The sequence below is a fragment of the Panicum virgatum genome, chromosome 9K (assembly GCF_016808335.1).
Source record: "Panicum virgatum strain AP13 chromosome 9K, P.virgatum_v5, whole genome shotgun sequence".
Classification (NCBI taxonomy): Eukaryota; Viridiplantae; Streptophyta; class Magnoliopsida; order Poales; family Poaceae; genus Panicum; species Panicum virgatum.
In genome coordinates this window covers 47,914,560-47,985,001 of record NC_053144.1, presented here as the reverse complement: position 1 = coordinate 47,985,001, position 70,442 = coordinate 47,914,560, and the positions used below count along the sequence as shown (strand labels likewise).

General features: G+C 47.4%; 5 protein-coding genes and 1 long non-coding RNA gene across 7 annotated transcripts in view; 3 read left to right on the top strand and 3 right to left on the bottom strand.

Moving 5' to 3' along the window:
• Positions 1-14,954: 14,954 nt before the first annotated feature.
• Positions 14,955-18,641, top strand: LOC120651833. Its single transcript, XR_005666335.1, has 5 exons — positions 14,955-15,238; positions 15,300-17,539; positions 17,675-17,773; positions 17,858-18,070; positions 18,173-18,641. It is a non-coding gene; the product is annotated as an uncharacterized LOC120651833 (long non-coding RNA).
• A 246-nt stretch (positions 18,642-18,887) lies between these two features.
• LOC120651831 (monosaccharide-sensing protein 2-like) lies at positions 18,888-23,639 on the top strand. Of its 2 annotated transcripts, none has more exons than XM_039929468.1 (6): positions 18,888-19,142; positions 19,277-19,373; positions 19,777-20,343; positions 20,439-21,388; positions 22,504-22,691; positions 22,775-23,639. In XM_039929468.1, exons 2-6 carry the CDS (start codon positions 19,295-19,297, stop codon positions 23,208-23,210), a joined length of 2,220 nt encoding a protein of 739 aa, XP_039785402.1. In that variant the 5' UTR covers positions 18,888-19,142; positions 19,277-19,294; the 3' UTR covers positions 23,211-23,639. The 2 variants fall into 2 exon arrangements, with proteins under 2 accessions (XP_039785402.1, XP_039785403.1); XM_039929469.1 differs by lacking the exon at positions 18,888-19,142 and adding an exon at positions 19,163-19,180.
• Positions 23,640-25,365: 1,726 nt separating this feature from the next.
• LOC120651832 (RING-H2 finger protein ATL80-like) lies at positions 25,366-26,759 on the bottom strand. Its single transcript, XM_039929470.1, has one exon. The coding sequence runs from the start codon at positions 26,511-26,513 to the stop codon at positions 25,713-25,715; it is 801 nt and encodes a 266-aa protein (XP_039785404.1). The 5' UTR covers positions 26,514-26,759; the 3' UTR covers positions 25,366-25,712.
• A 5,572-nt stretch (positions 26,760-32,331) lies between these two features.
• Positions 32,332-34,920, bottom strand: LOC120651829 (putative pentatricopeptide repeat-containing protein At3g25060, mitochondrial). The gene has a single exon (XM_039929467.1). It carries the CDS (start codon positions 34,867-34,869, stop codon positions 32,824-32,826), a length of 2,046 nt encoding a protein of 681 aa, XP_039785401.1. The 5' UTR covers positions 34,870-34,920; the 3' UTR covers positions 32,332-32,823.
• A 431-nt stretch (positions 34,921-35,351) lies between these two features.
• Positions 35,352-51,730, bottom strand: LOC120651828 (MLO-like protein 9). Its single transcript, XM_039929466.1, has 15 exons — positions 51,396-51,730; positions 51,085-51,142; positions 50,780-50,976; positions 50,466-50,582; positions 50,311-50,371; positions 38,536-38,624; positions 38,159-38,233; positions 38,003-38,091; positions 37,609-37,658; positions 37,306-37,346; positions 37,046-37,219; positions 36,599-36,634; positions 36,443-36,510; positions 36,290-36,350; positions 35,352-36,071 (listed from the first exon to the last, which is right to left on the bottom strand). Exons 1-15 carry the CDS (start codon positions 51,537-51,539, stop codon positions 35,604-35,606), a joined length of 1,728 nt encoding a protein of 575 aa, XP_039785400.1. The 5' UTR covers positions 51,540-51,730; the 3' UTR covers positions 35,352-35,603.
• Positions 51,731-69,093: 17,363 nt separating this feature from the next.
• Positions 69,094-70,442, top strand: part of LOC120651827 (probable protein phosphatase 2C 47) — a 3,185-nt gene continuing 1,836 nt past the window's right edge. Inside the window, exons 1-3 of the mRNA XM_039929465.1 lie at positions 69,094-69,367; positions 69,816-69,988; positions 70,082-70,279. Coding sequence (XP_039785399.1) covers positions 69,839-69,988; positions 70,082-70,279 — 348 coding nt within the window. The 5' untranslated portion in view covers positions 69,094-69,367; positions 69,816-69,838. The remainder of the gene's footprint in view (positions 69,368-69,815; positions 69,989-70,081; positions 70,280-70,442) is intronic.

Here is a 70,442-nt window from a genome sequence, read left to right as displayed (position 1 = left end):
GTGAAGATGATAGTGATGATGGGCTTGATCCTAATGAGTTTGCTAACCTCATTAATGAGTATACATCCGTTATCAAGAGGGAAAAGGGCAAAGTCAAGGTTCTTGAGAGCACTCATGCCAAGTTAGAGCTTGCCCACTCCGATTTGCTTGGCAAGTACAATGACTTGCTCAAAAAGCACAATGAGTCACTTGTACTTGCTAAGCAAGTTAAAGAGAGCCACAAAAAGCTTAAACAAGAGCATAGGGAGTTGGCTCACAAGTATCAAGAACTTGAATTTGCCTATGAAGCAATTGACCCAAGTCTTGAGAACTTTGCTCATGAAACTATTGAGAAGGTCAATGCTTCTACTTCATGTGATGACCTACTCATTAATGCAAATGCCTCTAATGCTTTGACCGAGCTTGCACCTTCTAGGGAAAAGGAATTGATGGATCAAGTGGCAAGCCTCAAGAGTAGTGTGGAGAAGCTCTCAAGAGGAGAATACATCCACAAGGAGATTCTCTTCAACAATGCCCGTGACTATGGCAAGAGAGGTCTTGGTTCATTTCCGGAGCCAAACATAGCTACTACTCCTTCTCTGGAGATCAAGATTAGCTTCATCAAGGAAGTTGGTTCATATTGCCAACATTGCCAAGTCACCGGGCACCACACTAGGGAGTGCACTTTACCATCATGTCCTCTTCCTAATTTACCCAAGAATTACTCATCAATGTTTCAAAATAACCATTTTCTCTTGAGTAAAGTGAAGGGCAAGGTGAATGCCAAATTCATTGGCAAACTCACTAAGGAGTCAAAGAAGAAGCTCCCCAAGCAACTTTGGGTCCCAAAAGCTCTTGTCACACATGTGCAAGGCCCAAAGCTTGTTTGGGTTCCTAAAACTCAAAAGTGAATTCTCATGTGTGTAGGTGAACTACAAAGCCGGTGGAAAACATTGGGTACTTGATAGCGGTTGCTCTCAACACATGACCGGCAATGATAGCATGTTCACCACTCTTGAAGACCCCGGAGATCATGAACATGTTACCTATGGTGATAATTCAAGGGGAAAAGTTTTAGGTTTGGGTAGAATAGCAATCTCTAAAGATTTATCTATTTCTAATGTTTTGTTTGTTGAAGCACTTAGTTTTAATCTTATTTCAATTGCTCAATTGTGTGATCTTGGACTAACATGTGCCTTTGACAAGAATGGTGTTGTAGTAACTCATGAAAAAGACAAGTCATTGGTATTCACGGGGTTTAGGCATGGCAACATTTACTTGGTGGATTTCTCGTCAAAGCAAACAAGCACCATGACATGCCTCTTCACCAAGTCTTCTCTTGGATGGCTTTGGCATAGAAGAATTGCTCATATTGGCATGAGCAACCTCAAGAAAGCCCACAAGAGAGGGATGATCACCGGCTTGAAGGATGTCACATTTGACAAGAACAAATTATGCAAAGCATGTCAAGCCGGGAAGCAAGTAGCAACACATCATCCCATCAAGACGATGTTGTCTACCTCCAAGCCGCTCGAGCTTCTACACATGGATCTCTTTGGTCCAACTACATACAAGAGTCTTGGTGGTAACCTCTATTGCCTAGTAATTATTGATGATTTTTCACGTTACACTTGGGTTATGTTTCTAGGCGATAAGGGTGAAACTCCGGAAATCTTCAAGACATTTGCAAGAAGAGCTCAAAGGGAGTACAACTCCCCAATTGTGAAGATCCGGAGTGACAACGGCACCGAGTTCAAAAATATGAAGATTGAAGAATGGTGCGATGAAGAGGGCATTAAGCATGAGTTCTCCGCTACCTACACGCCTCAACAAAATAGAGTGGTGGAAAGAAAGAACAAGACACTCATCACCCTAGCAAGAGCGATGTTGGATGATTATGGCACGTCCGAGAAGTTTTGGGCGGAAGCAATCAACACGGCGTGTCATGCATCCAACCGAGTGTATCCTCACCGACTCCTCAAGAAAACTCCATATGAGCTCATCACCGGGAGGAAACCAAATATATCATACTTTCGAGTCTTTGGTTTCAAATGCTTCATCTATAAGAAGAAAAGGCTCGGTAAGTTTGAGAGTAGATGTGATGAACGTTTCTTTCTTGGTTATGCATCAAACTCCAAAGCATATAGAGTATTCAATCAAACCTCCGGGTTAGTTGAAGAAACATGTGATGTGGAGTTTGATGAATCTAATGGCTCCCAAGAGGAGGTTGTTGGCTATGAAAATGTAGGTGATGAAGAGATTGATGAAGCTTTGAAGAATATGTCCATTGGGGATATCAAGCCCAAAGAGGTGGATGAAGGCAATGATCAAGGGGGAGGACCTTCCTCATCTACACCAAGCACCTCCACGGCACCCCAAGCGGATAAAGAAAAAGAAAAAGATGATCCACTACCTCAAGAAGATGTGCCAATGCCAACACCCCAAGTCCAAGAACAAGAAGAGCAAAATGTTCCACCACAAGCACAAGTCACCCATGATCCACCCCAACAAGCATCCACGCAAATACCGCTAGTGAAGCATGGTCGCATCTCCAAGGATCATCCAATTGGTCAAATCATTGGTAATCCTTCAAAGGGAGTAAGAACTCGCTCTAAGCATGCTTCATTTTGCGAATATCACTCGTTTGTTTCTTGTATTGAACCCACTAGCATAGAGGAAGCGCTTGAGGACTCGGATTGGGTGATGGCCATGCAAGAAGAATTGAACAACTTCACCCGCAATGAAGTTTGGGTCCTCGGAGCTCCTCCGAAAGACAAGAATATCATTGGCACTAAGTGGGTCTTTCGAAACAAGCAAGATGAACATGGGGTGGTGATACGCAACAAAGCAAGACTTGTGGCAAAAGGGTTTTCTCAAGTCGAAGGTTTGGATTTTCGTGAAACTTTTGCTCCGGTCGCAAGACTTGAAGCTATCCGTATCCTTCTTGCTTACTCTTCACATCATAACATTAAGTTATATCAAATGGATGTGAAAAGTGCATTCTTAAATGGCGTTATTAACGAACTTGTTTATGTTGAGCAACCTCCCGGGTTTGAAGATCCGAGGAATCCTAACCATGTTTATAGGTTGCACAAGGCACTCTATGGGCTCAAACAAGCTCCAAGGGCTTGGTATGAGAGGCTTCGTGACTTCCTAATCATGCAAGGCTTCAAGATCGGGAGGGTGGACACCACGTTGTTCACAAAAGACGTCAACGGGGATCTTTTCATTTGTCAAATTTATGTTGACGATATTATCTTTGGCTCAACTAATGATTTACTAAGCCATAAGTTTGCTACCATGATGTCTAGGGAATTCGAGATGTCCATGATTGGCGAATTGACCTTCTTCCTTGGTTTTCAAGTCAAACAAATGAAGAAAGGGACATTCATCCATCAAGAAAAGTATACTAAAGATATTCTGAAGAAGTTCAAGATGGATGAGTGCAAGCCAATCAAGACACCCATGGCAACTAATGGGCATCTCGACTTGGATGTGGACGGTAAACCGATTGATCAATCCCTCTATCGTTCTATGATAGGGTCTTTGCTTTACCTTACTGCATCTAGGCCCGATATATTGTTTAGTGTGTGCTTGTGTGCCCGCTTTCAAGCTAACCCAAAGGAATCACACCTTTCGGCTGTGAATAGGATCCTTCGGTATCTCAAGCACACCCCTAGCATAGGCTTGTGGTACCCCAAAGGCGCTAGTTTAGATTTCTTGGGATACTCGGATTCGGATTTTGCCGGAAGCCGTGTGGATCGCAAGAGTACCTCCGGGGGTTGCCACTTACTTGGGCGTTCTCTAGTTTCTTGGTCTAGTAAGAAGCAAAATTCCGTGGCTTTGTCCACCGCGGAAGCGGAATATATAGCGGCCGGTGCATGTTGTGCCCAAATTCTATATATGAAGCAAACCCTTTTGGACTTTGGTGTGAAACTAGATAGGATACCACTCCTTTGTGACAATGAAAGTGCCGTAAAAATTGCCAAGAATCCGGTTCAACACTCTCGCACAAAGCACATTGATATTCGCATCACTTCTTGCGTGATCACGAAGCCAAAGGAGACATATCTCTTCAAGGTGTGAGATCCGATGAGCAATTGGCGGATATTTTCACAAAACCTTTAGACGAGAGTACCTTTGTTAGGCTAAAGAATGAGCTTAATGTGTTAGATGCGGCAAACGTCATGTAAGTTGCCATGTCATATAGAAAAATGCATACATATATGACACTTGTCTAACCATGGTAAGATAGTGATGAGCAAGGGTTTAGCTAGAGGTGGTGGTCCACTTGTTTTCCTCTAGGCTTGTAGAAAGGCTCATCATGAAGAAGCTTCCCGTGGGTTCAAACTTGACAAGTAGATCTTAATTTCTTGTTATGCATTTCTTGTCATATAGATGTGCACTTCATGTTTATTTCACTTTCGCATGTGGTTGTAGTTCGCATTATCATTGCATGTGTAAGGGTCACAAAGGAGATCACTTGATGAAAATGAGACTTGTTTCATATACAAGATCTTAATTCATGAAAAGTGAAAAGAGCAAAGTGTTAGGTGCGTTATTGCCTAGTGAGCAATGTCATGATGAGTTTGAAGCTTTCTATCTTCAATATTCCTATGACATGGCTCATACATTTTATTTGGCGCTTTGTCTCTCTTGCGGCTTTTCCTTGTTTGAAAAGAAAATTATTTAAGCTAGTATGCTATCCTATTTATTTTGAGGGGTAAAGTCGCCTATGCAAGTCCATTAACTTGAGTTTATTTGAATCTTATAAGTTTATTGGACTAAGCATAGAAGAGTGAGCTGAGTGAGGGGTTTTTTTTCGGCTTCACCAGTTAAACCGACGCTCAATGGATTTATAACCATCGGTTTAACCGGCGTTACTAAAGTTGGGTCTCAGCTCAGGCAGTTTCAGGCGTTTAACCGGCGTATTCAAAAGTCAGAGCATCGGATCAACCGGTGATCATTAATGCAGACCAGACCTAGCAATCAACCGGCGTTTTGATCAATCAACCGACGAGTTCCCTTTTGGCATCATCGGTTCAACCGGCGTTCAAAAACAGATCTAGTAGAGTCTCGGGTAAACTGCACCGACGCAATCAACTGGCGTTCAAACCCTATGCGTCGGATCAACCGGTGTTAAAGAAAATCGCGGGTCCCACCTGTCATATATGTCTCTTGCCCGCGCTACCGGCCTCTATTTCCCTTCTCTCTTCACGCCGCCGCCGCCCGACTCGATCCCTTCGCGCGTCGCCTTCCCTTCGCGCCGCCGCCTTCCCTTCGCGCCGTCGCCGTACCTCCACCGCCGCCGTGCGCCCGCGCTGCCACCACCGTGCGTCGTTCTCGCACGCTCGCCGCTGCCGCCGCTTGCACTTCGCCCCTGCGCCGCCCGCACGTGCCTCCATCGCCAAGCGCCGCCGTGCTCCACGCCATCCATGCGCTCAGAGCCGCAGCTTCCACACGTCGAGCAGCCCACGCAGCCACGCCGCCTTCGCTTTCTCACGCCGCAGCCACCACCGCTTCGCGCACGCAAACTGTTCGAGGGTTTGCCCGTGCCGCTTTTCGCACCGCTCGCGCGCCACGTTCTTGCCTTCGCCAGTAGAGATGGGTCACGAGAAGAGGAAGGGAAAGGAAGTTGTGGTCGAGAAGCCCGCTCGCAAGCGGACTCGTGCAGAGAAGGAGGCCGAGAGGGCCGAGATGGTGGCCAAGGCCGCCGAGGAGCAGGCATCAAGCCGTGCTCGTCCGTTCCAGATCAGGGAGGACCCCAGAGGCAGAGGCAGAGGCAGAGGCAGAGGCAGGGGTATGGGTAGAGTAAGAGGTGCCAGGGCCACTAGAGCCGCGACAGCAGCAGCAGCGACAGATTCAGATGGTTCTGACTCAGAGGCAGCACAGTCAGAGGGGCAGAGTTCTCCACAGCAGTCGTCTGAGGGAGGCTCCCCGCCAGAGACAGAGCGTCGCACTGGACCGAGGACTCGGGGAGGACACCAGCCACAGGAGCCCCGCAGGTCCGCAGCAGCAGCAGCAGCAGCTCGCAGAGCCGAGGCCCTAGAGTCCAAGCGCGCAGTGTTCCGTATGGACACTGTTGTGCGTCTGGAGCCAGGTGTGATGCTCCAGAACTTGACCCGAGCCAATGCGGCCAAGGTCAAGAGGCTCAGGTGGAGTGTTGAGGAGGAGGTCTGGTTCCCAGTGACCCGAGACAGTAGAGTCGACAGGAGGTTCTGGACTCTGCTACAGGCTAGCTTCTACGAGACTTTCCAGCGAAGGGGCCACCGGATCTTCCAGCACAGGGTTCTTGACTGGGTCTCACTGAGGACAGCCGCAGGGGGAGCAGATGTGAGAGCACACTTCGCTCACTTCAGAGGACTGCCCAGGCTGCTAGAGATGGAGCAGAACCGTTATATCGAGGACTGGGTCAGAGTGTTCTACGCCACAGCTTGGATAGCACCCGAGCGCAGAGCCGTGCACTTCATGTTTGGAGGGCAGGACTTTGGTTTGTCGAGGGCGACCATTGCTGGTATACTTGGAGTTGACCTGGTCGACGTCTCGCTGCACGAGAGGGTTTACGGCGACTCTGATCCACCCCGCAGGGCGATGGTTGGCGGGATTGCTCCTTCTCACGAGGCGATCTCTCAGTGCTTCCGCTAGCCGTTCCCAGCCTCTTACGCCAGAGTGCCGAGCTTGCTGACTCCAGAGGCATACGCTGTTCACATGGCACTCTGGAGGACTCTGTTACCGAGGAGTGGCTACCCAGAGGGGTTCACAGGTTTGCAGCAGCTCTTGCTCCTACACATCCTCACTCACGAGCCATTTGATATAGTTGATTTTATTCTGGCTGAGATCGAGGATGTGATCACTGATGGGATGGGTGTGGTGCGACAGTTTCCTTATGGGCACTGGATCAGTTACATATGCTCTATGATAGTGCCAGCAGAGTCACCCATCAGCGCCCACTACCGTCACGACTAGGCTCCCAGGTTCCCTGTCTACCGACCCACAGCTCCACAGGACAGGAGGAGGGGCAGGCACGCAGATAGAGCTGCGATGGCACGACTGTCACCGGAGGTTCAGGCACGAGTGGCAGAGGAGGATGAGACACTCCTGGCAGCCGAGGCACAACTTCCCGGGGGAGATGATGAGATTCACTGGTCTGAGCTTGAGTCAGACTCCTCCGAGGACGTAGAGTACTTTCCTCCAGCTGCCCCAGCCAGTCACGACCACGAGGCAGGAGGGTCCGGAGAGCCAGCTCCTCCGACTTCAGCAACTGCTACAGTCTCTGAGTCCCAGGTGACTCAGCCGTCCGAGCTCACTGCACTACTACAGCAGCTCGTGACTCAGCAGAGGGAGGACCGACTTGCTCAGGAGGAGGCCAGGAGAGCCCATGAGGCTCAGATTGCAGCTATTCAGAGAGAGGCAGCCCGAGAGCGTGCAGCGACAGAGGAGCGTTTTGTCGGCCTCATTGACAGAGTTTCACAGAGGACAGACGCTCAGTTCCAGCAGATGCAGCAGGGCATGATGGCGATGTTCGGGATGATCTCCCAGCTTTACTCTCACACCGGACTCGCCCCACAGCAGCAGCAGCCCGGACTTCCGGGTGTTGGAGCACCTCAGCTTGCAGTCACACCAGCTCCTCCTCCTCCAGCCCCTACTGTAGCTCCAGCTACTACAGCGACACCGGAGACCACGTTCTCGATGTCCGCACTCTTTGGGTCTGCCGGTCGTCCGCTCTTTTCACCACTGCCAGCGACCACACTCTTTCAGGACTCACCGTCAGCGGTTCAGTCGGTCGCCCTCCCTACCTCACTTCAGGCAGTACCTTCAGGGGGAGGAGCAGTAGAGGAGTCCCTGCTTCCACAGTCGACGCAGCCGGCAGCCTCAGCGGTCACTTCTTCAGATGTTGATACTTCTTCTGCTGGCCCGGTTACGACTTCTACGGATCCTCTACCAGGCAGTGCCAGCACGAGAGCCTCCACGACAGTCACTCCCCCAGTGAGCTCAGACCCAGACCAGCAGCTTCCGTCTGTCACCGAGGGTGAGGGTTCTCCGTCCGACGACGACGACGACGACGACCCGGACCGCTTCCTCGCCGTACCATGACAGCACGACCCGTAGCTCGCCTTTTGGTGCTTTGATGCCAAAGGGGAGAGTGTTAGGGGGAGCCACAGAGTTAGGGGGAGGGTAGAGCTAGAGAGAGCTCGTAGTTATCAGGACTTTGATTCTTTGTATCACATTTGGTGTTAGTTCATGGATATGTACATTTGTCGCTTGAGTATGCCGTGCTTTGAGACATATCTATGGATTTCGTTTGAGCCGTTGAGCTCTTTGGTCCTTCTTTTCGAGTTTGCTTGTGTTTATCTTGCTTTATCTTTCTCGCTCTCTCGTTATTTATGGTTGTGCTGTCATCAATCACCAAAAAGGGGGAGATTGTAAGCATCTAGGCCCTCAAGGTATGTTTCGGTGATTAATGACAACCATTATTGTGACTAATGAGTTTGTGCAGCTTAATAGATCATTATCGCTCATTTGGTCATATGTCAAAAGAGGCCCCTCAATTTCATTATTCAAAAAGGCGATCTCGGTATTCAACTCAATTATATGGCAAGACTAAGGATCTTTCTAGTCCTAAGTGTCATAAGGTTGAGAAGGACACTTAGGTTAGTATAGGTTTTATAGTTTTGTAGTGATCGCACTATTAAGAGGGGTTAAGGCTAAGTAACTTGAGCATGGACATGGTCATTTGAAAATGGATGCACACTATGGTCACTCAGGTTTCTAGAAGTTCAAATAAGTGGTTCTCAAACTATATCTCAAGAATATTTGGATTTCATTCAAGACTTAAATCAGAAAAGACAAAATCAGAAAAAGTCTATACACCGGTTTAACCGACGCTCTCAATTTCTATACGTCGGTTAAACGAAGTCAGCAGTGTCTGGACAAATTCAATACACCGGTTAAACCGACATGTTTGAATTTAACGTCGGTGCATTAGTCCAGAGTTGGTTTTTCCAGGGTATTTCAAGTTCTATACACCGATTAAACCGACGATGTTTGAATCAGGACGTCGGTGCAATTGACCAGTGAGATGGTTTTCCAAAGGAATTCAGAAGTTGTACTCACCGGTTAAACCGACGATAGGTTTGAGTTAACGTCGGTGCAGTTGTCCAGAGACTTGATTTTTCAGTTGATCAGTGGACAACTACACTCACCGGTTAAACCGATGATACGTCGGTTAATCTGCCCAAGTTGTAACGGCTATTTTTCAGAAGGGGCAGTTTACATTCACCGGTTAAACCGACGATGACTATTGGAGGGACGTCGGATTAACCGGCGCTACGCAGTTTTCTGGCAGCTTTTCTCCAACGGCTCTATTCGTGTGAGCTGCTATATATACCCCTCCAATGGGTCATTTTGCTACTCTTGACACCAGGCAACATCCATACACTCATAACATAGTCAAGAGCCACCTTGAGCTTCATCATTCACATACTTGTGCATTCAATCAATCAAGAAGCAAGATTAAGGACTTGAGTAGAGAGAAGCTAGTGTGCATCCGTTCTTGGTGATCGGTTCTTACTCAAGTGAAGGCCTTAGCTTGTTACTCTTGGTGATTGGCATCACCTAGGCGATCTTGGTGATCGAGGTGTTTCTCGCGGAGCTTGCCAAAGATTGTGGGAGCCCGGAGAAGAAGATTGTACGTGGCTTGAGCTCCACCACGCCGGGATGGTGAACGGAGACTCTTAGTGAGCGCCCAAGTCTCAGTGACATGGGAGGTGACAAGACTCTTAGTGAGTGTCACAACGTGGATTAGGGGTGTGTGCCAACACATCGACACCACGGGAAAAATCCGGTTGTCTCTTGCACTCTCTTTCATTTCAAGCACTTACTTTCATGCATTCTTTCATGTGCTTGACCTTAGAGATCATAGCTTAGCTCTTTCTTGCTTAGTTTCATATCTTTGATAGCTTGTGTAGTTTGCTTTGTTTAGCCGGTTGGTGAATTGAGCCTTACTAGCATTGCATAGGTTAAGGTTGTTTTATCTATTTTAGAAATTTAAAAAAGGCCCAATTCACCCCCCTCCCCCTCTTGGTCCATCGATCCTTACAGTAACTGCACCTAAATGTAACACTAATCACTCCTAACAATAATTGAACTGATTGCTAATCTACTGTTTCAAAAAAATAATTACAACATAATCTATTTATAAAATATAGAAAATTTTAGTTACCTAAAGTCGCCGACTTGAAAATCCGACAGGGCTTCGCCGCTTTGCCTCTCCCTCACCCCTCCTCTCCCTCCCTCCCTCTCTTTTCTTTTTTTCTGGATTTTTAGTGAGCCAAATGAGGGGTGAGGGGCAGCCAACACCTTATATAGGGTTGGCGTGCCGGCCGCCCAGCTGCCGGGCGGCCAGGGGGGCCGGCCACCCCGCAGCCGGCGGCCGGCCCCAGGGACCTGTCTGCAATTTTTTTCTTCTTTTTTTTTGCGGATAAGCCCCGGCCGCCCGGCTGCCGGGCGACTGGGGTATATTTCTGTAAATTTCCAAATCGAAAATATATTTTTGTAAAAAACGGAAATAAAAAATATAGAAATAAAAAACCGCTGTTTGCACTGGGTCTGGAGCCCAAGAAAGAATGGGCCGGGCCATCTCCGGAGCCCACCCAGTTCGCCGTTGCGAAAAAAAAAGAAGCTCACTCAATTGGTGCGTGTGGATTGGCTTGTCAAAATGCAGTCTGGTTACCTTCCGCTGAAAAGGAAAAAACCGACAGTAGCCGCTGGAAAGAAAACCATGACCCGAGAGCTATGTCACCATTGTACAGTTCGTTTTCCTTTTGTCGAGAGCCGAACCGTCACTGTTGTGCAGTTGCAGTAGTTACTTGTAGACCATTCAGGAGCAGAGCGACTGTTCAGCGTCCTTCAGTTCACGTCACATTCAGCTATCCGGGCCGGCTCTTGCGATTTGGAAAGCGACCTCGGGTTCAATCGCGCACTCATCTTGCCCCGGAATCATTTGTCCAATATATCCCCCTCGACGGCAAAGTTTTTCTGCAGCCCCCGTCAGAACCTTTGGTTTGTTCGTCCTTACCCTCTCTCGCCAAGAAATCCTGCCTACCTGCACACCTCGAGTTCAGACTTCAGAGCCTGGAGATTTTCTCCGGATCTGCGCGCAGGAAAGGCGGACCTGGGATCAGCGACAGCGAGCGACGGGCCGAAGCGTGCGGCGCCGAACACCGAACAAACCTCCAGCTCGATCGATCCGACGGATGTCTCCAGAGCCGAGGCAACAAACCCTGCAGAGCGACGCCCGTGGCATTGCGGCACAGGCCCAGCGCGGCGCAACCCCTCGACCGGCCAGTTGCGGCACCTATCAGTAGGCTATCAGTCGCCGCACGCACACGCGGGCAGCCACCGCCGGTGACTCATCGGCGAGAGTCCCAAACCGAGAGCACCCTGCTGACACCTGTCCGTGCCCATGCCTTAGGACACGCGAGGTCTAGACCAAGTAACCTGCTCCCTAACTTTATAAATTTGATCACTTAGCTTATTCAAAGAACTTATGCAAAAATAATCAAATTTAAATTATTCTTATAGTATCTTTATTAATAAAGCAAGCCACATCAACTAAGCGATATTTTACACAAATTTTTCAATAAAACGAGTTGTCAAACTTAGGTTCAAAAAATCAAACGAATTATGAATTGGGACGGAAGAATAGCAAGAACTTCGTGCTGTTTAAGGAAATAAGAGTACTACCAAAATTTGAGTTGAAGAGAAGCCGGCCTCAGCAAGCATCGAAGCGTTACCTATAGGGTTGAAAACGGTCGGGATAAATCCCGTTCCGTTCCATCCCGATTTCTACATTTTACCAGCTCGTTTTCGTATTTTCGGACAAATTCGGAATTAATACGAAATACGGGATGCCAAATTCGAAAACGGGACGGTTTGGCCTATATCCCGATTGTTTTCATATTTCCCGTATTTGATCGGGATATCCCGTTTTCACTAATTCGGGATATACCATTTTTTCGGCTCAAGCCTAACCAGTTTTCAACCCAACCCCTTAGGCCTTGATGCCCCGCCTCCCTCACTCGCCCGCCGCCTCTCTCCGCGCTCTCCCTCCACTTGCCATCGCCAGCCGCCTCTCTGGCTCTGTCCCCCGAGGCCTCGACTCTGGTGTCCGATCGTCCTCGGTCGTCGCCAGCCCCTCCTCGTCGTCCTCGGTCGTCGCCAGCCCCTCCTCTGGTTGTGAGTTGTGGTTGTGACTATGTACCGTCATTTGTCTATGTATTTTTATGTACTCATGTCGAGTTTGCTGGATGACTGGGCACGATCGTACGGGTCGGTGTTTCTGTTTTACCTTTCCGTAGACTATTCGCTTTTGACACTTATCCGTTCAAATTGGTTCATTTTTTATATACTGTGAGTCCGTATTCGTATTCGTATTCGTGTTCGACTTGTTCATTTTCGATATTGCTTTCGTATTAAAATATAAAAGTGAAAACGGTAACAGGGTTATCCCGACCGATTCCAACCATTTTCAACCCTGGGTCTAATTCAAGCTTGGGTCTCATTCAGCCTGGGACTACCTATGAATTAACCTGGTTCTGCTTCAGCTAGCTAGTGTCGATTTGCAATGTTCATGATTTCTCCGATCGGAATCTGTATGAAGAATTAAATATAGACAAAATAAAAAATCAATTGCACAGTTTGCTTGTAAATTGCGGCATCTAATGAAATGAACCTAATTAGACCGTGTGATTAGATACTAAACTGCTACAGTAACACATGCTCTAATACCGGATTAACTAGATTTAATAAATTCGTCTCGTAATTTAGAGACGGGTCATATAATTTATTTTATAATTAGTCTATATTTAATACTTCAAATGTGTACTGGAATATCCGATGTGCCCGACCAAAACTTTGATTTTTTTTCACTCCTGTTATTTTTCTTCTTTGAACCGAGAAACGAGGAATTTGTTTGAGATGAAGATGATGGATACAAAAGGCAATTCGGCCTCTTAAGTTACAGTGACGTGCCTAGTCAGCTATGGGGCCAAACTATGGCCAGGAAAACTACAAAATGCTGATGCTATCTTGCTCCTGAAAGGAGCATGAAGTGATGCCTACAATTTCTTCTGTGCTGCTGGCACACTAAGAAAATCTAGAACGCCGCCGCTAAAATTATAAGAGGGCTGATGCTGAAATAATCTGGAGCTACCAGTGGGCACATGCTGGTCCCTCAGTAGCCCATAGACTACATCAAAATTCTCACTATGGGGCCACAACATAAACCATTTTTTGGGTTTGTTGAATTTTTAAATAGAAGCTGAATCAAAATAGTGGACGTTTAATTAAGGTTGTTTTCAATACGAAACGGGCCTTCTGTGTTGCGTGACGTGTTAGATCCTATGAATAACAAATTGAAACCTATGTGTGATCATCAATTCATCAATCATAAAATATATAGTTCTCCATGACATTACCAACATATAAGTTTTTTTTTAATTTGGATTAATCAACGGACGGCAGAACGCCACTAAACACTTGTATTATTCCAATGATCCTTTTACCTCTTCATACATATACAGAAAAATAATGGTCTGTTTGACCACAAATTTATTAATTATTGCATCCTGTTAGATCTAAATGTTCTCGAAAATCATGCTGGATCTAAACCAGGGGCAAACTAACAGAAGCACCTGCAAGAACTTTGAAAGTGCAATAGATTTTCTCGGTAAGGACAAGATAGTGACATAGTATAGACTACCTCTGCGTATTGTTGCTGCAATAATAATCAAACGACGCAATTTGGAATAAAGTAAGGGAATTCATGATGACACATCTTATAGAGAATTGCACAAGGCGTAATCCAAGCACTTGTAGCTCCAAAAATGTCATCTTCATCTTGTGATAAGCACTGTAGATTGTGTAGTTTGGACCCCATCAGGTCGCCCACTTTGTTTGATCCTTCTTTGTTAATCACAAGATGCGCAAGGATGGGCCCAGGGCGGAGACAGGGGGGCCGGACAGGGGCCTGGCCCCCCATGGTTCCCAAATTTACATTAGAAATTTAAATTTTGATTAAATTTTTATATAAATTTGTATGGTTGGCCCCCCTAATAATAAAAAAAATCAACTTCCTAGCTCCGCCCCTGGATGGGCCACTCTGGAGTAACATGGTCCGTAGCCGTCCGTTTCAGAAACTGTGGTGCCCATCATCGCCTCTCCGTTCTAGTCTTGGCATGAAAAGCCCAGTGCCAACAAAAGAGAATCAAAATAGGCTGATGTGCATTTTTTTAAAAAAAACAAAAGGTTGAAAAAAAGGAGCTTATATATTAATTATATTAGAACTCATGCCATGCGTAGAGGTACAACCCATGGGTTTCTATTATCAACTCTATATTTATATTAGCAAATCTTATTCACTTAATTTCGATCAGTGTATATAGAACTCAACTCAAGCAACGTACAATTTAGAGTTTAAGACTACATCTCGAAATTAGGACTCAACTCAACTCAAGCAACATGTGAGTATAGGAGTTTTATAGTATAACAGTTTAGCAGTAAAACACAATGCCTCAACTCAACTCAACTAAATTCAGCTCAGCTCAGCTCAACTCAACTCAACTCAACTTTAGCAGTAAAACAGTTTTGTAGTATAAGAGTTTCTTCCAAATTAAACACCGTAAACCTTAATTTGACTCGAAGGGACGATTATGCAAGTACACGATGCCTCGGTGTCCATGTCGGCTGTCGCACATACTCCCTCCGTCCAGTAAAGAACGCAATCCAGAAATTCAAAATTTTCCAAAAAAAAATGCTAAAGTTCTACAGACTGGGTGCCTATACGAACTGGCGATAGCCAGACTCCAGCCCCCTCACGCATGCATGAGTCTTGTCATCGTAAAAAAAATCCAGCCCGAGGCTTTTTCTCCTCCACTCGTTACTCCACCACCAGCTGCCGCATCCTTCGCTACCGCACAACGAAAGCCACGGACCGGTAAAAAAAACAAAACAAATTGACCGCACCTTTCCTCATTCTCACCTCCAGGCCAGGCGCATCGCATCCTCCGCCTCCTCCCGCACCGGCCCTTCAATCCCAGCTCGTCCGCACTGCTCGCCTCGCCCGCGCGCTCTGCGCTAGCGCCATCGCCACAGCCACCGCGTCCGCCTCAGCCCCCGCCCCCATCAAGTGTCAGGGGACTTCCCGCCGCGTGCTGCTCGGACTCCTTAGCGCCGCCAGGTCGCCGTCGATCCCGGTGAGGTACGAAACCCTATACGGAGTTCCCAACCCATCCCCGGCCTCGTTCCATCATGCGGCGTAGGGGTGGCCACCGAAGGTGCCGAGATTGCTAACAGGGCGGATTTGTACGTGGAGGGGCCTTCGGTGGCCGATGGTGGGACGCTAAACGAGGATCTGCTTCTCGGACCTTCGGTGGCTGCACATTTGAATGAGGTGTTTGGTAACACGGATCCCATCTGTCATTAGGTTTTCATCAGCATGAATAATATTATGTGTGTCCTGGAGTGATTATGATAAATGCTTTTGTTCTAAGATCATGAACTCCTATATAAGATTTAGGTTAGCTGTCACAATGCCTTGTTATTAATTCGGTGTGGGAAATGATACACTGCTGCACAGGTTACTAGCACTTGTGATACTGAACTATAATTTAGGTATGGGATGTCATAAGAATTATCCTAGCTATCGAATTTATTGTTCTTATAAATGTCATGCCCAATTTAATTCTGTATGAATGCTGCTGCTGCGTGATGTTGCTGCTATGTGTACAACGATCAGTATATATATCTAACAAGCACCAAAATGGTTATGACTTTATATTACAGCACCAAAATACACTTACAGTATCCAGGATGTGACCACATAGTCACGACTTTATATTAGGACCACCATAGTCATGACTTTATATTACATCACCAAAATACACTTATAGTATCAAGGATGTGACCAAATAGTCATGACTTTATATTATGACAACCATAGTCATGACTTTATATTACAGTGCCAAAATACACTTACGAATTTACATGTCGTCATGTGCATGATTAGTGTCCCAAGGATGCGACCACATCCTCATATAGCTGTCGGTCAACACAAAGGCTTGTAGGAAGCATGCCTACCGCCTCCAGCTTGTCTTTGTCCATGTGAGGAATTTCATATCTGTTTCCTCCTCTATCTTTCATGACCTCAATCATACACCCTTGTAGTGTTAGGAACACCCTATTCAAAGTATCTGGATCATATTTATCAAACTCAGTTTTGACATTCTGAATCAAGTCATCCAAGTTCCTAGAGATCCTTTCATAGGTTAAGGACTGAAGAGAAGCAAAGAATCCTAGGTCTAGCACATTCAAATCTGGAGAATTTGCAGGTTGGTTGACGAGTCGTATGTCCAGCCCTGTTTGTGCTACAGCCATAGCAAATTCTTCGTCATCTACTGGCACATGTGAAGGGGCGTTGTCTTGCTGAATGTATATGGTTTGTCCTCTAAGTTCTCGTGGCCACCGTCGCATAATTGCTTTTAGAACTTTGCCAATCAGGTATGACCTCATAGTTCTTCGATCTACATTAATAGGCTTAGTGACTTCTGTCCCTCTCCCCCTATTACGGCTTCTTCTTTTTGCTTTTTCCTACAGTCAATGAAAACGATTAGTAAGGATCAAAAGTGTTAGCATAAACTAATGTAGCATAGTGAAACAAGATGATGTCGTACCTTTCTAACAAATGGCCACAGTCCTATCTTCCCATCAAAGAGGCAATTACCTGCACCATCGTATAGAGGTCTTCCTAATGCTGACAAGACCATAACTTTGCCAATACGATTCTTATTTTGTACTGTCCTATGTGGGTTGTCCTCGCCTGGAAGCATATAATACTTTGCGTACTTCGATGTGGTGTTGAACCACTTCTCGTCCATGTGGATGATGTTTTGCATTGCACTGAACTTGGGTTCATGTGGTAGTGTCCGCTGATCTAGCATTGCAAGACACCATTGGATCCTCTCTCTTTTGTTTTGTTCTGTCAATAGAGGCTTTAGTGTGCTAGAGTGGCGTCGTAGTAGCCCTTCCTTGAACCTGTTATGCAGAGTGCTCTTTCTGACACCAATTTCTTTTGCTAGAGATCGAATAGTGCTTCTTTTATGCAACGGAACACTAAGAACCTTAGATAGGTCTATTTGCAACTTTTTGCGGCCACATCTCTTAGGCTTTCTTGATCTAACATCAACTGGAATTCCTTGGGCACGACATTTTTTTGCTCGCTGCCAAATGCGTTGCACTTTATACCTGCTCACCTGGAATAATTGTGCTACATTAGTTGTAGCTTTCCTTTTTAGTCTTCCATGATCACTTCTGAGAAGCAATGCTTCATAAATTTGTTGTCGTTCAGTATCTGTTAAATTTCTAGACTGATGTGCATTGTTTTCATTTGCATGGTGATCAACATCCGAGTCATCCAACTCATCTTCATCAAAGATTATGTCCATAGCGTCAGCGTACACACCATAGTCATGCATATCCTCCATCAATCCTACAAAAAAAACAGGTGAGTTGCGGACCAATTGGTGCAGATTTGTAATTATTAATTTTTTTAGAATTGTGGGAGAAAATCAGTGCAAACAATCTGTTAAATCAGTGAAAATCAGTGCAAAAAAAACTCTTGATGCATGTGTTGCTGCAGGTCAGAAGGTTCAAAGTTAATATCAAATTCATGTGGACCATCAAAGTTGAGACATGCAGGCTGTGGATGCACTTCCTCTACTCCAATTGCTGCAACTTGGTGAGTCACAATATTTAGTAGGTGTATGAATCTAGTTGTAAATACGGAGTAATTCGAACTGAGCTTGTTCTTATTGCTGTCCAGATGCAATGAAGAGAAAAAGATCAGCTTCATGATGTTCTTGTTTTCCCTCCAAAGCATCAACATTAAAATCAATGACATGCATACCAAACAGTTCGTCGTGACGAAGATGTAGGGGCTCACCTTGTAGATGGGCTTCAGCTTCATAAAGTTGAATATCCTGGAGATGAGCCATCTCATCTTCTTCCTCATATGCAGGTTCTGCGTTGAGATCAGGTAAGAGGTCCCTGTGTTGATCTTGAAGTCGGGCTTCATCTTCATAAATCTGATGTTCCTGGAGATGAGGGATTGCATCTTCATCTTCTTGTTCATGTGCAGGTGCTTCATTGAGATCATGTAAGAGCTCTCCATATTGATCTGGAAGAATGTTGAGATCAGGTAAAAGCTCTCCATGTTGATTTGGGAGAACGTTGAGATCAATAGGCATGGCTGATATGAAAATGGGTTGTGACTGATGCGGTACGAGGGAGTGCTGCACTTATATGAGGGGGATTGGTTGGCAATAGGCGGGAAAGGACTTGGTTCATTTCAAATTTGGACCTGCGCGGGCTTCAACGTCAGCCACAAATTAGCATTGAGGGAAGCTATACTTTTTTTCTTGAGGACACGTGTGTGGCACTAGAGTTTTCCAGGCCAAACTGTGGCACTCCTTTTGTATTGACACGTGTATAGCATAGGGACTCATGGCTGTAATTTTATATTCTATTTTTGTACACCGTCTGTAACCTAAGCTGTAATCTGAACTTGTGCAGATCAATTTTAGAGGGATATTTTGGTCATTTGGCAAGGTGCTTGACTACTCCCTCAAGTCCTAAAATTGCTGTCTTTACTGGACGGAGGGAGTAATAATTCTCCCCTGCCTCTGCCCACCTGTCAATAAAAAAGCATTCTACCCACTAAATCGCACCCCAAACATGATATCTGTCCCCACATACCCTTGGTCCCACCATTCAGTGTTACTAAGCGTCACTACCTGGGTGCAACTGGAGCGAGGAATAAACCTAAACGCTGCGTCTCTCTCGTCTCACCACGCACACAGCCAGGACTCCCACCCCACGCTCCACTCTCACCTCACCTCACCCCCTCCGCCCCCCGGCTCCGCCTGCCTCCGCTCGGCCTCGCTCTCCAATCCCAGCGCACAGCGTGGCAAGGCTCGCCACCGTACTCCCCTCCACCGGCCACCTCACCGCCTCTCCAGATTCCACGCTATCGCCCCTCCGCCGCCTCTTAAGAAGGCGGCCCCGTGCCCGATCGGGGGGATCCCAAATCTCGGCCGCCAGAGCGGGGGGTAAGCGAGAGCCCTCTTCCGCTTGGGTTTTAATCTGCGTAGGCTGCTTGATTTTTGGGCTCTTGTTTCGCTCTTGCAAGATTTGGTGGTATGCTGATGAGTGATAAGCTTGTTTGTTACATGCGGCTGTGCAGGCGTAGATTTCGGCGGCCATGGGGGGCGCCGTGCTGGTGGCCATCGCGGCCTCCATCGGCAACTTGCTGCAGGGCTGGGATAATGCGACCATAGCAGGTAACTCACGGTAGATAAAGTTTATTTTATCTCAATTCGTACTATACTGTTGCACCTAGATGTCTTTTTATGCTGCCGGCTAGGGTCCAGGTTAGGTAGCAATTATTGGGATTCCTGTCGAGATCATGATGTGTTTGGTGGAAGCGCGCGCCTCACAGTATAAACATTTTCTGAAAGAGCTTTTCCTTGTTACTGTCCGATCGCAAGTTTACCAAGCGGTGATTTCCTCTAACGATTTTGAATCTATTACTGACGCGATTAAATAATTATATGGATGCACCACGCATGATCTCTCTATCCGACGCTTGTTGCCGTCCCAGTCAAGATGTTCCGAAAATTTCAATTGATACTGATAGCTTGACTTTGTTCTGACCCTGGTTGACCTGATGTCTGATCTTTGCAGGGGCGGTCTTGTACATAAAGAAGGAATTCAATTTACAGAGCGAGCCCCTGATTGAGGGTCTCATCGTGGCTATGTCCCTCTTTGGGGCAACTGTCGTCACCACATTCTCCGGGGCCGCGGCTGACTCCATCGGTAGGCGGCCCATGCTGATCGCCTCTGCTGTCCTCTACTTTGTTAGTGGGTTGGTGATGCTCTGGGCACCAAGCGTGTATGTTTTGCTCCTGGCAAGGCTCATCGACGGACTCGGTATCGGTTTGGCTGTCACGCTTGTTCCTTTGTACATCTCCGAGACTGCGCCAACAGACATTCGAGGGTTGTTGAACACGCTGCCACAGTTCAGTGGGTCTGGAGGGATGTTCCTTTCTTATTGCATGGTGTTTGGGATGTCTCTCTTACCAAAACCTGATTGGAGGATCATGCTCGGTGTTCTATCGATCCCCTCGCTTATATACCTTGCATTGACTGTCTTCTACTTGCCCGAATCACCGAGGTGGCTCGTGAGCAAAGGAAGGATGGCCGAGGCTAAGAGAGTCTTGCAAAGGCTGCGGGGAAGGGAAGATGTCTCAGGTTTGTTTGGAATTGCAGGATATATGGAATTCAGTGTGATTGTAGTAGCTATACATTTTTTTGTCACGATTGCTGATTTTGGATCAACTTTACAGGAGAAATGGCTCTTCTAGTCGAAGGCTTGGGTGTTGGGAAAGATACACGTATTGAAGAATACATAATTGGCCCTGATGACGAACTTGCTGATGAAGGGCTGGCACCAGATCCAGAGAAGATCAAATTATATGGACCTGAAGAAGGCCTATCTTGGGTTGCCCGACCTGTTCGTGGCCAAAGTGCACTTGGAAGTGCGTATGGTCTCATCTCTCAGCATGGGAGTATGGTTAGTCAAGGCAAGCCCCTTGTGGATCCTGTTGTCACTCTTTTTGGTAGTGTTCATGAGAAAATGCCCGAGATAATGGGGAGCATGCGTAGCACATTGTTTCCCAACTTTGGCAGCATGTTTAGTGTTGCGGACCAGCAGCAGGCTAAAGCTGACTGGGATGCCGAGAGTCAAAGGGAAGGCGATGAGTATGCTTCAGATCATGGTGGAGATGACATCGAGGATAGCCTCCAAAGCCCACTTATTTCTCGTCAAGCAACAAGCGTGGAAGGAAAGGAGATTGCTGCACCTCATGGTAGCATAATGGGTGCTGTGGGAAGAAGTAGCGGTCTTGTGCAGGGAGGGGAGGCAGTAAGCAGCATGGGCATTGGTGGAGGATGGCAATTGGCATGGAAATGGACTGAGAGAGAAGGTGCAGACGGGCAAAAAGAAGGTGGCTTCCAACGTATTTACTTGCATGAGGAGGGCGTACAAGGCAACAGGGGTTCTATATTGTCATTACCAGGGGGGGATGTCCCTCCTGGTGGTGAATTTGTCCAGGCCGCCGCTCTTGTAAGTCAACCAGCTCTTTACTCCAAGGAACTGCTGGAGCAGCATGCTGCTGGTCCTGCAATGGTACATCCATCTGAGGCAGTTGCTAAAGGTCCAAAATGGGCTGACCTGTTTGAGCCTGGAGTGAAGCATGCACTGTTTGTTGGCATTGGAATACAGATACTGCAACAGGTAAGAAGATTTTTTTTTCTATCCAATATATATATATATATATATATATATATATATATATATATATATATATATATCCTATGCCCCTAAATGCACCTGGTACCTAGTTTAGCACTTTAGAGACGCTCACAGAATTTCTTCTAGTGAATTAATGAATTAAAGCTATTTCTTTTAAAACTAAATAGTTAAGCTAAAAGCATCTTGCTGCTATGTACTGCACTTCTGCTAATAAATTGTTATAATTCCTACTCTGGTCATACTAACAAATGTTCACCTAGCAATTATAGTGAGCAACTCAGTGGTAATTTCTAGTTGTTTCTGAATCTGAAGAAGGAAACAAACCTGATGATACAAGGGATGCTAATCTGGGTGGCATAGTTTTACTGATCACACTTCATGTGCTACAGATAAATCTTTAGGTCCTAACACGAGTGAAATCAGCTTTGATATCTTGTAGTAGTCAATCTGAAAAGAAACGTGGTGGCGTTGTGTAAAAAACACATAAAAAATCTATTAAATAAGATTCTCGAGTATACTTGATCATGGGTCACTCGAACTGACGAACCCGACCTGACCCTACCAATATGTGGGCCGGGCTTGGGCTGAAAATTTCGACCTACAACATAACTTCAGCGGGGCACGAGATGATTTTTAACCTGAAACCTGAAAAAACCCGACCTGAACCCTACCCGTCCTCGTGTTGAGCCGGGCTCAGACCAAAAAATCCAGCCTGGTGGTCAGGCCGGGCCGGGTTCAGGCTGAAGAAAAAGAAACATCATTTTTTTTACCCAACCTAACCTAACCCATGATCAGGTCTATTATGGAGAACTGTTGTAAGTGGGCAGTCCCAATTCTAAGATACTGGAGAACTGTAGTAAGTGGGCTGTGGGAGCGCTCAATGTTGTTTTGGTCACAACTTGATTAACAGGTATTTATCAGAAGCTGGAAATTGTAATGTTGATCTCGTCTCCACATTCACTTGCATGGACATTCATGTATACATTTGCCACATTCAGATTTGTGACATAATTTGGTTATCTTTTAACTACTTTCCCTGTCATTATTGTACTCAATGTGTTAGTATGTTGATTATTAACTTTGTCTTGTTTATGCAGTTTGCTGGCATCAATGGTGTTCTCTACTATACTCCTCAAATTCTTGAACAAGCAGGTGTTGGTGTTCTTCTTTCCAACATTGGACTTAGCTCATCTTCGGCATCTATTCTTATCAGTGCCTTGACAACCTTACTGATGCTTCCGAGCATTGGTATTGCAATGAGGCTCGTGGATATGTCTGGAAGGAGGTTAGACTTTGTGTTTGATATGCTATTGTGGATTATGTTGAATAAAGTTTTGGCAGAAGTAATTAAAGATGGTTCTCTTTCAGGTTTCTTCTCCTTGCGACAATCCCTATCCTGATAGTTGCACTATTTGTCTTGGTCGTGGTCAACATTGTGGATATGGGAAAAATGGTTCATGCCGCACTCTCCACGATCAGCGTCATAGTCTATTTCTGCTTCTTTGTCATGGGGTTTGGGCCTATTCCCAATATTCTTTGTGCAGAAATCTTTCCCACCACTGTTCGTGGCATCTGCATAGCCATCTGCGCCTTAACATTTTGGATCGGTGACATCATCGTGACATACACACTCCCCGTGATGCTGAACGCCATTGGGCTCGCCGGTGTCTTTGGGATATATGCCGTCGTTTGCATCCTGGCTCTTGTATTTGTGTACATGAAGGTGCCGGAGACAAAAGGCATGCCCCTCGAGGTCATCACCGAGTTCTTCTCTGTTGGAGCAAGGCAAGCCAGGGAGGACTAATCGCCCAACCCGGCGATCAGTGTCGCCGGCAGTAATTTTGTGGTTTCCAAACTTCACCGTGGTTAGTTAATCCTCTGATGCCGTGTGAAAGATACTTGACCGACCAAGAAGGGGACCGGGGGGACGGTGTGCCTAAAGATCATTTTGCCATCGTGAGGCTTGATGCTGTCATTGGCCGACTTTTGGAACTAGGGTGTGTAGATCATCATCTGTTTTTTTTTGGGGGGGGGGGGGGGGGGGGGGGGCTCGGGAGACTCTGTGTTCGTTGTAATCCTTTTTGCCCTATGTAACTAGTGTGTATGACTGTTATGCTACTGGTTTCGTTGTCTTGTCAGCTTCTCTTCACCGCTTGAGTCCTGGATATGCAGCAATCATGTTTATCGCCAGTGCAGCTGTTCTCTCAGCTTATTGGCAGCTTCTAAAGCGAAAGGGCCTTTGTGTTCCGGTTGCCCAGGAAAAGAATAGTGACTTGTTACTGATCACCATCTCTGGAGCAGGAAAGACACTGCATAATTTAATATGGTGATTATCTCCAATGGAGACTCTGGTAAGTGCAACTCCTACTTGCCGTCAGAGTAGAGCCAATAATCTGCTGCTCAGCAGCTCTTGTGCATTTTCAGGGTTGCTCAACCCAGAATGCAGCGGAATAAAAAAAAAGGGCTATGTGTTCACTTAGTTGTAGTGGTACTCCTGGAGATTTGGGTGGCAAAGCTAGCGAGGTCCCAAGTTGCCGGCAAGCCTTTTGGGCTTTTGGGCTGAGGAATATCTGGGGGAGATCCCGGAGGAGCCATGGACCCATAGTCCTCCCATCTGGCCCTTTTCAGATACACAAGCACATCAGGTGCACGGCGCTGGAATGGTGTTGGATCCTGGTGATTGGATCATGCTTTAGCGCTTTGCTTTGTTGAGATTGCCCTTCCATTACTGTTTGGGTAGTGGCAAGAACAGTGGAGCGGAGGTTATCCAATCCGATGGAGACACCAGACGCCGGGTATCGGTAGTGACCAGTGAGTGATCCGAGAAACTCCAGAACGTGTAATGCACAGGTCCGAATTTCTGAGCATTTTGGGCATACAGTATACACTGGTGAAGTGGTGATCGATTCGCGAAGAACGCCACAATTACAAAATTTCATCTTCTCGCTCTTTGGTCAATTTTGAAGACCATTTCTCTTTCTTCTTCGTGTTCTTGGTTGAGTTTTGAATGACTCCCAGTCCCAGTTGGCACTCTGACACCTGCTGACCGGAGTGCTGACCGAGACAGTAGATTCCGAAACGGGAAAAGGGAGAACACCCTTTTTAGTTTTTCCTGCCTCGCTTTGTTAGGGTATGGAGTAATAATTTAAATTATACGCGAACAAAGCCAGCAGGAGAAGGGAGTCTCCGCGGCGCGCGGCAGTTGGGAGCTGACGCTATTGATACGCATACGCCGCAGGTAGTCAGTCTCCTACTACTACCACTCACTCCATCGCTGGATTGCTGGAGCAGTGGAGCTCATCTTCTTGACCTCTCGTCACGTCGGCACCAACCACACATGGCATGATCCCCGGCGCGCCAGCACAGCCGAAATTTCGTGTGGGAACGGCGTGCCCTTTCGCCATATCGCCCATCTCTACCCAAAAAAACAAAAAAAAGTGGTGGTAATCTATACCAATCCAGCTCACGATGTTGCTTCTTCAGTTAACAGTCAACACAAGTTTCTTCAATCTTCAGGATCTGCTAAATCCCATTTGAGAACCGGGAGCTGTTGAGCCGGCAGGTTTCTTCGGTGGCAGCCAGGAACGAATAAAGAAACGGGAGCAGGTTCTGCGGTTTCTTTCCCCTTTTTTTAGCGCAGTAACCGATGGCGCTTCCAGTTATTATCTTGACGTTGATGGAAGACAAAAGGTGGGTGATCGCATCGCGCGCGGTCACATGCCTTCGGCGATCGCCCCGTCCCGCCGCGGCAGGGGGACAGGGGCAGCGACCTAACGCCGAAGCAGACGGCTCGTCCACTCCACTTCGCACACACAGCTCCCCTAGCCCATCCCGATATCCCATCACGCGTCCAGCTAAGGCAATGATCCAACGGCCTGTCAACTTCTCAAGAACACAGCAGCGATGGGAATGGGAAGCAGCTGCCTCTAGTCCATCTGTTTTCTATTTGCCCGGACTACTGGTCTCCAACAGCCTTTCAGTTCTACGAGTACAAACTATTTACATTACAAATATAATTTTTTTTAGCCCCTCACAATTCACACGTATGCACAATTTACAGTTGAAGCAATTGCAAGTTGCCAACAGATTTCAGCCGGAGAACTCCAAAACCAAAAGGTTGTACAAAAAGAATCACATTTCTAGTTATTCTTCTTCTTTTTCTTTTTTTGCATTGCTTTAGAGGGGGGTCTTCGCTGCGCTACTGGCATGTGGGCCCGGGGAGATGGGGGCAGCTCAACTACCGGACCGACCATGGGCCCGCTCGTCAGCAATCAATCAACCGGCCAACTACTGCAGAATGCTGATGCTACGGCAAGAATCCCCCGGGGCCGCCGCCGCCGCGGCCCCGGCCGGTGCCAGCAGCGGCGGCGGCGGCGGCGGCGGCGGAGGACGAGGAGGAGGAGGAGGCGAGGACGGCCTCCAGGACGACGGCCTCGCACTTGCGGCACCGCTTGGGCGGGGCCGGGTCGTCGAGCACGATGGGGCGGCGGCAGGACGGGCAGGAGGAGTTGGAGCGCAGCCAGGTGTCGACGCACGCGACGTGGAACCCGTGCCCGCACTGCGGCATCACGCGCACCTCCTCCCGCTCGCCGAACTCCGTCAGGCAGATGGCGCACTCCGCTAGCAGCTCCTCCGCCTTCGCCTCCTCCTCCCCCTCCGCCGCCGGCGCCGCGCCCCGCGCCGCCGCGGCCGCCGCCACCGCGTCCGCGTACGCCAGCTTCGGCAGCGCCTTGAGCGCCTTCTTCTTCAGCCCCTTGGTGGTGGCCGTGGTCGTCGTGGTCGCGCTCGCTTGGTGCCCGCCGCCGCCGTCGAAGTGCCCCGCCGCGTCGCCCGGGTTGCTCGTCGGGGACGACGGGCCGCCGCCGGCGGCCCCGGCGCCCCTGTTGCGGCGGGAGCGGGCGCAGCGGGCGACGGCGGCGAGGCCCACGACGCAGATGAGCGCGCAGAGCAGGGCGGCGAGGATGACGACGACATCGGAGTTGACGCCCGCGGGCGGGTCGGCGGGCGGGATGCCCGGGATGCGGTTGGGGTTGGCACCGGCGCTGTCGCTGCCGCTGCCGGCCTGGAGGAGGCGCCGCGAATACGCCGGCGGCGACGGCCAGGGCATCGCCGGCGGCGGTGGTTGGGGGGCGTTTCCGTAAAAATGGAGCGGCGAGAGGACGGAAAGGGAGGTCCCGGTCTCGGAGGTCGGGATGGTTAATGACGGAGGGGCAAGCGTCCGGGTGAAGCTTTCGGGTTGGGGAGTGGGAGGACGACAGCAGCCTGAGCTGTGGGCTGAGGGCACGCTTGACCATTATGCCCTTGGTATTTCTCTCTCTGTTTTTTTTTTGTCCAAGGTTTTATTCAGCTCTTCGAGGAAAATGGAAAAACACATTGGTAACACTTCCCAAATGGCGCAAGGAAAATCGATCAATGTACACACGAAAGTAAATTTAGCAATTTAGATGTGCACTCAAATTTGAATTTGGGTACGGTGAAGTTTCGTGATATGTTTATATTTTGAATTTTGATTGCATAATCCTAATTGTGTTAGGTGTAGAGCATTCCCCACATGTAGACTTGATAGGCCAAGACTTTGTAGCTAGAAGTTGATACTCAAGCCTATTGATACTGTACAACTTAGTGGAGCGGTTGCAATCTTTAATGACACCATCTCGCTATCAAGGAGGAAGACCAACATGGTGCATTTCACTCCAAATGTTTGGAATTCTCTAGGGCTTGTGGAGCCATCAACCATCCACCAGCAATTGATGCGATTACCGCAAGAATCAGCCACTAGTATAGAAGTATCTGCCAGATAACATCATAGTGACCCATTGCTAATCGGCCATTTAAATGTCACTTAAGGCTGATTGAAGTGGGGAGAGGAGAGTGTTCCATTTTCCCTCCCAATTTAAAAAAAAGCAGCCATTTTCCTTCTCAATTTTTTTAAAAACAGCATGTTTCCTTCTAACAATATCACATAAGATGGGAGATCAGCATACATGCAGGTATACAAGTCACAGGGTATGTGTAGGAGGAGACGCACTTGTGCGACACAAACAAAGAGTTGTCATCAGTTGGCGTCAGCCACGCATCAGCAGTTTTATGATGTATTCGGATCGGATACGGATGAAATCGGATCCGGATGCCATCTTTTACCACTTTTAATCCGAATACGAATGCGGATGCTGATCTTATCTGATACAAATACAAAATGGATAGTTCAAATTCGGATTCAGATCCGAATACCTTGTCAATTTGAAACATAGCGTCATCATGAGTATCAATTTACTTTGTTAATGATTTTGTAGGATATCAGAATTATTATACAAACAGAGAGTAAAAGAGTAGAAGATAGCTAATAAAAAGTAACATATTTATCTATGTATAGCTTTGATAATTAAATATATCAAACTAGTTTTAAAAGTAAAGAAAATAAATATTCAATAAATATGTAAATACTTAATAATTAGGATAATAAAATGATTTCACCATTAATTAAATAAGTAATTTGAATCATACAAATTAATTTTGTCATTATATAAATATATTAAAATAGTTACACTTAATTTTTTATATCATTAATAATATTGGAATTAATATTATTAGTCATCTAGCTTTTTAAATAATTTAAATGGTGTACATCATTAAGTAAATAGCTGATAAGTTTAAGATGGTTTCCCTACTCTTTTTTTTGCGGATACGGATTTGGTTGGATATTACACATTTATTTCGAACACGGATATGAAATCGAATAGAGAACAATTCTGAGAATCGAATTCAGATACATCCACGTAGCATCCATATTAAAAATGAATATAAATACTAATATTCATATTGATGTAAAAGGATACAAATACGGATAATTCAGAATAATTCAGATGTTGAGCCATCCATACCCACCCTCAGCTGCCACTCGAATGCCCTAAGCCCCAGATGAGATGAGATTTTTTTTTAAAGCACTCAGGAGCACTGAGGAATCATGTAAGAACTCAATTTGAGCACCCGTGCAGACCGCACACTCACACATGGATGGGCTGCCGGGAAGTCCGAGAACATGCCACCGAGCACCTCACACACACGCGCACACACACTCATGCAGGCGCTCAGTCCCCTCAGGGGAAAATCGCCGTGACACCCGAAACTCGAGCCAGACAGGTCTCGAGCTCGGGCGGGCAGCGCTCCACCGAGCGTGCCTATCACTGAGCCACAGGCGCGAAGCAAACAGCCGCTTTTCCAGGTCAACAATGGGTGAACTGAACAAACCTCCAGAGTGGTTGCAATAAAAAAAGCTGCCCCCCAATCATCGGCAGCAGAGACCACAACCTGTTGCCAGGGAGGTTCAGCCCCAGCCGAAGCCGGAGCGGCACCTGCACACGATCCCACATGGGGGGCAGCCGGGCAGGGGCTTGGGTGTGGCAGGTGCAGGTCCGGAAGTGGATCGGTCTCCAGCCGCAGCAAGCCAGCAACCAAAGCGTCGTCCCGCAACCGCACACTGCGACGCTGGTTCACAAAGCTCCGACTCGATGAGCAAGCAAACGCTATCTAGGACCACGCCCCCACGCCCGCGAGATTCGCCGAGATCAACGCGCGCCATGCCAGCGACCTCTTCCTTTGCTGGCCTGCCACCTTTCCCCCGGGTCGTTTTCCCGGCGACAGAAACACGCCCGCGGCCGCGAAAGCTCCACCGCCGGGGCGCGCGCCTTTCTCGGCCGCCGTCGCTGTCTCGGCCAGGCCAGCCCCTGCGTGCGCCCACACGGCCACCGCCCGCGCCCTCGCCGCGCGGCAGCCTCCGAGGCCGGCGCGGCGCGAGAGCCGGGGGTCGACACGGGGGTGGCGACTTGTGGACGGGGAGGGGGAGATGTCGTGCGCGGCCGGCCCGGCGGCGCCCGTGCGCGCGCAGGAATAATTCAGGGACGGCGGGTGACGGACGGGATGGTGGTGGTGCCGGTGCACCGGACGTCCGTGCGGGACTGCAGGTGACCGGTGTCGCCATCGGTGGTGGTAGGCACCGGCCACCGGTGGATACCGGACAGGAATGGCCATCGGTGTGGTGGGGTTAGTGCCGGAAATGGCGGTAGGACTCCCAGCGACCGCGGCACGGCGACTCTTGCGCGCGGCAGGAATGGTTGCGTACAGCATGCTACGGCTCAATGAGGAATTGGGGGGCATTTCTGATGAGACGCCTATGCAGCGGATAACGATCCAAGTTTCCAACTTCTCATCTTTCGAAAGAAATTTTCTTTCTGTCCGTGCCTTTTGCGCTGATGGATTTGCTTCAGATCATCAGCTCCTTTTGTGTCCGTGCTGTTAGAGCATCTGCAAGACCTTTTTATATTTATGAATAGTTAAAAATCAGATATAGCTATTATGTAAAATAAAATAGCTAGCGAAAAATAGATGAAATTCAACAGTTTCTTCAAAATTCAAAAAAGGATGGCTAGCGCTCAGCGCTAGGCAAAGATGTCAGCGGCACCCCTAGATAGAAAATGAAGATAGAAGACGAGGTAGATATTTTTTGTCTTCATTTTTTTAGCTAACTCACTCGAGATATATGAGCTCTTAGAGATGCTAGTCGCCTACGCTACAACTCGTATCAACCATGGGCTCTGTTTGCGTTGCCTGTTGCGTGCTAGAGTTATAAACTTACAATTTTGCCGCAAAAACCTGTAGAATAAATTATAGGGAATACAAAGAAAAGAAAAAAGATGACTAGTATTAGGCTAGTCTTAGTGGGAGTTTTATGGAGGGTTTGATGATATTAAATACTTTTAATTTTGCTGACATGGCAAGGAAAGAGAAGGATAAAATTTCATGAGATGTGAGGAGAGTTTCATCACCATAAAATTTATCTGATATAATTACTTAGTTCTTAACTTAGATATTCATGTCCATAAAACTCCCACTAAAACCGGCGGCGCACCCGCACGTTGACCCTGCGTCCCTGCCAATCGGTGGCCCAATTAGGATGTCAGTGTAAATGCCAACGAAACCACCAAAGCAGAGCACACGATGGTGATTGGTGAGAAGAAAGCTGACAGCGCATGTCGTTGGTGTACCGTTGTACCTCCAATAAGAAATTACGAACTATTTTATTAACAAAAAATATTTGGACCAGTTTTAATAAGAGTTTCATGAAGAATTTCATAATATTAAATACACTGACATGGCAAAGAGAGAAAATGATAAAGTTTCATAAAATGTGAAGAGAGTTTTATCACCATCAAATTCATCTGGCACAGTTACCTAGTTCTCAGTCTAGATAATTGTGCCCATAAAACTCCCACTAAAACCGGGCTTAGATGAAGTGTGTATCTCCATTTGCTAACGATTTACACATTTTAGTATTAGTTGAAATAGGACAGGACTTTCCACTGGGTAGAGCTTCCGTAAAACTGAACCTTCATAATTTTTTGCTTCTCTGGGTTTTTTCCTCCTTTTTTTCATAGTTTTTTTTCCTACTATTTAATTTTTATTTTTGTTGGGATCTTTGCTTCTTAGATGCTCAAACAGGGAGCATGAACCGTATGAAAATGACAGTGAAAGTAGGCGTTTAATTCTCCAGTAATAACCAGAAAATTCAACACCGTACACTGTGGAGAGAGGGGGCTATTTATATCCCTACCGCTCGGCTAGATTTTCCTAATCTGCCCCCTTCCAACTCATGTACAGCTCACTTACAGCCGGTTTCGGGGTAAAATTACAAGGTGAGAGGTGTACAAATCCGACCTTCTCACGTATTCACATTTTACACGCACGCCTATTCCCGACGAAGGTCTTTGTGTCCTTCGTCGGGTCTCATCCTGATGCTTGATAACCTTCGGGCGCCGAGGTCCTTCGTAGGCCCCGGGTCACTTCTGAGTGATCAACCATGACCTTCGTATCTAAAGGTGACCTCCCTGGTCCTTTCGAAGGTCTTGTTCTCATGGCTTGTGCTCCCGGACGAGCAACTGCATCCTTCGGTCCCCCGAAGATTGGTCCCCTGGCCTGGGGCGATCCCGCGAGCGACCGTCGCCCTTCGGGTGTGCTCGCCTTCCTTCGTTGGAGCCCTGCAAACGAGTTAGGGAGCATTTCCGAGGGTGTGATCGACCTCCGGGAGTCTACCCGAAGGTCCAATCCCCAACAATTTTTAAAATAGGAAGTTCGAGATAGAACTCGGGTACTATATTCTTTGTGCTACTAGATAGCTCAAAGTTAAAAAAACAGGTATCTCAAACAACTTAAAAAAAACATGAACCTCATGGTATCCATGAGAATATTACCAACCTAGGGGCAGGGGATTGCTGGAGGTAACCACCAAATCTACTTACCACCCGGGGTCGCTTCACCTTTGCTGATCGGCACGATCCTTGGCCACCATGATTGTTCTACTCCCAGTCCTGGGGCCGGGGCAGATACATTGCCCAGACAGAACAGCGGGCTTTGTGAAGAGTGTTGAATGATGGAGCCTTGTTTTCCTTGTCGTGGAGATGGTAGACTATAAGAACTTAAGAAGGGGGTACTCGTGAAATCTTCCTTTGACACACAAACTTGGCAGATTTGATTTGTGTTCGATGCGAATGTAATCCCTGTTTTGAACATATATAGCACGGTTTCTTAATGTTCAAGAAACTTCAGAGGGCGCGCTGCTACAGAATGGATTATGAATTTATGATTGACTGCCCCTCTTGATCCTTCACAGTGGAGAAGAGCATGGTGTTTGTGTTGCAGCTTGCGGGTTCCCACAGGCTTTCAGTGCTGGACGGAAGCTGGGCGGGGGGAAAGCAGAAGAGGCCGCGTGCATCTCAACGGTTGCTTCACTTGTCGTCAGTTCCAAGATGTTTCGTTTGGCTTTCCAATACAGGCCGGACAGGATGAAGGAATCCGTTGCCCCCGTGGTACTCCTGGCCGCAGATTCTCGGGTTAGGTAAGTGAATGATGGAAGAGGGAATGAGACAGACATGGCAACCATGAAGGATTGTTTGAGTTGATGTTTATAGGACTTTAGTTGACTGGAGTAAACTTCTTTCAGCCAACTAAACAAGGATCAGCACCAGGTTCAGCGAACTGTTGTTTCTTTTCAAGAAAAGGGAGAGCTTATATTAAATTAACAGATCATGTTCACGATCAAGATCTGAAGCTGCCAGGCAGGAACACCTTTAGAAACAAAACCAGAAGAGAGCTCTCCCCTACTAGTCTGCCCTAATTTATAAGCCGCTCCATTTGCACTCCGGTTGCACTTTGAAGCACTGGAATATTCTCAGCGTCATTTTTTTTCTTCTACGATGATGCGGTGAACTATTGTTTTTTGCATCAAAGGATTTTGAGGTCAAATTTACTTGAACACAACCGGTATGCATTCTGCCAGTTCTCTGCAGCCAACTGGACCAAATATCAACACTAGGTGACTGAACTGCCCAAGCTACACACAGGCGTGCCTCAACAGTCAGACATAATCACCAGTAATCTCTACAAGAACAGGCCCCGTCTTTGAAATGGTGGAAACGCTTCGCATCTCGGACAACAATCTCCCGGTCGACAATCTTTGAGATATACTTGATCGCATCATGGCAATTGCCACAGACCCTGAGGTTCTTGATGATCACGAGCCTCGTTCCAGGGCTGGTGTTCAACAAACCAAAGGCGATGGCCAGCCGCTCGCTATGGTAGCTGAGAAGCTGCTCCTTCACTCCTTCCTCGAGGTCATGGTACACAAATTCTGTTCTCAGAACATAACCCATCTTCCTCATCTCAGAATCAAGCTTCGCGACCATTTTTAGGATCTCCTGATGCTGAGGATGGCTCTGGTCTTCCATCACGAACATGTGGCGCATTCCATGGACCTCTACCAAGCTATAGCCAGGTACTTTCTTGCTGCCGCTATCCTTCATTAGCTTTCTGGCTTCCCTGACCTTGTCCCACTTCTTTGCAGCGGCATAGAGATTTGATACCAGTGCAAGGACACCTATGTCCTCAGGTCGCGACTCAAGGATCTTTTCTGCTATGTTTTCTCCAAGCTCTAGCTTCTTGTTATTCAAGCAACCTGAAAGCAGAGCAACCCAAATTGCAATGGTCGGTTCAGTTTGCATTGATGCCAGCAGGTCATTGGCTTCTTCCACAAGACCCGAACGTGCTAAGAGATCAACTATACATACATAATGCTTTTCTGCAGGTTCAATGCCAAACTCCTTACTCATGCGATCAAACCAGAATTTCCCTTCCGCCACAAGACCAGAGTGGCTTAGAGCTGACAGAAGAGAAGCAAATGTGGCATGATCAGGATTTATTCCATTTTTGTTCAGTTCTTGGAAGAGAGCAAGGGCATCATGACCACGTCCATGAGTGCCACAGCATGCAATCATCGCATTCCACAAAACCAAGTCTCTCGAGGAAACCCTATCGAAAAGCTTTTCAGCACTTTCCAGGGAGCCACATTTGGAGTACATGTCAAGAATTGAAGTACCCAAAATACAGTGAAGCTCAAGCCTCCTCAAGATGAAGCCATGTATAGACTTCCCTAGCTTCAGGAGTCCCATATCAGCGCAAGCTAGGAGTGCACTAACATGTGCCCCTGAATCAGGCTGAAGCCCGGAAGTTGACAACTCTCTGTACAAATCAAGTGCCTCATCTGCATGACTGTTCTGCACAAACCCAGAAATCAGCGCGCTCCATGAAACAGCATTCCTGTACGGCATCATTCTAAACACTCGGCGTGCCACATCAAACTTCCCATTCTTGGCGTACATGTCCACAAGGCTCGTCGTCGCAACAACATCCATCCTCATACCATGCCGCAGTATGTACCCATGAACTGAGGCCCCCGTTTGGGCATCCCCTGTTGCTGCGCAAGCTTGTATAACCCCAACCATGACCACCCCGTCCCCCTCCACGCCGTCCTCCCGCATCCTCCTGTACATACCAAGCGCATCCACCGGCCTCCCGGCGCTCACGAACCCAGCAACCATCGTGCTCCACGAAACACGGTCCCTCCTCGGCATTCCGTCGAACACCCTGACAGCGTCCCCCATGGCACCGCATCTCGAGTAGAGGTGGAGCAGCGCCGAGCAGACGAACACGTCCTTGCTGTAACCGGCCTCGAACGCGCGGCCCTTGATGCTTTCCGCGGCGGCGAGATCCCCGAGGCGCGCGCACGCGGAGAGCGCGAGCGTGAAGGTGGTGCTGTCGGGGCGCGCGGCGGGCGGGAGGGCGCGGAAGACGCGGAGCGCGGTGCGATGGGAGCCGCCCCGAGAGTGCGCGGCGAGGAGCGCGTTCCAGGCGGCTATTGAGGATGGGGAGGCGGGGGAGGTCGCGAGGGTGGACTCCGCGGCGTCGAGCGCGCCGGCGCGGGCGTAGGCGGCGGCGAGCGACGCGAGGAGATGGTTGGAGGAGGAGACGATGAGGAGGGCGTGGAGGCGAGTGAGCGTCGCGAGCGTGGGGCTGGAGGAGGAGGAGAGGACGCGGCGGAGGCGGCGCTGGTCGGCGAGCAAGGCGGGAAGGCGCATAGCATTTGGAGCGGCAAGGGAAGGGAAAGGGGACGGGATCTCCGGCCAGGCGGCCATAGGAGTCAGCGGTGCGACCCAAATTGGGCTAGTTATCACGCAGGTTTAGGCCCATTAGAGAAAACAATTTGGCCCAAAATACGACAGGCCAGAGGTTACATACAGAGTGACGGCCCAAGTTGCAGTACCTTTTTTTAAAATAAAAAGGTACAGTACTACAATTTTTAGTTGAAGTTGCTGTGTAAAGTTAGCATCAGCGAACAGTAGTCCTCATCACTGTTAAGATACTACTGTTATCACCCTAGCTTTCTCAATTCTCAGCTCCTCTGTTCTGTTTGCATATCGATCATTATTCATTACTAGTCAGTTTGAAGCAAGGGGCAGGCGTGCAGCAAAACGTCCCCTCCAAGTGAAGGCTCTCCATGGATTTTACTCTGCGTTCCAGTTCCATGAAATCACTTAGCGTCCAAGTAAATCAACGAATATACCGGGCTCTAGACTCCTTACACCTGAATTATTAGCCCCCAAAAAACAAACATTTTCAGTCATCAATCCAGATTCCAGACATCACTTACAGCAGGCAGCTATACTACAAAGCTGATGAATTATACTAGTTTACTATTAGTCTATTACTACTAATAATCTATAGTACTATCATCTAAAGCAAACTCTCTCATATAGGTTAGCATCAACTGTACTACTACTACTACTAAGCACTAGCAGGCTGCTCGTTCAGCTCACTTGTCCTGCACATGGCGAGGAGACAGCCTCGGGAACGAGAAGCTGCCCTGGTGGCCGTCGCGCGCCGCCGCCGCCGCCGTCTCCACAACGTCGACGCGCACCTCCTTACGCCCGGTGTCGAGGCTCCGCTGCTTCGCCGGCGGTATCAGGTGCCTGGTCTGCGACGACGACACCGGCTCGGCGTCGTCCGTGTCGCTGTAGTCCGAGTCCGACAGCGGGCTCCTCGCGCCGCCGACGTGCGCGATGGTCTTGTAGCGGTGGAGGTGACGGACCGGCACCTCGTGCGGCCGGCGCCACTCATCGCTCGCCTCCGTCCCTCCTGCTGGTGTGTCCGCGCTCTGGGCCTCGGAAGGGTCATCTGGCGACTCCTTGTTGTGCTTCTTCTTCACCACTGCCTTGTGCCACTTCTTCAGGGCCTTGGCTGTCTGCTCGTCGAAAATCGTTGTCTTCATTTGCGACCCCATCTGGAAAACAAACCTCTCCCCAGTTAGTCTTACCAGGGATAAATGCATGTGACATACTAGCTCAGGCTCGAGAGTTTGGCAGCTCTTCTGAGTTCTGAATGCTACTAAGGTCCGTGCAGTGAAGTAATTCAGTTATCGCTCTGACAAAAATGCTGGCTGGTGATTGATTTATTTATTAATAAAGTTTGCTGGTGATTGAATGTGTGTTCACAGTTCACCTGAGATACAAGGGCGTAGAGTGGAAGGGTGACATAGCTGCACGTAAATTGGACGACAGCCCTGTAAAAAGGGGAATAGAAAGGTAGAAATGGTTAATAAGAAGTAGAAATTTCTGAACAATGAAACAGCAAGTAAAAGCATCTGAAATTTACCCAAGGCAGACTCTTGCAATAATAAGCTCAAAGTTGTCGTGGAAGCAGGACCTCAGCCCAAATTCGTACTGCACAGAGGTTTATTATCAGCAAAGTCTTGACACATACTACAACTGTGCCACAAAAAATGCTCCCAAATCTCAAAAATAATCTTACCCAAATCCAAAAGAAATATGTAATCTCAAATGCATTCTGCAAGAAGAAAGAACAGCTGTTAGATCCTTCGCAAAAAAAAGCTGTAAGATAAAAGCATCAGAACTATTTGCAAGATTTCATTTTTTTCTAAAAAAACTACCATCACTGTTGAATTCAATTTAATTGTTGAAAAAATCAACCGGAGATAAAAGTCATTATGGTGGAATCAAGTGTTCTCTGCTTTCCGCTATCTCAGCCTTTTTCATTTGATTAGTGCACACAACTAAGGTTGAGAAGGCCATGCATATGTTTGTTCAGATTTTTTTTTGTTATAACAGTTTTTTTTCATTTGAATAATATGCACAACCAAGGTTGAGAATACCATGCATTTGTTTGTCCAAAAGCTTTATGTTCAAGTTAGCATGGTTGTCGATGAGGTACTTTTCTGGCTTTCTGGCCTTTACTGACCTGGAATGATGCGAAATGAATGAGATGGAGAACCAGACGAGGCTTCCCAAACCAGAAATGATCATCACTCAGTTTTACCACTGGCATGCCCTGAATAACTGTATGCCTCTCTGTAATTTCAATGGCCATCATAGCAATTATTGCCTGCAGCTTTGTTCCAGCTGCTAGAATCAGCTACATATAGGAAATTGCTGTTAGCACCAGCCATACAAAACCCTTTACCATCAAAAAGACAATAAACAGACACTCTAAGCACTTACCACAAGGGGAATTGTTGAGAACCAGAACAAGTTGTGCCATCCTGGCAAGAGAATAATCAAACCAAAAAGAAATTAATAACGGACCTCTAGAATTCTATGGTGGCCTAGAAACCATCAAGCCAAATAGCACATGAAGTACAACCAGAGAGTTGGTCTGTTGGATCTTATTTAGGTGCAATCCAAGTTACTTTCAAAGCAAAGAATGCTACCAGTATAGGCATGCTACAAGAATTACAACATATAATTTGGCGGTGTGTAATTTTCTGAGAATATGGGAGTTTAGGAAATTAGATAATGACATACCATGAACATTGACGAGCATGACAGCCAGAGCAGAGGCCCATAAAGGTGGACTGAACAAATAATTGATGTTGAAAATGAGTCATGGCGTTACTAGACAGATGAAAGAAACTGAGAAGCCATAAAAAAAAAGAAACATGCAGAATAATTTGGATGTTATGTTTACAAACTCTACAAAGTTCTATAACTGTGAATGTTATAATAATTCTTTGATTAAAAACATGAACAAAGAAAACAATACCTATCATTAACTCATTTTGGGAATAATACTGTCATCTATCAATGAAATGAAAGAGCCACTTAGAAATGCCTGAATTGTATTTTCTAATCCAGATGGTATACTTTATGTGAATTATGTAGGTATAACTAAACGAGCGAGATTATCAGACTTCCTTACCTAATGCCAACAACTGTTTTGAAATCATCCTCCAATGACCTCTTGATGTACTTCCGAAAATTGAACTTGGTCCCCGGAGATAAATGAGCCTATACAAACATTTGTCAGAAGCTGGATCCGATAGCAGGAAATAACTCAAAATCAGATGCTACTTACAGCAATGAATCCATGCCTCAAAGTAAGGTAGTCTGTCCTCCGAACAGATCTAAAGAACTGTCTAAAGAAGCTCACCTACAATTTACATCAAGTACAAGCATACCAAGGAATTAAATACATCTCTGGGCACATAATACACATATATTTAAGAAGCTGAACTTTAGTCAGATCATTTTATTCCCGTGTTGGATGCACATTTTGACTTTATTATAAAACCTTTTGGTTCAACTGGAAATAACTCATCTGTTGGACTAAATACCATTGACATTCAATATTTGTTACTGTTAAACCGTTTGTGCATATTAACCAGAGAAAACAATCAATATGAAGTAAAGTGAACAAATGCAGCCATACAAAGGAGCCATGAAACAACTTACAACATAGAGCAGGATCGTGCTTTTGCTCCAACAACTTGCATGTTGCCTCACAAAGGATGTTTGATGAGTAAGCCTGAACTTTGAGGGATCTGCAAAAGTTTAATATGACAACAAAATTCAAATAAAATGGATGGACCAAACCAGCATAGAGTAAAAATGTGAGAACCGCCCAATTTGATACTATTTTAAACGAACCGCCGGTCATTATCACCCAGATGAGAGTTAACACGTGCTTGCCGTAGAGCGTGCCACGTGTTATCCCACATCTAGAGACACGAATAACCGACACGTCATTCATTCACAATAATACCAAATCCGGTAGTCCCGGTATGTGCTCCAACATACGCCCAGAATCAGCATATGCACATACCGTATACAATCGAATACATAGCCAACAATCCACAAAGAGCAGTTATATAAAACCAGAGTTCGAGACTTAATATTACAAGTTCAATATAGGTGGGTTTCAAGCTTCACTTTACAAGCCTTGGGCTCACGCGAGTCATATTAAACAGAGATTTAGAGCTTATTGAAAGTACATGCTCTCCCGAAGCTCAGCTACGATAAAACTTACTTAAGATGATGATGCCTTGCTCAAGGACATCACCACAGCAGCAACAGCCTACTCTTCCCCCGCATTAGGATCAGCGGGGTAGAAATGGCCGAACACCACTTCTGGCTCACCTGCAACTAGGTTTAGAAAGCACCCTGAGTACAAAAGGTACTCCGCAAGACTTACGCGATTAAATAAACAAGGATCATGCAAAGGCTCAAGGAGAAGCTTTAAGTTTAAGTACTTATTGCATAAGCATAAGCTGCCTAGACTATCACCTAGCAAATTTAATTAATCTTGCCCAACCCCCAGAATTTTAGTTGATTAAGAGAGTAACATACTAAACAATAGATCATTAACAAGACATGATTCCAAAACCAACAATACCGAAACTCTCTAAGAGGAATTCGGCGAACCAAGAGCTTGCTCATATCCGAGAGCGTGGCAATTCGAATTGGTTATAACCTTGCAAGGGTGTACTACTTTACCCACACGACACGAGGACCATGCGACTCACCCAACCGATCACGCCGGGCAAGGGGGTACTCACGTCAACCGTTCCCAACAAGGCTCGATCATTGAACCTCACACCTAGCTTACGAGTAGAGACTTAGTTCCACCAGGGACATCTCTAAACTTTCCTACACATAAGTCCACCTGGGGACACTCTAAGCCTCTCTGCATAGCCTGTAGCCACGTAGCTAGGACTGCACATCAATGATCAAGTCAAAGAAGGTAATTGGCTCATCTGTTCCATTATATTGGATATGTGGTAGCACGGAAAGGTGCTCAAGGCCGATGGCATCCACTCGGTCCTTAATCGATCCAAGCGGACTATGCCCATGTGACTTCATTCTCTAGGCCCTACCATTCCGCTCGAACCTCGCTACTACACTCCACTTATCCCAGCTTCTCAAGTGCGATCAAGGATGGATGGTAAATGTGATACTCTAACCCAATCCTTTCTTGCAAGTTATACAAGTATTCAAAGCAAAACTAAGCATCTAGTCAAATTAAGTTAATAGCTGACTAACATGTGGCAAGGACATGGTTAAACAATTCAAGGATGGCTAGTGCATCAAAGTAGGTACAAGAATGCAATACATAGATAATATATAACCCAACAGTACCCGGTGAGATAGCTAACTAAATCAGATTAAATAGGTGCAAGGAAAATGCTTAGCTGCTTGCCTGGGTTCACTTCCGACTCGACCACGAACGGGACTCCAGGTTCAGGCTCCACGGACTCGGCTGGTTCCACGGGTTCGTTCTCCGACGGTCCGGTCACTAAAATGCATGAATGCAATGCATGAATTAAAGAATGAACCAAACAACCAGCATAAACCATGAAATAAAATAAACATGCAGAGGACTATGCAAAGGACTCATGAAAATTGGTTTTGCAGCAAAAGCATTTTCCTATAAATAACCATAAATAGAACAATTTTCAGCTAATCAAAACAAGATAAATCAGAAAAGGAATGCAAACTAAACTAAACAAATCCAAGAAAATTATCTTAGAAACTAGGCATGAAAACAAAGCTAACAAAACTGGTTTTGCCATTTTATCACTTTCCTGGCCAAAGTTCTATATTAAACAACATTTTGGACAGCAAGCACGAAATCGAAATGAAACCCTAACCAACAGCAAGGAAGCATGTGAAAAAGCTGCACCACTGGAAACTACACCTCACAAGGAGTCTAACAAAATTTGGTTTGGCATTTTTCCAGCAGTACACAAACATCTAAGCAATAAACTCACTTTTGCAAGATAAATCTATAGATAAATCTACAACAAGGTAACATGCAAAACAATATTTTTCTTGAGTAGATCTAAGCTAGAAGAATCTAACAAAACAAGTCTCACAATTTTTGGAGCTACACATGATTTTCTATGGATTTTGCAAGATTGCTGCCAAAAGAAACCTAAAGAAATTCTAACCAAAATCGCTAGACACACCCCAGCCGGCCAGCCCAGCGGCTGACAAGCCGGGCCCACAGACCAGCGGCCCACCAGGCCGAGTCAAGGCCACCCCGGGGCCTTGACCCGCGGCGGGGCGCGTCCAGGGCATCGCGCGTGTCGCGCGTGCGCGCGCACGCGTCGCGCGCGGCGACGGCGAGCGGCGGCGGTGCGTGGCGGCGGCGCGAAGCGGAGCTGAAACAAGGCAGGGGAGGCGCGCACGGGGCGGAGGGGACGGCGGCGAACCTCACCGGCAAGAGCACGGGCGGAGAGCGGCAGCGGGCTAGCGGCGCGGCGGACAGGGGCGGCGGCGGGCGAAGGCGAGCGGCGGTGGCCCTGCAGGGGAGGGGGAGGGGCCGGGTTAGGGGTAGAATCGGAGGAGGCGAGGGAGAGGATGCCACTCCCACGAGGAATTGGCGAGGGGGCTCACCGAGGCGGCGAATCGCGGCGACGAGGAGCTCGGGCGGCGGCAATGGAGGTGGGGAACGGGGCTAGGGTTTGCGGGGATCGTGACCGGTCGTGCGCGGATAAGGAGAAGGGCGAGGGAAGGAGTGAAGGGCGGCACGGCACGCGACGATGAACGGCACGTGGCGCGGAAGCCGAGGATGGACGCCGGCGGGCGACGCGTGCGGGCGGCGCGCTGGAAACAGAGAGAGGGAGAGAGGAGGCGGCTGACAGGTGGGGCCCGCGCGGGATTTTTATTTTCTTTTTCCTTTTTTTTTCAGGGCTGTGACAACTCTCCCCCCTTAAAAAAATCTCGTCCCGAGATTTAGGTAGACAAGAGGGGAAGGATAAAATTCGGACTTGGTTGAGGCCATAATCACCTAGACAAGATAAACATCTAAGAGATGATGCACAAAGGCAGGGATGATGTGGTGTGAGACATTCCTAGGGTTTTCTTGATGGTGATTGTGTACACATATAACAATATCTGGGAAACTGAGCTTCATCAAGAAAGTGGGGGTGGTAGGGAGAAAACTTACTCATCGGAAAAGAATTCCGGGTATTCTTGACGTAATCGATCTTCACGCTCCCAAGTGGCTTCATCTTCGGTATGATTGCTCCATTGAACCTTTACAAACTTTAACATGTTACGCTTCACCTTTCTTTCATCTCGATCAAGAATGGCAATTGGGTGTTCCTCGTAGGTAAGACCCGGTTGAAGATCAAGTGACTCAAGGTCGACGGCGTCAGCTGGAACACGATGACACTGCTTCAATTGAGAGATATGAAAGACATTGTGCACTGCGGAGAGTGATTGAGGAAGTTCCAATTGATAGGCCACTGCTCCAACTTTCTTGATGATTCGAAAAGGTCCGACATAGCGTGGCGCTAACTTTCCTCTGACTTGAAATCGGCGAGTGCCCTTAAATGGAGATACCTTGAGATAGACATAATCTCCAATCTTGAGATGGAGTTCTCGGCGACGACGATCAGCATAAGTCTTCTGACGAGATTGAGCAATGCGAAGATTCTCACGAATAATCCTGACTTGATCCTCAGCATCTTTCACCAAATCTGGACCATAGAAAGGCCTTTCTCCCGATTCGGACCAATTGATCGGAGTTCTGCACCGCCTTCCATAAAGGGCTTCAAAAGGAGACATCTTGATACTTGCTTGATAACTATTGTTGTAGGAGAATTCTGCAAATGGCAAGCAAGTAACCCATTTCTTCTCATAGATTAGAGCACAGGCTCGCAGCATGTCTTTTAAGACTTGATTGACTCTCTCGGCTTGACCGTCGGTTTGAGGATGATAAGCAGTACTGTAGGTGAGATCAGTTCCCATGGCTTCATGAAGACTTCTCCAAAAATGAGCAACAAACTGAGGACCGCGGTCAGAGACAATTTTCTTAGGAATACCATGCAGACAGACAATGCGAGTGAGATATAACTCCGCATATTGCTTGACATGATACGTAGTCTTTACTGGAAAGAAATGAGCCGACTTTGTTAGACGATCAACGATTACCCATATAGAATCATATCCTTGAGAAGACCTGGGTAACCCGGTGATAAAATCCATTCCAATTTCTTCCCATTTCCATGATGGGATAGGTAAGGGCTGAAGAGTACCAGCTGGTTTAAGATGCTCGGCTTTAACCCTTTGGCAAACATCGCACTCAGAGACATACCGAGCAATTTCTCGCTTCATGCGAGTCCACCAAAATCTTTGCTTGAGATCTTGATACATTTTTGTACTACCTGGGTGAATGGAAAATTGAGAACTGTGGGCTTCATCAAGGATAATTCGCCTGAGCTTATAATCCTTTGGCACCACAATTCGCTTCCCAAAGAATATAACTCCTTGATCATCCGTAGAGAAACACCGAGCTTTGCCCTCATTCATTAACTCCCGAATTCGAACCATACCCTTATTCTTCTTTTGAACTTCCTTAATTTGATCATAAAGATCAGATCTGACTGTAAGAGTAGCAAGATAACCTTCTTTGACCATAGAAATTCCGAGTTTCCGAAGATCATCACAGAGAGTATGCACAGGAGAAGCTATGGTCAAGCAGTTACATTGAGCCTTTCGGCTTAGTGCATCGGCGACGACATTCGCCTTACCGGGATGATAGTGCACTTCAATGTCATAATCCTTGATTAACTCAAGCCATCGACGTTGCCTCATATTAAGATCAGATTGAGTGAAAATATACTTGAGGCTTTTGTGATCAGTATAAATATTGCAATGATTACCAAGCAGATAATGACGCCATATCTTTAGAGCATGGACAACAGCCGCAAGCTCTAAATCGTGGGTAGGATAATTTTCTTCATGCCGCTTGAGTTGACGAGAAGCATAGGCCACTACTCGGCCTTCTTGCATAAGAACACAACCAAGACCGATGCGAGAAGCATCGCAATAAACATCGAAACTCTTGGAAATATCTGGCTGAGCAAGAACTGGAGCAGTAGTGAGGCGATCCTTAAAGGTTTGAAAGGCTTCTTCACAGGCTGGGGACCACTCAAACTTGACCCCATTCTTCAGTAACTCGGTCATAGGCTTCGCAATTTTTGAAAAGTTCTCTATGAACCGGCGGTAATATCCCGCAAGTCCGAGAAAACTCCGAACCTCATGGACATTCTGTGGTTGCTTCCAATCCAGAACATCTTGCACCTTACTAGGATCTACAGCAATACCATCCTTGGAGAGGATATGACCAAGAAAAGATACTTCTTCAAGCCAAAACTCACATTTGCTAAACTTGGCATAAAGATGATGCTCTCTAAGCTTTTGGAGAACGATATGAATATGACGAGCATGATCTTCTTTGGTCTTGGAATAAATGAGAATATCATCAATAAAGATGATCACAAAGACATCAAGTTCCTCCATGAAGATGCTATTCATCAGATACATGAAATAAGCCGGTGCATTGGTGAGGCCGAAAGACATGACAGTGAACTCATAAAGACCATATCTAGTAGAGAAGGCTGTTTTTGGAATATCTTCAATTCGAATCTTGATTTGATGATAACCCAACCTTAAATCAATCTTAGAAAAATAACGAGCTCCAAAGAGTTGATCAAACAAGATATCAATCCGTGGAAGAGGATATTTGTTCTTTACAGTAACTTCGTTTAACGGACGGTAATCAACACACATCCGCAAACTATCATCTTTCTTCTTCACAAAAAGAGCCGGGCATCCCCAAGGAGAGGAGCTCGGACGAATAAAACCCTTGTCCAATAAAGTCTTGAGTTGTTTCTTCAATTCTTTCAACTCATTGGGAGGCATTCGGTAAGGCTGTCTAGAGATAGGAGCAGTTCCGGGCTTGAGCTCTATGACGAACTCCACCTCACGATCAGGAGGCATACCCGGTAATTCTTCTGGAAAGACATCCGGATACTCACAAACCACAGAAATATTTTCCAACGCCGTGGCTATGGTACTCGCCAAGGCATATAAACAAGATTCCATCTTGGCAAGAGAGAGTAGAACTCTACTCCCAGAAGGGTGCAAAAGATCAACGGTGCGGGGCCCACATTTGATAACTCCGTCATGCTTACTCAACCAATTCATCCCAAGAATCACATCTAACTCCAGCTTGTCTAGAATGAGAAAATTGGCTCGAAAGGTAACTCCCCCAATGAGAATTGGAACCTCACTAGCAAAGTGTTTGGCAATGATTTCCCCACCCGGTGATTCTATATGGTATGACACTTGTAGGTTTTGCATCTCAAGCTTGTTATGCAGCATAAATTTCTTGTTGATGAAAGAAAAAGTTGCTCCAGAATCAAAAAGAACCATAGCAGGGTGGGAATTGGTTAGGAGCGTACCCACGAGGACTTCAGCGTTCTCCGGAATTTCTTCAGCGGTGGTGTAGTTGAGACGGCCACGTTTAGGAGCTTGTTGTGGCTTAGCTTCTTGCCGCTGTGCTTGAGGCAGAGGAGTGTTAGGCCTGGGTGCATTGAAGGCACCACCACGCCTCGGAGAGGGGCAGTCCCTAGAGATGTGGCCTAAGCCACCACAATTGAAGCACGGACCCTTTGCGGTCACACCTGGGTTGTTCCAATAAGCACTGACCGGCCTAGGAGCTTGTCCTTGAGGAGGTTGAGGGTGACGCACAATCCACATAGGACGTGGAGCTTGAGCACCCGGCGCCCGAGGTGGAAAAGGAGAAGGCCCCAGACGTGGACGCGAGGAGCTACCGCTCACTGAGGTAGGAGCAGGACGCTTGTTCTTTGCCTCAAGATTCTTCATCTTATGCTCCGCTCTGATAGCGATATTCACCAAGTCATTGAAGTCCTCAAACTTGGTAGTGGAGAGCTTGTCTTGCAACTCAGCAGAGAGCCCATCGTACAAGCGTTCTTGCTTCTTGGCATCGGTGGCCACTTCTTCAGGTGCATATTGGGAGAGAGTGTTGAAGGCATTGACATAGGCCATCACATCACGACCTCCTTGAGTGAGATTCAGAAACTCCTTCTTCTTGATGTCCATGATACCCTTGGGAATATGGAAGGAGCGAAAAGCTGTGCGGAACTCCTCCCATGTGAAGCGGTAGTTGGCAGGGTGAGATGCCTTGAAATTCCGCCACCAAGCCCCAGGGGCATCATGAAGTTGATGAGCAGCAAAGAGTACCTTCTCATGAGGCTCACACTCAATAAGACCAAGCTTTTCTTCAATAACATTGAGCCAGAAATCCGCATCAAGAGGATCTTTGGAGCCACGGAAGATGGGAGGATTGGTGCGGAAGAAATCCCCGAACCTGTTCACTTGAGGCTCAGCTCTTGGACCATTATTGCCGGCATTGCCCAACTGATTGACTAGGTGTGCCATGAGTTCAGTTTGTCGGGCCAGGACGTCCGCGAGGTTTGGGTGAACTGGAGGATTAGGAAGGGGATCCTCGTTGTTGCGGTGGTTATTGCCACCCGAACCACTGGCACCATCCCTTTCATTTCCTGAACGCAACACCATCCTATTAATAAACAAAACGGTTAGCGGTCAGGAATGAAAGATAGAGAATGATACTCAAAGGTAGGGTGGAAAGATAATGTGTAGATAAAAATCTAACACACGATCAACACCGGAACAACATATCTAAGAGAAAGGATAGATTTGGCCCACTAAGATTAGCAAGAACGAGTTCAACGGAATCTAGATCTCGACACACTAGATTAGATAGATGCAGATTTGAAAACCAAAAGAAAGTATGCATGCATGCGAGGTATGAGTGCACATGACGTCTCCTCACATCGCGAGCACGCCTTAACGTTCTAGCACTCACTTACGACCCGAAACAACCGCATTGTCCAGTAGCGCTACAACCCTCCTACTAGCACTTAGGAGAATGGGTGATTCTAACTTTCTCAACCCCGATAAAAGGCTCAAAAGGTTTACAGCAGGTGAAAGGGTTTCCTACGCCCCCGCTACTCATTCAGACAAGAGAGGTTAAGCATATCTTAATTAAACAAGTGAAGCAATAAGGAAGAAGTAGCTCTAAAACGAAGGAAGAAGGATAGCAATCAGCCTTAAGTTCAAGTTTTTAACCAAAGTAAATCTTAGTGCAAGTGATCAAATTTTATTTGACTCTCAACCCACTAAGCCAATTTTTGGTTCACTTCATGGAAACTCGGCTCTGATACCCGTTGTGAGAACCGCCCAATTTGATACTATTTTAAACGAACCGCCGGTCATTATCACCCAGATGAGAGTTAACACGTGCTTGCCGTAGAGCGTGCCACGTGTTATCCCACATCTAGAGACACGAATAACCGACACGTCATTCATTCACAATAATACCAAATCCGGTAGTCCCGGTATGTGCTCCAACATACGCCCAGAATCAGCATATGCACATACCGTATACAATCGAATACATAGCCAACAATCCACAAAGAGCAGTTATATAAAACCAGAGTTCGAGACTTAATATTACAAGTTCAATATAGGTGGGTTTCAAGCTTCACTTTACAAGCCTTGGGCTCACGCGAGTCATATTAAACAGAGATTTAGAGCTTATTGAAAGTACATGCTCTCCCGAAGCTCAGCTACGATAAAACTTACTTAAGATGATGATGCCTTGCTCAAGGACATCACCACAGCAGCAACAGCCTACTCTTCCCCCGCATTAGGATCAGCGGGGTAGAAATGGCCGAACACCACTTCTGGCTCACCTGCAACTAGGTTTAGAAAGCACCCTGAGTACAAAAGGTACTCCGCAAGACTTACGCGATTAAATAAACAAGGATCATGCAAAGGCTCAAGGAGAAGCTTTAAGTTTAAGTACTTATTGCATAAGCATAAGCTGCCTAGACTATCACCTAGCAAATTTAATTAATCTTGCCCAACCCCCAGAATTTTAGTTGATTAAGAGAGTAACATACTAAACAATAGATCATTAACAAGACATGATTCCAAAACCAACAATACCGAAACTCTCTAAGAGGAATTCGGCGAACCAAGAGCTTGCTCATATCCGAGAGCGCGGCAATTCGAATTGGTTATAACCTTGCAAGGGTGTACTACTTTACCCACACGACACGAGGACCATGCGACTCACCCAACCGATCACGCCGGGCAAGGGGGTACTCACGTCAACCGTTCCCAACAAGGCTCGATCATTGAACCTCACACCTAGCTTACGAGTAGAGACTTAGTTCCACCAGGGACATCTCTAAACTTTCCTACACATAAGTCCACCTGGGGACACTCTAAGCCTCTCTGCATAGCCTGTAGCCACATAGCTAGGACTGCACATCAATGATCAAGTCAAAGAAGGTAATTGGCTCATCCGTTCCATTATATTGGATATGTGGTAGCACGGAAAGGTGCTCAAGGCCGATGGCATCCACTCGGTCCTTAATCGATCCAAGCGGACTATGCCCATGTGACTTCATTCTCTAGGCCCTACCATTCCGCTCGAACCTCGCTACTACACTCCACTTATCCCAGCTTCTCAAGTGCGATCAAGGATGGATGGTAAATGTGATACTCTAACCCAATCCTTTCTTGCAAGTTATACAAGTATTCAAAGCAAAACTAAGCATCTAGTCAAATTAAGTTAATAGCTGACTAACATGTGGCAAGGACATGGTTAAACAATTCAAGGATGGCTAGTGCATCAAAGTAGGTACAAGAATGCAATACATAGATAATATATAACCCAACAGTACCCGGTGAGATAGCTAACTAAATCAGATTAAATAGGTGCAAGGAAAATGCTTAGCTGCTTGCCTGGGTTCACTTCCGACTCGACCACGAACGGGACTCCAGGTTCAGGCTCCACGGACTCGGCTGGTTCCACGGGTTCGTTCTCCGACGGTCCGGTCACTAAAATGCATGAATGCAATGCATGAATTAAAGAATGAACCAAACAACCAGCATAAACCATGAAATAAAATAAACATGCAGAGGACTATGCAAAGGACTCATGAAAATTGGTTTTGCAGCAAAAGCATTTTCCTATAAATAACCATAAATAGAACAATTTTCAGCTAATCAAAACAAGATAAATCAGAAAAGGAATGCAAACTAAACTAAACAAATCCAAGAAAATTATCTTAGAAACTAGGCATGAAAACAAAGCTAACAAAACTGGTTTTGCCATTTTATCACTTTCCTGGCCAAAGTTCTATATTAAACAACATTTTGGACAGCAAGCACGAAATCGAAATGAAACCCTAACCAACAGCAAGGAAGCATGTGAAAAAGCTGCACCACTGGAAACTACACCTCACAAGGAGTCTAACAAAATTTGGTTTGGCATTTTTCCAGCAGTACACAAACATCTAAGCAATAAACTCACTTTTGCAAGATAAATCTATAGATAAATCTACAACAAGGTAACATGCAAAACAATATTTTTCTTGAGTAGATCTAAGCTAGAAGAATCTAACAAAACAAGTCTCACAATTTTTGGAGCTACACATGATTTTCTATGGATTTTGCAAGATTGCTGCCAAAAGAAACCTAAAGAAATTCTAACCAAAATCGCTAGACACACCCCAGCCGGCCAGCCCAGCGGCTGACAAGCCGGGCCCACAGACCAGCGGCCCACCAGGCCGAGTCAAGGCCACCCCGGGGCCTTGACCCGCGGCGGGGCGCGTCCAGGGCATCGCGCGTGTCGCGCGTGCGCGTGCGCGCGTCGCGCGCGGCGACGGCGAGCGGCGGCGGTGCGTGGCGGCGGCGCGAAGCGGAGCCGAAACAAGGCAGGGGAGGCGCGCACGGGGCGGAGGGGACGGCGGCGAACCTCACCGGCAAGAGCACGGGCGGAGAGCGGCAGCGGGCTAGCGGCGCGGCGGACAGGGGCGGCGGCGGGCGAAGGCGAGCGGCGGTGGCCCTGCAGGGGAGGGGGAGGGGCCGGGTTAGGGGTAGAATCGGAGGAGGCGAGGGAGAGGATGCCACTCCCACGAGGAATTGGCGAGGGGGCTCACCGAGGCGGCGAATCGCGGCGACGAGGAGCTCGGGCGGCGGCAATGGAGGTGGGGAACGGGGCTAGGGTTTGCGGGGATCGTGACCGGTCGTGCGCGGATAAGGAGAAGGGCGAGGGAAGGAGTGAAGGGCGGCACGGCACGCGACGATGAACGGCACGTGGCGCGGAAGCCGAGGATGGACGCCGGCGGGCGACGCGTGCGGGCGGCGCGCTGGAAACAGAGAGAGGGAGAGAGGAGGCGGCTGACAGGTGGGGCCCGCGCGGGATTTTTATTTTCTTTTTCCTTTTTTTTTTCAGGGCTGTGACAACTAATCTAATCAATTATGTGAATGATATAATTTTCGCATAGGAATATAGCAGTTTACAACTGCATGTTATACCATATTGGAATTCATAGGTTGGTAAGCACGTTTCCTTTTCCCACACCTTCCATATTCGCGTCTGCGTTGAAAAAAAAAATCAGAATGACTGCAAGATTGCAACTTTTGTTCATGACTGATGTGGGGGGAGGGAACTGCGTGAGAAACGACCATACCTTTGCTCTACCTAGGGACATTGTAAAGAAACTGAATGTGACATGGAAGACTGCCAAGAAGAACACGAAAATATGCAGCTGATGCATCCCGTCGGCTGAAACAAGCGACACCATGCCCTGCCATGTCATTTGGATTAGCGCAGGCGAGCAGACAGATCGAAATGGCCTGGCACCCCTCCACAGATAAACCCAAAACATAAGGACAAGAGCTGTATTTCTTTACCCTGAAAACCGGGCACTCAAGATTCTAACGAGACGAAACCTGCCACGCCACAAAGTAAACTACTACTGCACCTTAATTAGTCGCCACTCACTTTGGGGCATGAAAAAAAGTAGCTCGGATCTTCAGACAGGTGCCGTCGGCCATGGCCCTCGGGCTCCCTAGCCTCCGAGTGGCCGGACAGGCGGCAGGGCAGCATGGTGTTGGCGGCGCCCTCCGGGATGCAGATGCGCGAGATGTACCTCCCCGTCACGGTGAGCAGCAGCGATATGAACCCCAGGGTCATCAGCTCTGAGCATGCCGAACTCGAAACCGCGTCAGATTCGTCCTCGCCTGTGGACGGCGGGAGTGTGCTACGGATGGTGGTTCGAACTGGCAGAAAGGGACGCAACTGCTTACCGGATTTAACCTTCTCCAGGGCGTCGAGCAACGCCTTCTTCCGCCTCTTGCTGAGCAACTTGAGCACCCAAGAAAAAACAAAATCAGCGGCTCCATCCAACACGCAGCAGAGGAGGAGGAGGAGGAGGAGGAGCGGATTAATTAAAACTTTTAAAAAGGCTCGCCGCAAATCAAATTATCTTCCTCCTCAAAAGAAAAAAAATCAAATTATATTCAACGACAACGGGAACAAGCGGCCGGAGCGGGGAAGGACGAGAATCCCGCTAGAGAGGGGATCGATGGGGAATTAACGGAAGCACCGGCGTATGTACCTGGCCGAGGTGGTGGAGGAGGCCCTCCAGCAGGATGGATGCGGCCACGATGACGGCGCAGACGGCGGTGACGGCCCACGTCGGCGTCTGGTCCAGCGACCTCGTGCCGCCGGCCGCGGCTGCTCCTCCGCCGGCGCCGCCCATCTCTTCTCTGCGCTCGTCGCGGCAGCGTTAATGGCCGGCCGGCGGCGCGCCCGAACCTTTCCCGGCGTGGAGGAGCGGAGAGTGTGCGTTAATGGAGACGGCTGCCGGTGTCGCCGCGTGCCTGCCCGGAGACTGGCGCTTGCGCGTCTAGAGCAGCGCCCCGCCGAGTTCAAACGACAGGGAGCAGTAAAAGAAGAACCCGTGTCTTGCGGTGGCTGATTTTGGGATTTAGTCCCTGCCTTTTCCGTATTGCTTCAGAATGGCCCCTGAGTTATATTTGTTTCCCTCACCGTGCCTTTTTGTTGTCGGAAAGGAGAAACTCTCCTCGGTATCGTGAATAGAAAAAAAAATGTGTCAAATGTCAAGTGGAAATGTTTTTAGTTAAAATAAAGCTAAATGTCGCTTGAGTGATTTGAATTTGCCATCTCTCGAATTTTTGGCAACATCACAAATCCACGTGCAGGAGCTTTGTCTCTGTCTCCGATGAGATTAGTGTATCTTCTAGTGTGTTGGAGTCTTTGGGGAGCAGCGACAGGTTTAAGAGTATCTTCAAGAGCTCTTGTATAATCTTATCTAAATTTAAAGTTTTACAAGCTTTGTAAAAAAATAGAAAACCTCCTATAGCATAGATAAACCAACAGACTCTTTAAATCTGCACTCTCCATATACTCATTTTCTTATCTTCTTCCCCACCTCCTCTCCTCTCCTCTCGCTCCGTCGCTAACGAGCTCCAATCCCCTGCGATTCCTCAGTTTGAGCCGGCCCCAATTGCTCGTGAAAGTCTAGAGACCACGGATCTTTCCCAATCTACGCATCTCCGAGGCCACCGTGTGGGGCGTGATGGTGGCCTCGTCGCTATCCAGGATAACTTGGGGAAAATCTGTAGGTTTGAAGGGAGGAGCAACAGGGATACGGAAAGGCGCGTCCTCGAGCTCCGCAAAACTCCGCTGTCCATGCCGGCCATTGTGAGGGGCAGGCTGAGGAAGACGACGAGGAAGCTGGTGCCGGAGGCGAAGAAGTAGGCCGGTAGGTCGAGCTCGGCGGCGACGTCCAGCGACCCGGCGCAGAACATGTCGAGCACGAGCGTGGGGACCGCCGGGAGCGAGCGGAGGAAGTCACGCAGTGGCGCATCCATGAGGCAGAGGTAGTCGGACATGGCGCGCGGGGCTTCGTCTGCCGAAGCCGGCGGCGGCAGCACGTGGAAGGCGACGGACGGGTTGGAAGGTGGGGTGGGGCCATGCGGGCGGGATACAAGAGCCGATGGACTAGGCATCTTTACCAAGCGGTCCCCCTTGAATACGAGATAAGGATAAAAGACGAGGTAGATACAAGAGCTGTTGAATGAGTTTTTTTATCTTTTTTCTTTTTTTAGCCAACTTACCAAAGATACCAGAGCTCTTGGAGATGCTCTAAAGGAAAGTGAGCGAGGTAGAGGATGCACCAAAGTTGTGGTGGTGTCTGCAAAATCGTGTTACGGGATCAACAAACCACTAGAGCCGTTTCAAACTTTCAATCCATGGGTACTGTTTGCACAAATTTTTCAAATATATCCCAGAATCATCCCAAACTAAAGAGTAAAAAGAGGAAAACATGAAAGCAAAGAAAAGCATTGGTTTAGCTGGCTTTAGTGAGGCTTTATTCCTATTCCATTACAAATCCTCGTTAAAAAAACACAGCAATAATTGCCTTCTAAAATTTAAATACGTAGTAGTACAAGTTAGTGTTTCAGGGCAGCTGCCTAGTCCAGTGGCGCTTTTTTAAAGCCTTCTCAACAGAAATTATAACTCCCACTCAAAAAAGGAAATAAAAATTTGGATTTCGGTACCTTCCTATTCAAAAAGGCACGTCACGTACCAAAAATTGGCACAGCTAGCACCTCTCCTATTATAATTATTATTAGTAGCGGCACCTCTTGATATCTTTTTGATCAACCATAAGAGCATCTCCAAGTGTTCAGCTATAATACTAGCTAAAAGTGAAGAGTTGGAGGCTAGGCACAAAAATATAAAGCTTGTAAAATTGAGGGCTAAACCAACAGACTCTCAAAATATTACTGTGCCGGTGGGTCCCGCATGTCAGTGTCATGCTTATCTTCTTCCTCCCCACCTCTGCGCGCTGGCCTCCGCGGCTACCCCACCCTCCGCGCCGGCCTCCGCTCGCCGACCCGGACTCCCTACGCATTGCATCGCCGCCGCCGCCGCCGCCGAGCTCCTCTTCCTCCTCCACCGCGGGCTCGGCCCTCCTCCGCCGCCGGCGCGGCCCCCTCCTCTCGCTAGAGGAGCTCGACGCCGCGGGCACGGCCTTCCTCCGCCGGGTTCGGCCCTCCTCCAACGTGGGCGGAGCTAGCTCGACGCCGCGGGTTCGGCCCTCCTCTGCCACCGGCGCGGCCCTCCTCCGCCCGCGAGCGGAGCTCGACGCCGCGGGCTCGGCCCTCGTCCGCCACTGGCGCGGCCCACCTCCGCCCGCGAGCGGAGCTTGACGCCGCGGCCGCGGCCCTCCTCCGCCCCGGGCAGAGCTCGACGCCGCCGCGGGCGGGGCGCCGAGGAAGCTGGGGCACACGGCACGCGGGAGGACGCCGGATTTCGCGGGAGCAGGGCGCGCAGAAGATAGCGAGGCGATGGGGCGAGGCAAAAGAAGCGAGCAGAGAGGAGGATGTGGCGAGCGGGACAGCGAGGGAGGAAGAAAACAAAGTCTGTTGGATTGGATTTTTTACCACTGCTAATCCAAAGTTGCCTAGCCAAGTGAATTTACCTCATCTCTTGGAGATGCTCTAAAGAGGTTCCTTCTCCATTCATCCCAGCTGAGTTAGGGGGTGTTTAGTTGTGCTCCATAAAATTTTTGAAAAGGCATCTTTCTACATTTAAAGTACTAAACATAGACTAATCACAAAAATAATTACAGAACTCGTCTGTAAATCGCAAGACGAATCTAATGATCCTAATTAATCCGTCATTAGAGAGTGTTTACTGTAGCATTACTGTAGCAATTTAGCGTCTGATTACAGCCTAGTTAGATTCGTCTCGCCATTTACAGACAGCAGTCGTAATGCGTTTTTTATTTCGTCTAGATTTAAGTCTCCATGCAGGTGCCGGAATTTTTTTTTGAAATTTTGAATTTCGTAACTAAACACGGGCTTAGCTGCATTAGTGGAGGCAGCAAACTCTGTTCCTGCTGAACTCGCCGTGTGGTACTCTAAACCAAACAGGGCTTGGTACGCCAATGCGAGATCCGTCGTCCTTGGCTTCGGACCGGTCTCTCTCGTACGACGACGCGCACAACTAGCTAGGTGGATGCATGGACCAGCAGCGTGCCAGCGTCTCTGACGCTGCCATACCGGAGCGGCGGAGCACATGCAGGGCTGTGTTCACTTCCAAAATTTTTCTCTCCAAACTTCACTATTTATCTATCACATCAATTTTTTTACCTCATGTATGGAGTATTAAATGTAGATAAATAAAAAATAATTGCATAGTTTTGATGTACACGACGAGACGAATCTTTTGAGCCTAGTTAGGTCATGGTAGGACAATAATTACCACATATAAACGAAAAATGCTACAGTGTACTACATTGTCCGATGTGGCCCTTTTTACCACTATTTTACGGATCAAAACACACCCCGGCTGTGTTTAGATGAGGTGAAAAGTGGGAGAAAAAGTCACATCAGTCTCTGTAGCACACTGTAGCACTTTTCGTTTATTTGTGGTAAATATTGTCCTACCATGACCTAACTAGGCTCAAAAGATTCGTCTCGCAACGTACATCAAAACTATGCAATTAGTTTTTTTATTTAACTACATTTAGTACTCCATGCATGAATTATTTGCTATATTTAATGTTTCGATGTGATATGAGATGTGATGGATGTAATGGAAAATTTGGAAATTTGGTGGGAACTAAACACACCCCCAGGTGATACACTCGGTGTCGTACAGGCACAGTCGCGCAGATCTAGCTAGGCGCCAGTGTCAGTGTGGGTGCAGAGATGTCCCAACAAATTGAAATCGATTTCGTTCCCAAAAGAAAAACACACACACAAGAAATCGATTCTGCTAATCATTCACTCTGATCGGTGGGCTGGAATTGGAGCTAATGGCTGGAGTGGTATGAGAGAAAAATAATGTTGGTTGGATGGTAGCAGGAAGCTGGTGCTGGAGTAGTGTGAGAAAAAAATACTGTTGGGCTGGAGGTTGCTGGAGCTGACGAACAGAGTGATTGTAGGTGAGATTCGTACCTTCGGCCGGCTACATAAACCTTCACAAGGGTACAATTCGTAAGGAACGTACACGCTACGCGTAGTCTTAGTTCCCAAAAAATTTTCTCATCACATCGAATATTTAGACACATGCATGGAACATTAAATACAATTAAATAATAATGAAATGTGATACAGTAATAAAATTAACAACTTTTTACCAACTTTTTTGAGGGGGAAAACTCTGAACATGTGGCTCTGGGGATCGGTGACCAGATCACAATGTCACGTCGCTCCACCGCGCGAGATCGCGAGTAGCTAGCTACTGCTCATGGGCACGCTGATGAGGGTTCTGAACTTCTGATGGCAGCCGGAGAACATGGCATGTTTACAAAATCCGACAGGGACGTTAGATGGTCTGAATCAGAAGAAAAAAAACACTGACGTGGTAGTCTTATCACCAGCAGTCTCGCTCTAGAGTCTAGACGGACCATACTTTTGTTTTAATCCTAAGCTAGAGCAGCATGATTATTAGCAAGCAGCAACGGCGGCGGCAAAGTTTGAAGCGAGGAAGCAAAGCAAAGTTGAGAGCAAAGCGGAGTCAAGACACCATGCATGATGATGAATTGAACTGTAACGCAAGAGCAAGAAATTAAGAGTTCACTTATCAGAATAGTGTATCACTCGCCACTAGGGCTGGACGAAAAACTCGTAACTCGCTAGCTCGCTCGACTCGCTCGTTAATGGCTCGGCTCGAGCTCGACTCGTTTTATAATGAGCCAGCTCGTTTTATAACAAGCCAGCTCGTTTTATAACGAGCCAGTTCGAGCTGGCTCGCGAGCCATAACGAGCCAGTTAATTATGAAGCCAGCAAATTTAAATGGGTGCATTGTTAAAGATAAAAAATTCTAATGACTCATATTTGAAGAAAATGAGTGCTGCAATGTTAAACAAATTTGATAAATATTTGGAAGAGAAGAACAATGTCATGGTTATTGCTACAATCCTTGACCCTAAGTTCAAAATGATATATATTCAGTTCTATTTTAGTCAGCTTTATGACTCCTCAAGGTATGAACAAGAGGTTGCTTATATAAAAAATGAGTTAGAATAGTTGTATAAGAAGCAAGAATTGGAACAATGCTGGAAAATGGGTAAGAAGAGCAGCATAAGAAGCAAGAATTGGAACGAGCCAAACGAGCTATAACGAGCCAAACGAGCCATACTCTGTGATGATGTGTGTTCATATTGTCTCTCTACATTGGCTCGCGAGCCAAACGAGCTAGCTCGAGCTCGCTAACGAGCCGAGCCGAGCCGAGCTAGCCTGCTGGCTCGTTAGTATAACGAGCCGAGCCGAGCCAATATGTTAACGAGCCGAGCTATAACGAGACGAGCCATAACGAGCCGAGCTGGCTTGATATCCAGCCCTACTCGCCACGCGCCATTCCGTCAGTTCTCTTCAATTAGGGACAGTTTAGTTCCCAAAATTTTTTGGACAACATTTGACCACTAATTAAAAGTATTAAACATAGACAAATTATAAAACTAATTATATGAATGGACGGAGAATCACGAGATAAATCTATTAAGACTAATTAATTCGTCATTAGAGATTGGTTACTGTAGCACGACATTGTCCAATCATGGTCCAATAAGGCTTAAAAGATTCGTCTCGCAATTTCACCGGAGGTTGTGGAATGGATTTTGTCAGTTATTCACATTTAATACTCCTAACTATTGGTCAAATGTTGTCAATCACTGTAGCACCCAAAAAATTTTGAAAACTAAACGGGCTCTCGGGACTTTCGGGAGCAGGCACATGACTTTCCAGCGGTCTCGCCGGCGGGCAAAACAAGCACGCGCGCACACACACACAACCTGACGCGAGTACGCGACACGGGAAGTCAGTGTTCTCCATCATATGATGTCCGTGTTAGCTGTTGTCACGAAGCAAAATTCTACTCCAGTGTTGTCCATCAGGTGTTTCTTGGATTGGAGTGTCGTGGGCTCGTGGCAATCATCATGGATGGCTTGGAAGCTAGCAGTCCAAAAAAACGCAGAGGCTCAAACAAACAGAGCTCGGCCATCCATGCCAAGTTGAAGGGACGGATCAGCGATCCATCATCCAGCTTCTGCTGATCATTACTGGAGACAGAGTCTAGGGATGACCATTATCTGTTCAGAAAGAGGAATCCTGCATTCATTAAAAAAAAGCAAAGAAAATGAAATAGGAGTACTACTGCCGTGTGGAGACCCATGTATGGAGCATTAAATGTAGTTGAAAAAAACTAATTACATAGTCTAACTGATTAGCACGATATGAATTTTTTAAATCCAATTAATTCATAATTATATATTATTTATTAAATAACAATGAAATGTGCTACGATATCAAAACTTAAACTTTTTCACCAACTAAAACACACTCTGAACGTAAAGTGTTCCTGGCCTGCTGCTCAGCAGATTGACCCGGGCCCCGAAGAAAAGTGTCAGATATCCACCGCTAGTTTACTGTGCCTCGCGCAGAATGCCAGAATCTTTAATTTGCCGCCGCGCGAGTGGTTGGGTTATTGGGTCAGGTGTGCAGCGCTGCGCTGCGCTGACCGCCGCACCGCCACCGTTACTGAGCCCTCGGGGATCGGTAAGAATAGATTTGGATGTCTATTCGAATGTCACATTTTTGGTCATTTTTCTTTGATTATAGACAGATAAGATATAGAATTTACTATTTAAATTCATAGCCTTGTATTTAACATTGATCTTGTAAAGATTCATAAAAACTAAACCTCAAATTTATCATATATATTCTCAAATAATAGATATAAAAATTAGAATACGGATCGGATACGGATACGGATTCGAATCTTTTTTCACCTTTTTAATTGTAGGGAGCAAATAATACATAAAAAAATTTATACAAAATTTTATTCTTATGTGTAATAATATGCTTGATAATATAAAAAAAGATTAGCATAAAATTTTAAGCATATCTATTTTAAAATATCAAATTTGTTCTAAGAATTCGGATGTTTAGATCCATCCTTAGGGATTGGGGATCGATCGGGCTCCCCGCTCCCGGCAGCTTCGAGTTTTCCTGGGGGCTCGCGTAGTTTATACATAGATGATTGGCATCGGCGCACAGGGTTTTCCTGACCGACCGGTTGGACCGAACCGGCGCCCACTGGTTCCGGTTTACTGGACCGGTTTGACCGATTACCGGTAGAAATCGGTAACTTTTTTTTCCTTTTATTTTTTGTTTTAACTTTAAACACCCGAAAAGTATGTTAAACGAACGAATTTTTGAGAAAATTTGACATCATTAGATTCGTCGCACCTTGAAGTATTTTTATGAATTTTTTGGGAATTTTTTATTTTTTGAATTCAAATTTGAATTTTGAATTTGAGCCGGATTGGTACCGGCCCAAACCGGAACCGGACCGGACCGACAAACCGGAACGGTTCCACCGGTTACGTGAACCCTGTCGGCGCCGCGATTTCGCCCCGTCCGGGTTCCCACTTCCCGCGGATATGGCGCGGGACAACCGGCGAAGGCCGGCGACCGAGCCGGGAAGCCCTCGTGGACCACAGGACTGACTAGTGTGTGGATGGGTGGTGGGAGCGGCTCGATTGGGCCGCGTGCATGCACTTGGGTTGACGAACACGTGGTAAAGCGCGCTTTTTTCTTTTTTATATTTTTAAAAAATAAAAATTTCAAAAATATATGTCCGTTTTGAAATATTTCAAAAATACCCCCCGGTCGCCCCCCATAGGGCGACAGGCCTTAAGTGTATTTTTTTTTCTTCAAATTCGTAATGAGGTCCCTGGGGAAAAAAAGGCCCTGTCGCCCCCCCCAACGGGCGATAGGGGCCTGTATATGCCGCCATTCCCTTTGTCATTTGAGCCTGCCATATGCCGCCATTCCCTTTGTCATTTGAGCCTAAAAATTCAGGAAAAAAGAGAGGGGTGAGAAGAAGAAAAACGGCGAAGCTCTGCCGAATTGCGTACTTTTTGAAATGGTGGAAGGGCACTGCTATTGGGTCACGTATGTCTGGGCAACGAATGCCACATTTGGGAAACCCGTGATCGCCGTGCTGAGCAGTGGCAACCTGTGATCTCGTACTCGCAGCTAGATACACTATGGTTCCTATTTTGAGCTATTCGAGCGTGTAGTCATCATCGTCGGCAGGATCTCGGCCGCTAACTCCTACCACACCTAACTTGTCCTTCATTAATTCACGGGAAAAAATCGCAAGAACTTCCCTTATTTCACGAGCATTATGGAACCCACAAACATAATAAGTTCACATCAATAGTATGAATAGAAACAAATGACAAGTAAACTAGGACAATCATAAACATCGGATACAAATAAGCGGTCCACAGCTATCTCATTACAAATAAACATCAGAGATACAAACATCAGATATATCTAACCACCCTAGGGCGTCGGACCCTCTTAGCCCTCTGCTGGGCACGGACATGGCCCTCGGAATAGGTGAGAACATCCGGAGACCTCACCTGTCGCTCAGGACGCGCAAGGGGCTGCGGTGTCTGCTGCTGAGAGATCCCAAGTGGTGCTCCTCCTAGCTGTGAAAACCCCAAGACATCGGGGTCACCTTGCGTGGCAGGCTCTTCTGAACTCAAGCTGTCTTCGTACTGCACACGACTTCCGAAGTTGTGCACTACCTGACGCAACTGATCACGCTGCCTCGACCATGCCTCTGTCTGCTCAAACTGGGTCATTGGGGATCCGGCACGTACCCTCGTCAAGTAAGTCGAGCAGTCCGTCTCCATCACGTTGCAAAGGCGAAGCTGCATCAATTCAGTAAAGGTACAGTTACAAACACATGAATTATCTTATATATATATATATATATATATATGCAAATATGATCAAGAGACTCACCGCGCCAGCTAGTGACTCCACGTGGTGCCGGGCATAGCCATCCTGAGGCCTCGCCTGGTGTGGCTGCGGGTGAGTGTCAACAAAAACCAGACGAGCCCGAGTCCGGGGTAAGTACCAGGTGAGGTAAGCCCTAAAGGAGCTGTTTGTGTGTGGTCCTATTAGATGGACTAAGTGCTCGTCTGCCTGTTCCCATTGGTCCACCCACGGCTGGATCTTGGTGAGCCAATCATCAGAGTACGGCAAGCCACTCCTAGACAACCTACAAAGTGGACCACGAAGAATCGTTAGATTCGACACGAATGTATGAGCCAAGTTCATTCATAATTACCTGTGGTCCTGGCGACTGACACGCTCCAACGCGGTGGGCACCGGAAACTCCTGGCGCTGCCCAAACTGTCTCCTGACTCTCCAGGGGCAATATGCCTCAACCGCGATGTCATAAACCAGGACGGCGGAAGTAAGCCATAGGCTCGCATTCGCGGAGCAGTGCGAAGACAGGCCTGCTGGTGCACGGGTAGCCACAGCCTCTGGGCTGTAAGGCTCCCAGACAACGTCCTCGGGCGTCAGCATGTCGAGCTCTGAAACAAACTCAGGATATGCGCGTCTAACCTGCGCATGCGCCCAGGACCTCTGCATTCGGAATAAGTAACATTAAAAGTGCGCTAATGCATCTTGTAACAATGAATAACAAAATTAGATGTATAAGAACGTACCTGACGCCAGATCCAGATAGTTCCCATAGTGGGCCTCTCGTCCTCCTCTTCGCTGTACATGCCCCCGTGGTAAGGCTCGTGGCTGACCATGGGCCGACCAACGGCTAGCCTCTCGTACGACCAAAGCTGTAGCAGTAGTGGGCACCCTGCCAAGATAGCGTTCCCATGTGTCTTCATGCAGCCGTCGCGGAGTCCACGGTAAGTGGCTGCAAGTACCGCCTCACCCCAGCTATAGGGCGGTACGTCCTCGTCCCCATCCGCAATCTCCCGTGCATACGGAAGGAGAATCCTATCGACCGAGTTGCCATGAGTGTTGTTGAACATGATGTAACCAAACAACCAAAGTAGGTACGCCTCCAGCGATCTGGTCACACTGTACTCGTCTGTATCCGCAGCCAACAGGGCAGGCTGCATAAACAATTAAGATTAATGGTTTCAACTGTCAATGGAACATGTGAATTGTAACAATTAAATTTATATATGGAATGAATATGTACTATAAACTGTAGGAACCAGGTCTTCGAAGGACCTGCTGCTCGCGGGTGCGGGTTGATCGGACCTGCTTCTTCCACGCGGTCAACCAGGGCAAGACGGGCCTCCAGCTCATCCTTCCACGAGGCCGCCACCACACGCGGACCTACAGCCTTCCCGACGATAGGGAGGCCGAGGAGGTAGGCCACGTCCTGCAGCGTAGGAGTCATCTCCCCACACGGGAGGTGGAACGTGTGTGTCTCCGGCCTCCATCTGTCAACGAGCGCCGTCAGGAGGGATCGGTCGAGCTGAATAGGCCCAACCTCGACAAGACGGCTCAGAGTCAGTAGACCGGCCTCACGTAACCTGAAAATAAACAAAATTATCGAAACAAAGGAATACCGACGAATACATAAGTGATAAACAATAATATTTCATTACATACCGGTCACACCAATCGTGGTGTATAGAGATCGCCTCCCCGGGTGGACGAGGACGTAGCACCTCTAGGGCTCGGTGCTCAACAGCTGCAAAGTAAGACCTGTGGCTCGAGTCGATCACTGGGTCTAGCAAGGAGTCCATCTCCATACCTGCATTCAAAAATATATAAGAACACATAGGTAAATATATATTTCATACAAACTGGACACATACGTACAATAATAGTTCATTACATACCTGTAATATTTCATTACTACAAATTACAAATAATGAAATAAAATTGTGGATCATGACACCGAATGCCTTCCACGAGCAATTCTCGCCGATCCTCGTCTGAACGTAGGAGGTGCTCCATCTCTGGGATTTCCGGAAGGACCGACGTCAGCAGCATCGTGAAGTGCATTCTGAGGACACTTCTTGTAGCTGTGACCCAATGCTCCACATTGGCTGCAACGCTTTTGTGCCTTGCTTGCTTCCGACTCGTCCATACCATTCCGAATACGACGTGTCTGACGGCGGCCTTTGCCTTTCTTAGTGGCTGGATCAGGAATAAACATCTTATTCTCATTATCCTGAGTGAAAGGCCCCACAATTCCAATCCCGTATACCTCATGTCCCCAGGTGGATACAGCTGCTTCCTTGCTGAAGTACGGTGAAACAAATACTCCCGGATGCAACGCAGACTCAGCACATGCCGCAATGAAATGGGAGCATGGCAAATGCAATAACTTAGGCTTCATGCAGGAGCAGAAGGGTTGGCCATCAACTGTAATCAAACTCTCCTGTACCACCCTATCTCTACGGATACCACGACCAGTTCTATCCTTGCATAGAACCTCAAATCTATGCTCCATTGTACCTGTCGATATGACGCGGTGCAGTTTGGCCTTTTCAATCTTCTCTCGCATATATTGTGTCACTCTTTTGCAAAACTGAATTTGGGGGTTGCTGATGTTTATGCTTGCAGCCGTGTAACGCTCTCTGAAATACTTCATGCACCCATACATGATGAACTCAACAATTCCCACAAGAGGAAAGGCACGACAAGAACGCATAACCATATTGAAACACTCTGCATGGTTCGTTGTCTGAATACCATACCGTATTCCATTGGTATCATAAAGGAATGACCATTTCTCCTTAGGTGCACCTCGAATCCAGTGTGAAAATGGCTTCTCAATTGAATCCCTAGCCTCTGCAGCCTGACTCGTGCCTGCTCCTGATGCCCTTGCCTTCACTAGCTCTGCAGTCAACTGATCAAACATCTGCCATAATGCATTGAATTTTCTCTGTTGATTTTGGGTGCACAACCTCTTAAACAGGTTCTTAAGATCCTTGTTCTTGAAGTGCTCATAGAAGTTTGCACCCATATGCCTAATGCACCACCTGTTTTGGACATCAGGCCACAATGGAGGCGTTGTCGCAGTTCCACGTTGCAATTTCAGTATTGATTGCAGGATACCTGCATGCCTATCACTAATAAGGCACACATCTGGGCGTGCAGCAACAACAGAAATCTTCACTCGTTCAAGGAACCAATACCAACTGTCTATGTTCTCATTCTCAACAAATGCAAATGCGAGCGGAACTAATTGGTTTTTTGCAATCTACACTGATTGCGGTGAGTATCTGACCTTTATACCTTCCAGTCAAAAATGTGCCATCAATGCAGATCACCGGAAGACAAAACTGAAATGCTCTAACACAAGCACCTATGCAAAAGAAGGCTCGTTGCATAATTCTTTGTCCCCTAATCACGGCTGGTACGAGATATGTGTCATAAAAGCTTCCAGGATTTCTAGCAGCAACCTGGGATAACATACGAGGTAGGTTATCATATGAAGCCTCGTATGTGCCGAACCGCATCTCCAACACCCTTTGTTTAGCCCTCTATGCCTTCAAATAACTGATGGTGTACTGGTAAGTCTGCTCAATGTGTCGAACAATCATTTTTGGCTCATAATTAAGGTTGTCCATAATAAACACATACATTTGCTTTGCAACAAAGTCGCATGATATATTGCGATGCGAGGGAAGAAATTCTGACAGCAAACAAGTGTGCTCTGTGACAATGGAACATTTCCAGTTGGACTTCCATTTTCCCTTGAATGCATGTACTCGCCATGAACATCCATCATTCACACACTTCACCTCATATTCTTTACTGCCAGACTTTACGACTCTAAATTCTCGTTTCAATGATATTGCCCATAGTCTCACAGCATCTTTTACGGCTTCAATGTTTGGATATGTTGCACCTTGCACTACCTCATTCCCTCTGTACTCCCACTCCTGATTTCGTACATCTTCTGCGACATGACTGCCAAAACCATGCTCCTTCCACTCTTTTGGCAATGAGTACTGCTCGTCATCAGATGAGCCCTCATATTCTTCCATCTCTATTGCGGTTTGGTCTTCTGCCTCCATCTCGTCCACAATGCTATGTATCCTCTCTCCCTCATCAGCAAGGCCCTGTGGTCCCATATTTTGATTCCCTGTGTCTTCTGACTCATCTTGCTCAACATAATTGGTCTCTCTTTGAATACTCGGAGTTCCTTGATCTGCACAATGTTGGATTTCATTTTGTGTCTTCTCCCGGATTTGAACAAGAATGGCCAGAGGCCACCCACGCTCTAGAGCTGCTTGCATGTACTTCTGCCAGTCATCAGTGCTGTGTATCATCATCAATTCCCATAATTCACTTTCTACCTCCCAATTAACAAGAGACTGGACAGTGATCACATGTGTCAACGGATCAACATGGAACCCACGCTGCAGCCACTTACATATGGAACCAAAACTCCTTTCCAGAGGTTTATCTATGCCACTAGATGTGCGCTTAAAGGCAGAAAGATCTACTCCATTTGGCCCATACATAACATTGTATTCACCATAAAATACTTGAAACTGCATCTTGCTCGACATATCTGTATATCACATAATACTTATCGAGTTATACTCTTTACTTCACTATCTTATTCAATAATTTGTAAAAACTAAGTATGAAATTCAACTACAACGTATAAGTATTCATAACTACGTGATGACACTCAAATTCTATACTGCATATGCCAAATTCTATTCTAAATCATAATTAATTTATAAACACGTCTCTAATAGTACTGCAATTGTTATAATAAATGCGTAGAACTAATTTTCTAAACTAATTTACTACTACGTAACTACAAACTAAAGTATCATTAAACTCCTACTTAAATAGTTTTACTATAGCACTAATTAAATTAAATTACTCACCCCTACTTAAATTACTCATACTTAAATACGTAGTACTTAAATATAACAATATATAAACTAAATGTACTAACCTGCAGATCACAAGTGCTGAATCCGGCAGGGCTTCGCCGCTTTCCTTCTCCTCACTCCTATCTTTTTTCTGGATTTTTGGTGGAATTTTCGGGCTCAAATGAGGAGGAAAGGGGAGGGTTGGAGCTTATATAGGGGGTGATACCCCGGTCGGGGGGGGGGGGGGGCAACAGGCCTCCCTGCCGCGCCCGTGGGCTGGGCCCCGCGGTCGCCCGAGGGGGGGGGGGGCGACAGGCCCCCCTGCCGCGCCCGTGGGCTGGGCCCAGCGGTCGCCCGAGGGGGGGGGCGACAGGGCCTTTTTTTTCAGGGACCGCATTGCGAATTTGAAGAAAAAAAATTACACTTAAGTCCTGTCGCCCAATGGGGGCGACCGGGGGTATTTTTGAAATATTTCAAAACAGACATATATTTTTGAAATTTTTATTTTTTAAAAATATAAAAAAGAAAAAAGCGCTGGTAAAGCGAGCTGTTTGCCATTGCCCAACACTTGGCCTGTTGGGCCCGTGGGTAGCTTTGCCTGGGCCGGAATCGTCTTTGGTGGGCAACTTACGGACGACTCAACAATCGAGCCCATCTGTCAACGCTTGGGCTTGGTTTTGCTCCACCTCTAAAAAAAAATACCCACCTACAAAAAAGGAAAATACAAAATGCTTGGTTTCTCGCAGGCATTGACTTGGTCGGCACCTTCAGAGTCGGCGGGAGCTCGAGCCATGGCCTTTGCTCTGTTGCCTCTCACCTATAATTTGTAGTGTCATAATTTCATAAATAAGATGTGACATGCCCATTTGACTGCATCTAACTAGGGACAGATGGAAATATGGGTAATATGTGCATGAGATGTAGGATTAAGTGTTTTTTTTAAGATCACTTCGAGGAAGTACATGATTATATACTATAGCTGCTTTAGGGCTAGTTTGGTCATGGGGCTAAATTTTAATACTCTTGGGGAACTAAACCGGAGGGCTAACAGTTTAGCCCCTTCAAATAGGCTAAATGGGGTTAAAAAGTGGTCCTGAATGATCAACAGACTCTCTCCGCCCTCTCATAGAACTAATAAGGGGTTAATTTTTAACCTTGTGCTAGAGTTTAGTCGCATGGAACCAAACAACATTAGAGCAGGCAACGAGTGGCACCTAGTCCGGCTGGTCTAGACTATGCACTCGCACCCCTACCAGCCTGGGTTAGAACCCCATCGGGGCAGACTTTCGGCTGGACGATGTGTGCACTTATGTGCGCGTGAAAAAAAAACTCTCTCGCTCGCCCCACATCCAAAGCACAGTTGTAGGACCGACTCAGGCAACGGAAACCACTGAGGGTCTTGTGCACGGGTGGGCGCGGGGTTCGGGGGTTTTCTTGGCATGTGTGAGTTAGGTCTTCTTCTTTAACACAATGCCGTAAGGGCGGTCTTACCCGCAGATCAAGTTTTTTTTATATTAGACCAGGCACAATAATTGATTTATAACCAAGCAAATGCTGATGTGGAGCACATAAGAGAAGAGAGAGAGAGTGCTGGACTCTCATGCAAGCAGCAAGCTGGGTATAAATGAACGTGAGGAGAACTAAGAAAGAGAAGATGGAACATGAAATAAAAAAATTCTTATAGACAAATAAAAGACTATTTATTGTAGAGTTTGGCTCTTACAATTCGGCTGCTAAGCAGTTATTCCTTAGTCAACACTCCAACATCTCTATGACTCTGACCCGAACCTTTCTGTCATTGTTTTGAAATTTTACCTCAATTCAGAAGAACAATCGTTAAAACAAGTTTCTTTTTTTTCAAATGAATTAAAAAAAATTACCTTTGTTCGGTCACTGATTTGACACCTAGTAAACGCTACCTAATCCTCGTAGCAATCTTGACGCGCCCCACTATCAAACCATGTCGGCCTACCATTTCCACGCCGCCAAACACAGCCAGCACCCGAGAGCTGAAAAGCCCGAAACCAGTCGGACGCAACGCAAGCCGCGGTTTTCCGGCTCCTTCCTTGGTGCTAGATTCACCGCACTCGCTGCCCTCAGCTGCCGGCCGCTAGCTCCGTCCTTGCATTGCATCCCAAATTCCCAATCCCTGAATGGCTGAATCCCATGCCGTCAAAGGCGAAGCAAAAAGGATCCGTGAAATCGAAGCAGCAGAATACGATGCCGACAAGGGGGGATAGCGACCCGTCGACCTGATAGGCATGGCCAGCACATTGCTGACCCGGCCAGGCGCCGTACCAGTAGCACGCCGCACGAATCCCCGTCCGCGCCGCCGTCCGGCCCCGTGCGCCGCCGGTCACGAGACCGTCGCCGCTTTCCACGCCCGGCGTGCCGTGTCAGGGACCAATCCGGGCTTCAGAAGAGCCAAGGACCCGGCGGCGCCTTTTCTTTTTTCTTGTCCCGTTTGTCCCGACGTCCCGTGGCTGGGTACAAAGGGTACGAGTGCCCTTTTGCTCTCTCTCTCTCTCGCAGTTCGCTGGACGCAAAGCGGCTTTTCTCCCTCGCCGGAGTTTTACACATCGGCGGCGCACGTCGGGGCGCAGAAACTTGTCGAGCCGGGAGGAGTGTGGATGGCTGGACCTGGGCGGACAAAGCGTCGAGCGGAAGTGGGACAACACCACCGTGCTCGTGCTGCCGGAAAGCGGCTCAGACCAGCTCACGCCGATAAGCTTTGCCTGCGCGGCTTCCACTCTTCGGGATATACTTCAGGATGAATCCACGGGGGTGAAAAAAAAGGGACTTTGCAGAATGCCACTGCGGCCTGACACCATTTTGTTCTGCTCGTACGGTTCTGATAGGAAATCGTGCTGTACAATCAAGCCAGCGGAAAAATGCAAAAAAAAAAGGCGCACCAAGAGAAGCACCGTACATGATCCACGTACCGACATGATCATAATCCGTATCCAAGGGTGGGCACTGGCAGCCGAGGAAGAGAGTGTTTTGGAACAGAGACTTTTTAGTATTTAGAAGTATTAAATAAAAATTAATTATAAAACTAACTGCAGAACTTTGGGGCTAAACTACGAGACGAATCTAATGATGTATCTTAATCTATGATTAGCGAATGGTTACTGTAGTATCACTGTAGTAATTATGAATTAATTAGGCTCATTAGATTCGTCTCGCGAAAAAACACTCAGTTGTCAAAAAATATTTATAAACAGATTTTATTTAATAATATAAAATAGTAAGATTTCTTTTAATATGATAGGGACTTCTGAAAAAAATTTAGAACCAAACAGCGCCGAAGAGAAGCACCCAAGATACGGAGTACTACCACGAAGGAAGGAGCTGAAAAGGGGAAGAAGGGGACGAGCGGGCGAACCCGACATGGACACGGAGAGCCCACGTTTTTTTTAAGGAAAAAAAAAGAACACGGACAGCCAGAGCCGCGCCGCGAGCGCCGCCGCGGGCCTCCTCAGCCCGGTCCGATCCGTGGGTCCCGTCCCGTGGTGAAGCCGCGCAGGCACCACGGCAGGGCTGCTGCTGCTATAAGCAGAAGATGGGATCACGATCACACGATCCGGCACGCACGGCACCGAGACCAGCAAGCAGCAACCCCTTCCTTGGCCTGGCTCCTCCTCGCCCGGCCCGTCCCCCACCGGACTCTGCAATCCACGAGCTCCTCCCCTCCCACCCACCTCCCCCGCCCTCGCGCCTCCTGCCCCTGCTCCCCGCCTCCACCCACCGGCACCTCCGGCGACCCCACCCCACCCGCCTCCTCCTCGCAAGGCCGCGGCACCAACCCGGCGTCCCCTCGCGGCGACGGCGCGCGACTGTTCCGTTCCCCCTCGCGGCGGTGAGCGCTCCTCCCAGATCCAATCTTGCTCGCGCGCTCGCACCTTCCGCTCACTCGGCTGGGTTTCGGTTTGGTTCCTGGAGAAAAGCTGGATCCTTTTCTCGGCCGGGGCTGCCGCGGCCGGAGAGGGCTGGGAACGGCGGAAATGGCGCCGTTTTTGGCCCCCTTCTATTGGCTCCAATTCGTTGCACCGGAGGGATTTTCTTTATTTTCTTTCTTTCTTTCATTTCGTCGCTGTTCTTGGTATTATTCCATGCTCCCTCGATTTCCCTCTCAGCAATGCTCGAGGCCGCAGCGGATTGCGACGACCGGATTTTTCCTCTCAAAAATTAGATTGCTAACCGTTCTTCTCGTACAGGGACGGGCGGTAGCCGACGCGATACTCGCGCCTCTCTTTCGTTTCTGAAATGCTTTCGTTTTCCTGTGCTGCCTCTCTCGTCGCCAACAGAGTAACGGAGGAGGGCTGGAGCCATGAGCGGGGGAGTGGAGCTGGAGACCCCGCCGGGTAGCAGCAGGAGCGGGGGCACCACGCCAGTCGGCGGCAAGCCGCCGCGGCACCACCTCACGTCCATCCGCCACTGCGCCAGCAGCGCACGCATCGCCGCGACCTCCGCCGAATTCGTAAGCAAAAGCTTGCTACCATCCACCCCCACTAGCCATGTGTCCCGGAACAGAACGGATTAGAGGACGCTTGCACGTTTTGTTCTCTTGCAGGAGCTGGATTCGGGGACGCTGAGCTTGATCTCGCCCACAGACATGCGTCCGGGCTTCTTGCCCGTCTTCCGGTCAGGGAGCTGCGCGGACATCGGGCCCAAATCGTACATGGAGGACGAACATGTCTATGTCGACAATCTCGTCGAGCACCTCGGACTGCGTGGCCCGGGCATCCATGCCCCTGGTGCCTTCTATGGGGTGAGTAGGGATTGCATTTGCCATAAAATCTTGCTAAGCAATGACTATTGACTAACAGCTCTGTTAAATATTTAGCGACGTACGCTCATTATGATGGATCTATTATTTGTTCTGGTGTGAGTGGCAATAATATTGCTATCATAGCTTCTAGGCTTCCTAGTTT

Coding starts and splice junctions, on each gene's coding strand:
- LOC120651828 (XM_039929466.1), bottom strand. CDS start 51,539: ATGGGCGGCGCCGGCGGAGGAGCAGCCGCGGCCGGCGGCACGAGGTCG. Junction 37,220..37,305: donor TCTCAACAATTCCCCTTGTG/GTAAGTGCTTAG, acceptor TCCTATATGTAG/CTGATTCTAGCAGCTGGAAC. Junction 36,635..37,045: donor TTCATTTCGCATCATTCCAG/GTCAGTAAAGGC, acceptor TTCTTCTTGCAG/AATGCATTTGAGATTACATA.
- LOC120651832 (XM_039929470.1), bottom strand. CDS start 26,513: ATGCCCTGGCCGTCGCCGCCGGCGTATTCGCGGCGCCTCCTCCAGGCC.
- LOC120651829 (XM_039929467.1), bottom strand. CDS start 34,869: ATGCGCCTTCCCGCCTTGCTCGCCGACCAGCGCCGCCTCCGCCGCGTC.
- LOC120651831 (XM_039929468.1), top strand. CDS start 19,295: ATGGGGGGCGCCGTGCTGGTGGCCATCGCGGCCTCCATCGGCAACTTG. Junction 20,344..20,438: donor GGGAAGGGAAGATGTCTCAG/GTTTGTTTGGAA, acceptor TCAACTTTACAG/GAGAAATGGCTCTTCTAGTC. Junction 22,692..22,774: donor GTGGATATGTCTGGAAGGAG/GTTAGACTTTGT, acceptor GTTCTCTTTCAG/GTTTCTTCTCCTTGCGACAA.